This window comes from Sorex fumeus, unplaced genomic scaffold (assembly GCF_029834395.1).
Source record: "Sorex fumeus unplaced genomic scaffold, SorFum_2.1 ptg000051l, whole genome shotgun sequence".
In the NCBI taxonomy this organism is placed as follows: Eukaryota; Metazoa; Chordata; class Mammalia; order Eulipotyphla; family Soricidae; genus Sorex; species Sorex fumeus.
Genome location: NW_026606108.1, coordinates 45,412,044 through 45,484,132, shown reverse-complemented (window position 1 = coordinate 45,484,132; position 72,089 = coordinate 45,412,044). Strand labels below are relative to the sequence as shown.

Below are 72,089 nucleotides of genomic sequence, written 5' to 3'. Positions count from 1 at the left end.
TCCACCATTGTTTCTTTTTTGATGTTTTGGGACCATACCTGGTGATGCTCAGGGCTTACTTCTGACTTTTGCACTTTTAGGAATTATTCCTGGCGGTGCTTATGGGACCATACTGGATGCCAGGGATCGAGCCTGGATTGGCTGCATGCGAGGCAAGTGCCTTACCCACTGTGTTAGCTCTGAGGCTCCCGTCCACCATTATGTCTCCTTATATCCCATATGAGAGAGATCATTCTATGTCTGCCTCTCTCTCTAACTTTACTCTCCAGATCTGACAAATTGCAGAATTCTATCCTCTTTTATGAAAACCGAGTATCATTGGCAGAGGTCCTGGGTTCCCCTGAACATCCTCCACTAGAAAAATCAATGGAAAACTAAGGGAGAATCATAGGGGGAAGACAAGTCTCTTCTGAGTGCAGAGACTTGGTTTGGACATGTGAAAGACTCAAGAGACCGTGGTCAGCTCTTGTTTTTTTTCTCCCTCTTACAAAGAGGGTTTTGGTGCTTGACTCCATCTCATTCATTGTTTCCTTCCATCATTTCCATTTCAGACTCAGTGCTCCTCAGGATTCCTGTGGTGTGGGAAGCTCTTCGCTGCCCCCTTCCTCCTTTTTCCACTTACAAAGCTGAGCCGCCTGCTCTGTGTCCCACCCGACCTTCCCCTCCAGGGTTCTCCCTCCTTCTTCCACCTTCTTCCACCTTCTTCCACAAACGCTCTCTCCAACACCAATACACCTGCAGCATCATGTACCTGCACACTTGCAAATGGACACCTGCATGCAAAGTCAGCACTTAGGGTGCACTTGCTGTATTATGTATTATGTCTCCTTATATCCCGTTAAAGTTAAATTTCTGTAGAATCAATCTGTCATGGGTTTGACATGAGAGAGGGCAGAGAAAGTCAACATGGGACCAGTGTGCAAAATTAGCACTTAGGGTGTACTTGTATGCCAAATGCCAGCACTAAGACTTGAGTCAGCATCAATCAGTCAGGGAAGGTGTTGTACCTTACAGAGTTTGTAATCTCAACTCAGATTGGCCCCATCCCAGGGCCTGTGCTCTACGCCATGATTTCTTCACAGGTTACAAAGCTTTAGTCTTCCCAGACAGTTCCATGGTATAAAGCTACACGTATCTTTACCATCTGCACCAGTGCCAACCCCAAACACACCGAAGACATCAAAAGTTTTCTCTGTCCTCTGCACACCACCCATCTCTGTGTGCCCAGTAGTTTCAGAAACATCCAGATCCTCTCAGCCCCGACTGCACCCCAGGAGGGCAGGTTAGCTCCAGTGGGATACCCTGTGTTGGCAAAACTGGCAGTTAAATTTCTGTAGAACCAATCTGTCATGGGTTTGACATGAGAGAGGGCAGAGAAAGTCAACATGGGACCGGATTCATTTATTTATTTCTTTTTGGGTCACACTCGGCGGCACAGGGGTTACTCCTGGCTCTGTGCTCAGAAATTACCCCTGGCGGTGCTCAGGGGACCATATGGGATGCTGGGAATTGAACCTGGGTCGGCCGCGTGCAGGGCAAATGCCCTACCCGCTGTGCTATTGCTCCAGCCCCCCTCCAGTCATTTTTTTTTAACCCTTCTTGAATCACACTCTGTAAGAGGTCCCCAAAACCACCCACATAGGAAGTGCATTTTAGTGAAAACTTGAGAAGAAACTTTCATTTGAAGTTTTTCAAGAAAGGGGAGCTTTTTAAAGCAGGGTTTCATCCTGGGCTTTACTCAAAGGCTTCCTTGGCATCAAATCAGATGAACGTCTCCGCCTCAAAAATAAACAAAAAGGTGAACTATGTGGACTTTCCCAGACTCTGCAGGCTTGCCCCCCCCCTCCTCACCGTGCACCCAGGAACGTGCCTGTTTATATATGACCTGTTGGATGATGATTACAGGGTTTGCTCTTTTTTTTTTTTTTTTTAAGTACCTGTCTGATATTTAAAAACGTTTGCTGCATTGATAGCAGCAGATTTGGACCAGATTCGGTATCTGCTCAATATGTTTTAAAAAGAAAAACTTAGCAAATTCATCTGATTGCTCGATTCCCCTTGACTGTAAACACCAAACTGAGAGGATCTAGTTCCCACCTACTTCCTATCCACCCTCCCCACCCCGCCACTCTCTGCCGCTTCTTGTTCCTGTTCTCTTTGCTTCCTTTTCCTCTCCAACGGTCAACTTCCCTCTGTCACAGAGCACTTACTTAAGCCTTTTTTTAAAATTTTTGGGTCACACCTGGAGATGCACAGGGGTTACTCCTGGCTCATGCATTCAGAAATTACTCCTAGTGGTGCTTGGGGGATCATATGGGATGTTGGGAATCAAACCCAGGTTGGCCACATGCAAGGCAAATGCTCTATCTGCTGTGTTATCACTCCAGCCCTCACTCAAGCTCTTTTTTCTTAAGAAAATATTTTAATTTTTTAAAAGTTAATTTCTTTTGTAATCGAACCACAATGAGATACAATTACAAGGTTGCTCATGATTGGGTTATAGTCATACAATGTTCCATTCCCCATCCCTTCACCAGTGTACATTTCCCACCACCGATGTCCCCAGTTTCTCTTCCACCCCATCCCCCTGCCTGCTACTAAGCTGGGACTCTTCTTCTTCTTCTTCTTCTTCTTCTTCTTCTTCTTCTTCTTCTTCTTCTTCTTCTTCTTCTTCTTCTTCTTCTTCTTCTTCTCCTCCTCCTCCTCCTCCTCCTCCTCCTCCTCCTCCTCCTCTCTTCTTCTTCTTCTTCTTCTTCTTCTTCTTCTTCTTCTTCTTCTTCTTCTTCTTCTTCTTCTTCTTCTTCTTCTTCTCCTCTTCTTCTTCTTCTTCTTCTTCTTCTTCTTCTCCTCCTCCTCCTCCTCCTCCTCCTCCTCCTCCTCCTCCTCTTCTTCTTCTTCTTCTTCTTCTTCTTCTTCTTCTTCTTCTTCTTCTTCTTCTTCTTCTTCTCTTCTTCTTCTTCTTCTCTTCTTCTTCTCCTCCTCCTCCTCCTCCTCCTCCTCCTCCTCTTCTTCTTCTTCTTCTTCTTCTTCTTCTTCTTCTTCTTCTTCTTCTTCTTCTTCTTCTTCCTCTTCTTCTTCCTCCTCTTCTTCTTCTCAAAGCAAGTGCTTTAATTCTTGTGCTATCTCACGGGCTTCTGAAGACCATTTTTTTCATTAATTTAATTTTTTTACAATTCGCAGTTAAATTGATTATTTTTACTGCAGTTGAATTTTTAGGGTGTGCTATTTTTACTATATCAGCTGCTAGTGGTGGTCTAGGATTTTTACTGTCAAGTTATGAGGGGGTGCAATAGTACAGCTGATAGGGCATTGGCCATGCACATGGCTGACCCAGATTCGATCCCTGGCATCCCATATGGTCCCCCAATCAATGCCAGGTATAATTCCTGAGTACAGAACTAGGAGTAATCCCTGAGCATTGCAGGTGTAACCCAAATCCCCGCATCCCAAAAAGTTAATCACTTGTAAATCAATCTCTTTTTTTCTGGCTTTTTTGCGATGCTCAGGGGGTTACTCCCAACTCTGCACTCAGTAAACATTCTTAACAGTGCTCAGGGGACCATATGGGATGCCGGGATCAAACCCTGGTAAGCTGTGTGCAAAGCAAATGCCCTACCCGCTGAACTATCCTAACTCTCTCAGACCCCATTGTAAATCAATCTTTAAGCATATCAGGGCATGCAAGGTCACTGATACCCTGGAACATTTGAAGTTTGTGAAGATGCTCTTGGCTGTCGCTGGTCTCTCACTGACCACGCTTTATGCTTCTTTGCTCTCTTTCCTCAGTGTCTCCTATGAACTTGTAATTATGTTTTAAATAGCTAATGGAGGATGGAAGATGGGGGAGGGGCAAAAAGGTAAAGAGGGTCAAAAGGGACAAGCTTTTAATGATAAAAGAGACAAATAATCTTGTTAGCCCCCTCCCCAATGAGACCCTGAGTCACCACCCACAAACGGCTCCTCCAACTAGTCATTAAGCTGCTTAATGGCCATGATCCCAGAGACACGTAAATGAATCTCGGAACCCAGCAGCTTCTGGCAGAAATTCATCTAGACTTCACATTAGGTTTCAGGCACCCCAGGCGGGAAAATGTTTTGTCACTCCACCTATTCCTCCTGGTGGCTTGGTGGCCACCATCTTCCAGAGACCATTGGACTGTCAGGTATGGGCCAGCAGTGACGAGATACGTGGTGGAGCCGATCCTTGTCTGCCCCCGCCCCAACAGACCTCCAGCTACTGATTAAGCTGCTTAATGACCATGATCCCAGAGACACGCAAACAAATCTTGGAACGCAGCGACTTTTGGCAGAAATCCCTCCAGATTTAATTAGTAAAATTTCAGAATTCCAAAATCTGAAATCATATGTTATTCATAATCAGTAATAGAAAACAAATTGTCTAATGTTGTCTTTTCAGTAGGTCTGACTGTTGGGGGAAAATCCCAAATAATGATGGTGGGTCTGGTGTTGAAATATTGAATGTAATCAAAGTAGAGAGAGAGAGAGAGAGTAATGTGGAAATCATCTGCCACACAGGTAGGGGGAAGGTGTGGGATGGGAGGTATACTGGAGTTTTTGCGGTGGAAAATGTGCACTGGTGAAGGGACAGGTGTTTCATCATTGTATAACCAAGACTTAAACCCAAAAGCTTTATAACTGTTCTCACAGTGGTTCAATAAATAAATTTATTTAAAAAAGAGAGGCAAATCATGAGTATGTGCTATATGACAGTTAATAATACTGACTATAAATTTGACAGTTTCTAAGAAAGTAGGTCTTATCAAAAAATATAGTGAAAGTCACTCACAATGAACTGAATCTAGAAGCTTACTGACCCTATCAGGCCAAATGACATAAGAATAAGCACAGCTTCTAACCACTGAGACTGAAAAGCTTGTATACCAAATGTCTGCAACAGTTATTTTTGGTCCCTGCACTTACTGATTTTTTCCCCCACTTGAGTCATGCATATTTGCATTTTTATACAATAAAAACATATTGCTGATGCAATAAAATTCAAATATAATGAAAATATCCTAAATCATTATAGATCAGCTAAGACATTTACAGCAGGAGTTAAATCCTATAACACGAATGGTCTATGCATTAAAGATAGCCAGTAAAATGAAAAATTGCAAAGCTCCGAAACTGCTCTAAGTAAACGTTAATCCACAACAGAAACTACATCTTACAAAAGAAAAAAGGCTGAGATCAGTCATTTCACTTCCAACTGGTCTCCCTCCTCTGATTTGACTGTTTCCTTTCTGATGAAATCAGTGAATGTTTGGATTAAAAACCTGAGCAGGATGCAACCATAGTTCTTATTAAACGTAGGGCAAGTCTGTGCACAAGCTGACGATTTGCTCAGGCTGTTGGGTAACTACAATGTTGTACTTTTGATCACAGGTGGGAAAGTTGCAAAACTCAGTAATTTCCTTAATGCCCTGGTGGGTCCTCGAAGGTTCTCTCCATGAGTAGGTTTTCTAGGATCCTAGGACATGCTTGAGAAACAATGTCTTCTGTTTTATTTGGAGGGTGGGAGATACATCATGGGATACTTAAGGCTCAGTATTCTGGGGTGACTACTGACAGTGTTCTGAGGACTATAAGCTCCAGAAGCTCTTTCTGGCCAACCTCTAGTCCGTTTTATTATTTACTTATTTATTGCTTTTTGGGTCACACCCAGCGATGCTCAGGGGTTACTCCTGGTTCTGCACTCAAGAATAACTAGAGTAACTATCACTCAGTAATTACTAGTTCAGGGAACTATATCGGATGCCAGGGATCAAATATGGGTCAGCTGCATGGAAGGCAAATGCCCAACCCACTGTACTATATCGCTCTGGCCCCTAGTCCTGTTTTAAATACTTCAAATTATTTTCCTAAAGCTAACTGTAAATTGTATTTGTCAAATCAATTAGCTATTTTGTGGTCCCCGTGGTGGTGCTAATTATACATTAACTCTAGGGAATTAAATGTTCTTTCCTCGCTTGTCCTTGTAAATTGTCTCTCACTTCCATGACATCTCTGTCCCATGACAGGGGTCAGAACTAAGTCTGTGTTGTACTTTTATGCCACAAGTAAATGCATAATAAATAGTTGTTCAGTGATGAGGATTAATCCCTTGTGTTTGGAATTCTCATCACATTCTTAGGGTGAAAGCTTGGGACTTGGAGCCCACACACTTGTTTGGAAACTTTCCTCTGCCATTGCCACTGTGTCAGTGGGTATTTACAGCTCTGAGTCCCAACACAGTGCTATCAGTTATATGAACTTCCAGGATGGTCATAGGTGTTGGTAGGACTCAAAAGAGAATTTGATTTATGAAAGTTTCTAGAAAGATATTAGTTGTAAATATCTGAAACTTCTTCTTCTTCTTCTTCTGCTTCTGCTTCTGCTTCTCTTCTTCTTCTGCTTCTCTTCTTCTGCTTCTCTTCTTCTTCTTCTTCTTCTTCTTCTTCTTCTTCTTCTTCTTCTTCTTCTTCTTCTTCTCCTTCTTCTTCTTCTTCTTCCTCCTCCTCCTCCTTCTCCTCTCTCTTCTCCTCCTCCTCCTCCTCCATCTTCTTCTCTTCCTCCTCCTCCTCCACCACCACCACCTCCTCCTCCTCTTTCTTCCTCTTCCTCTTTCTCCTCCCCTCCCCCTCCCACTCTCCCTCTTCCTCCTCTTCATCTCCTTCTTGTCCTCTTCTTCCTCCTTATTCCTTCTTTCTACTTTTGGGTCATATCTGACAGTACACAGTGCTTACTCCTGGCTCTGTGCTTAAGGATCACTACTAGATGGGCTGAGGGGACCATATGTGATGCCAGGAATCAAACCTAGGTTGGCTGCATGCAAGGCAAGAGTTTGATTCACAGTGCTATCACTCTGGTCCTGAAGTCCTTCTTTTGCCTAGAAGTAATTTATTTACCTCTCGCTCTTTCTCACTGTTTACTCTCTCTCACTGTTTATGCAAACTTGTTAGAGTGGTTAATAGCATATGCTTTTGCCTGTGGCATTTCAATAAATAAGAGTGTGACCAAGAGCAAGTTAATTAAATACTCTGTGCTTAGTTTTTTCATCTGTAAAACGGGGATGGTAATAATAGCACTTACTCCATTGGATCACTGTGAGCACATACTGGGAAAATGCTTATAAAATGCTTCAAAGAGTGTGACACAGAGTAAATGCTTAGTAAGGATTAACCATTATCACCTCACCAGGCCTCTTATTATCCTCATACTGCATCCAAAGGTCTAAAACTGCGCCCAACCCCAACACCTGGCTTCTCGGAAGGAACTATTCATTCCAATCTGCCCTTGACCTGACTCTCAGCTCACAGTGTAAATTGCCTGAGGCTTCTGTGGGCTTGGGCCTGTGCAAGACCCAAGGACCCTGTGTACTTTTAAAAGGGGGTGTGGTTTGGTGATTACATTAGAATAAATAATAACAATTAACATTATTTGGTGCCTGATTCTGTGCAAAGAACTATAAACCTATTATTACCCCCATCCTGACAGATAAAGGACACAGAGGTGATGTTTTGCCCCAGCTGGGGCTTGGGGGAAGTTAGAACTTAGGTTCAGGCTGTTTACACTCTTAACCTTCATATCATTTTATTTGTTAGAGATTTTCTATAAGAAAAGACTATTTAAATTAATATTTTACTGAAATCTTGATGCTAAATTAAAAAAAAAATTTTTTTTTGAATTTTAGGTCACACCCAGTACACCCAGTGATGGCTAGAGGTTACTCCTGGATCTGTGCTCAGGAGTCACTCCTGGCAGCCTTGGGGGACCATATGGAATGCCAGGTCAGCAACACGCATGACAAACGTCCTATGGGCTGTACTATCATTCTGGCCCTTTGATGGTAGATTTTTACCTTTGATTTCATTTAGTAAAGCCCAGACCTTGAAACCATGAACAACCCTTCCTGCAATAACACCCAGTTAATCTGAAAAAGAGGCAGAAAGGAAAATACATTTGAAATAAAAAGAAAGGTGACATAGACGGCGCTTCTCTTTCGGATCAGAAAATGAGAGATGCCAAAGCAAAAATGAAACTAAAAGTGAGTCAATATGCTGGAAACACATTCCTTTGGTTTTTAATAACAAAGAGAATAATCTCCTAAATATATCCAAAATTGAATTGCTTTGGTTTTGGGGGGAGTGTGTGCGGGATATCTAGTGGTTCTCAGGGATAATCCCTGCAAAATGTTTGGGGATTATTCCTCTGGTGCTTGGGGAGCCATATTGTGGCTGGGCTCAAACTTGGGACTCTTGCATGCAGACCATGCACCGCAGCCCTTGAAGTTATCACCTGGCCCTTGTTTTGCTTTTATGGACAATTTATGGCTGTAAATGAATTCTAAAATCTCCTTGTCCTGCTAGGACTGGCTCTTTCATTTGCAACATTATCTTTAGGATTTGAATTGATGAGTAGATCTTGTTGAAGATTTGTTAAAGAAAAAGCCTCCCACAGAGCGGTCCAAATGTCATAATGTCATTCTCCAACCTCAACCACTCTTTAACTTTTGCTTAGAATTAAAAATGGCCTGGAGTTAACCTCCCGGTACAAATCTCGGCCACTATTGGGTGTTAAGCCACACATGCTAGGGGAAAAGGGAGCTCAGATAGAGAAGGGAGCACCAAATAAAGGGTGTTGGGAGGATCCTCCCAGGATGGGAGAAGCATCCTGGAAGTAGACTATAGACCAAACATGATTGCCACTCAGTGCCTCTTTTGCAAACCACAACACCCAAAAGGAGAGAGAGAATAAAAAAGAATTCCCTGCCACAGAGGGAGGGTGGGGTGGGGGGGATGGGGTGGGAGGGATACTGGGACCTATAGTAGTGGAAAATGGGCACTGGTGGAGGGATGGGTATTTGATCATTGTATAACTGAAACCCAAGCACAAAAATTTGTAAGTCTACAACTGTACCTCATGGTGTTTCACTAATAAAAATAAAAAAAATAAATAAAAATGGCCTGGAGTAGAACCTAAGTTAAACATTTTGGTGGTATCTATTAAAAACCAATTTGCTATTTGTTTAGCTAGTTATTTTGGCTACACTTGGCAATGCTCTGGGCTTACTCCTAGCTCTGGGCTCAGAGGTCACTCCTGACGGGGCTTAGGGGCCTAGATGGAGTACCAGGGATTGAATCTGAATCAGCTGCATGCAAGGCCAGAACCTTACCTGCTATCCTATACCTCTTCAGCCTCTCTAGTGAAAATTGAAATGTATGTTCCCTTTCAGTAATTTTACATTTAGAAGTTGACCCAGGAGAAATGCTACAACGTTATATATAAGGACACTTAACTATTACACTGTTTGCAATTGAAAGATCAATGTAGCTAACCTAAATATCCCTCAGGAGGGGACCGATACTATATTTCATAATGTCATTAAACAGAGGAATGTATAGGTGAGAGTTGCAAGCACTGGAATGGAGACAAAGGAGGAAATTGTAGGCAGAGCTCCAAGTATTATCAGAGGATTTTGTAAGGATAGGCCGCAATGATTGCAGATTCAAATGCATGCGGGGGCCAGACTGGTTTTATAAATGGGTCAGGTCTGGGCTACATCAGCGTTGAGTGCACACCAGAACAGGCACTGTGTGATCCTTGCTGGCAGGTGGTAGGCCTCTAGATTTCCCCAGAAACACCACTAATATAGTGCTTTCCATGCCGCTGTGTCATAGTTTCACAGTGGATTTACTTGTCATCTTCAAATGTCCATGAAAACATCTCAGTTCCTGCAACTTCTTGGAGAAGTTTTTTCTTTCTTTTTTTTGGGGGGAGGGGGGTGTATTGAAAGTATTGCAAGGAAAAACGTATGGGATGTGGTCATAGTCCACAAACTTATCTGTTGGCTGGATTTGTCTAGGAGACTTAGGGCTTATCAAAGTCTGAACTACCCTTAGCCCAAGGCTGTGTCTGAAGAATCAAACTGTGGCCCTAAAGAAGTGCAAGGTCTTAGCCCATCCAGGCGCTGCTTTATGCGTGAATGTTGTTTGGTTTTGTGTTTGAGCACAGTGAGGACGAGCTTGGTGGCCGGCGGTGAGTGTGAGGGGTGTGAGGTCTACACCCAGGAGGAGCGCATGCTCAGCCCACTCCAGTGGCCTCTAAATCCATGTCCTTGCCCAGGTCCTGGACACAGGCCCTGTCCCGGTGGGAGCCGAGAGGGAATGAGTGGCTGTTGGAATTTTGAAAGTCTGGCGGGGTGGAGTGGGGGTGGGGGGCTTTGGCGTGGGGTCTCCCCTGAATTGGGCCACGTGTAGCAGGGCTGTGAGGTCCTGGGAACCCTCGTGACCACCCTGAACCTCTTCCTCGGGGAATGGTCCTGAGCCAAGACTCACCCAGGCAGAGGCAGAGCCTGGAGCTGGCCGTGGTCCGTTTCCTTGCAGGAAGAGTATACGCACCTACCACACGAGGGTTGGTAGAATTTGTCTTGTGGATGAAGCAGTTCTCGGGTTCCAGTGGGAGGAGCTTCCTGCCCTGGTGTGGGGGGTCTCAGCTAGCGGACCTCAGCTTGGCCTGTCCCTCCAGTCGCCCCGTTGCCTGTGTCTGCCGGGGGTGTCTTACCAGCTGCCTACGAAATGATTTTCATCCCTGCTTCCTGCTTCTCCCACTTCAGGCCATGGACAGAAGTCAGTCCCCGCTGAAAGCCTTGGCGGGAGGGGGTGATCATTTGCACCCCATTTTCAAGTAGTGGTGGCATGGATGTATGAAGGGGGAGATTGAGATGCATGAGGGGGACCGTCACTTCAGATCCTCTCATCCCATGGGCACAGAGTCTTAGTGAGTTTTTTTTGGGGGGGTGTCTGAGTTTGGGCAGGGGACAGGACTTCGGGGTTGGGGCTGCACAGGAGCTGAGGGGATTCTCAGTGGCCACACTCGTGCTCCTAGACCCCAGCCCAGGAGTCACAGTCTGTCCTGTGCTGGCCCAGTGGGCCAGGTGGGGGTCCCTGCACCAGAGCCACTGTCTTCTGGTTCTGGGCACACACTTCTTGCTCTGCATTCAGGGTGGGGGCCAGGCTACCAGATGCCACATGACATCCTGCCTCAGGGGTGCTTCCAAAGGGTGTGGAAGCCAGGACAACTCCAATCAGGCGCTCCTGCTGCCCCTCCTCCAGGGGACCTCAAATAGGGCAGGACTGCGGCTGTGGGTCCCCACAGTCCAGTACAGAAGGTTCCACCCGCGGGACGCCGGGTCTTGCCTCTGTAGCAGCTGAATACCCCGTCAGCTGAGCCTTAGTGTTCTGGGTCTCTCCCTCCTCCCCTCCACTCACCTCTTCTCTCCATCCGCTCCCTTGCCCTCCCCTTCTCTTCCCTCCCATTCCCTCACTCCCATCCCCTCCCCTCTTCTGCTCTTCTCTCCTCCTCCCCTCTCTTCTCGAGGGTTTTAGGGCTGAGAGAGCTGGTCTGGACAAATGCTTTACACTTGGTCCAGGTTCAGCCTCTAGCCCCATGCTCTTTTTCCTTTTTTTTTTTTTTTTCTTTTTGAGGGCAGGAGGTGGAGGTAGACCTCTCAAAAGGTGCTCAGAAGCCTTGGAGAGCTGATTGGCACTTTTCACCACTGGGCTGGGGGAATTCAAAGCAAGTATCAAGGATGTAATGCCCCAGGGGATTACCTGGGCCCCCCGGGTGTCTCGGGGGTCTCCAGGGCCATATGCGGGGATCAAACCCTAGAAAAACTGTATTTTCTTTAAGTTTCCACTATTTTAAAAATAGGGACCACACCTATTGATGTTAGGAGGGAGGGTCTGGGGCCCCTTCGCTGATGTTTAGTGCCTATAGTCTGGTGGGTCAGTACTGTGCTCAGTGTCACTCAGGAGCCACCATGATCTCCTCAGCAGTGCTCAAAAGACCATGGATGCTGGGTATGGAACTCAGTGCGTCCATATGCAAGGCCTGCGTTCTACCACTGGAGCTATTTCCCTCCTTCCACTGGCATCTTTTTTTTTTTCATTTTTGGGTCACACCCGGCAATGCTTGGGGGTTCCTCCTGGCTCTGCATTCAGGAGTTACTCCTGGTGGTGCTTGGGGAAACCATACGGGATGCCAGGGATTGAACCCAGGTCAGCCGCATGAAAGGCAGACGACCTGCCTGCTGTAACAAGTTCCTTTATCCAGTCATCTGTGGATGAACATCTAGGAAGATTCCTTTTTTGGATTATTGTGGATGACACTGCTATGAACATAAGGTGTGGAAGCCCTTTTGAATTAGTGGTTTTATAGGAACAGTATATGACTTTCTTTCTTTCTTTCTTTCTTTCTTTCTTTCTTTCTTTCTTTCTTTCTTTCTTCTTAAGGAAACACCTAGTTTGTTTGTTTGTTTTGTTTTATTCATTTATTTTTTTTAATAGCCATTGCACCAGTTTACAAAGACCACCAACAGCATGCGAGGGTTCTTTTATCCTTCAGGTCTTCACCAATACTTGTTTTTTTTATCTTTTTGATAGATGCCATTCTCACAACTCCATAATGCTACCTCATAGTAGCTTTGGAAAAGAGCATGTTTTAGAACAATCAACTAGTGTGCTGAAAAGAAACAGCAACTTGTTACACACACACACACACACACACACACACAGCAACCTATAAAACAATGACTGAGGAAACACTTACTATTAAACCACATCTAGGTTTTTATATCGTCTCATCTACTTCACTTTAGAGACATTTCATGACATGTCATACGTAGCTTGCAACTTAATTAAGCCATCGGCTGGCAAGGTTGCTGGCAAATTCCACTGCAGTTTCGAGGGTGTGTATGTGCTGTGTGTGGGGAGCTGCTTAAAGCCATCCATAACATTATGATAATCCTCCCGGATGGTGCCAGCCTTCTGACTGGCAGTCCAGCCCCTGGCACCATTCCCACATCCCAGGGTTTTACTTCCCACCCCCCGCCTGCACCCTGAGGGGCTGTTACCGACCCAGGAGGGGAGAGCGAAGCATGCTGGGTGCTGGTTACCCAAGAACTTGACTTCCCTGTCTCACAAGGAGAAAGGGGAAAACCCGTGGATTTTTGGAGAAGGGGAAGGCGGGAGGGGCGGGCAGAGCAGACTGGGGCAGCGGGTAACACCCTAAAGCCCCACAATTGCTGTCGTGGTGGTTTTTCCACCCCGGAGCAGGGAAGCTGACCAGCGGCTGCAGAAGGGCTCACCCCTGGCTTTCTAGTCGTTGTGTCATGAGCCACGTGTTTCTGATGATGGTGTAAGTGTGCCCCAGGGAGGCTGGGGGAGTTCGGGCCAGGGAGGAATCGGGCCAGGGCACAAGGGGCAGAGTGGGGGAGCTGGGAAAGTTATTGGATTGCAGAACCCCCTACTAGGTGTGGGCTTCAGACCCAGGAAGGGAGATGAAACATTTCTGCTTAGCAACTGGCACTTGACTGATGGTTGATACATACGACATTTCTAGTGGTCTAGGGTCTGACAGTCAGTTCCAGAGGATGTTTAGTGCCCCAGACTCTGTAATGAAAGTCCCATGCTGACAAGGCCCTGATGTCTTTTATTGTTGGTGGGGGTCAACTGCCCTGGGTGCTTGGGGAGGGCGGTGCTGCGGGAGGTGGTGTGTGTTACCAGGGATTGAACCCGGACCCCCGCATGCGAGACCTGTGTTCTACCAGCTAGCTATATTCCCAGCCTCTTCCTTATCTCCAGAGTTATGGTATCAGCGGGCTCCCCAAAGACATGATTTTTTTTTTTAAGTTTCTGGAATCTTTTTCTGTTGCGCAAGAGTCTGTACCAGGTGACAAAGACATGTTTTGCTTCAACAGACCACAGTCTCGTTGGTGACTTGTAAAACAAACCCCGGTGGCCCCAGGGTTTTTAAGTATGTGAAGGATGGATATTCCCACTGCGGAAATCATAGGCCTGGCTCTATATTCGGGAAGGTGGATGGCACAGATAGGGCACTGGGTGACCCTGAGGCCCCATAATGAGCAGTCTGGGTCACAGATCTCAAATGAGCAGCCTCTTCCCCTCGCTCATCTGCACCCACCCACCCAGTACTTAAATTCCTCTTCGTCATCTCTTCTGGGGCAATCCTGCTGCCAAATGCTCCCCGGCACCCCAGACCGCTGCCATACAGCTAGGGCAATGCTTAATATTGCACTGGGGATAATAGTGTGGGTTCGGGGGTCAGAGCTGGGCTTCTTCTCAGGCCTTGACTTGGAGTGTATGACTCAGCTCGTCACCACGTAAACCTCCATTTGCTTATCTGCACTGAGGGTAGTTAGTGCTTATTTCACAGGGCTCCTGTGAGGGTAAGGAGTGAATCCAGGACTCCGTGAATGAAGGTTATTGTTATGACGGGTGGCGGGTGGGGGCTTAGGACTTTAGTGTTGGAAGCAACTCCCACCCATCCTCACTGAGCTGCTGCGTGTTCTGAATTACGAAGTTGATTAGTGGGGCCTAGATTCTCTTTGTTCTCCAGTTTGTTTAAGTGGCTTTTGGTGGTTGGGAAGGGAGGTGGCTTTGAAAGGCTTATGAGGAGTTTGACCCCACCTGACCCCCAGGCTGGCATCCCAGCGCTTGTGAGCAACCAGGGTCAGCAGTGTTTCTCAAAGTGGGTGACACTGCCCACTCATCCAGGCATGTTGGGTGCTGTAGTAATTTGGGGTTAGCAATTAGGGCATTCTGTTTGCTTCAAAAAGGCAGATTTCTAGGGACCACTAGGCAATTTGTTGTTGTTGTTTTGGGGCCATACCCAAACGTGCTCAGAGTTTATTCCTGGCTCTGTGCACTGGAATCACTCCTGTTTGGGCTTGTGGGGGCCATACGCAGTTCTTTTCTTTTTTCTTTCTTTCTTTCTTTCTTTCTTTCTTTCTGTCTTTTTTTTTTTTTTTTTTTTTGCTTTTTTGGATCACACCCAGTGATGCACAGGGGTTAGTAATGGCTCTGCACTCAGGAATAACTCCTGGCAATGTTCGGGGGACCCTATAGGAAGCTGGGACTTGAACCTGGGTTGGCCGTGTGCAAAGCAAATGCCCTACCAGCTGTGCTATCGCTATCGCTCGAGCTACACCCCATACACAGTTCTGAGGCTTGCTTGAACCTGGGTCTGCTGCGTGCAAGGCAAGCTCCATAACCTTTGTACTATCTCTCTGGCTCTGTGCTTTTTAAAAAACTTTCCTTTTATTTTCTTTCCTGAAAAAGGGTCGGTAGGTCAAACAAGTAGGAGAACCTGTGGGTTAGTGCCTTAAGCTGTAGGACCTGTTCTTCATGGGCTGGGAGGGACACCTATGACTTACACCTGGTGCTGGAGCGCAGTGAGGGGTGAAGGGAGCCCCACTCTCTTTTGCTCCTTGAGGGTGTGTGTTCCTGGCAGGCAGGGTTTCTGGCTTTGATTAGAGACTGTGACCTCCATGGAGATTATAAGGCAAATCCTGTGGGGACATAAATAGCAGAGAAGCAAGGGGTGCGGCGGTGGGGGCGGGGGGCACAACTAGACTTCCTGAGCTTCTGTCTCTGGGTGGGGAGAAGTCCCTGGGTACGGGGTGGGAACTGAAGGTCTAGTAGAGGCAGGGAGCCCTCTGCTATATGCAGGGAGCACAGAGGCACCCCATGTTCATGGGTGTTCTCACAGCCACTTGCCGACACTCTGACGTCTCCTTCTGTCCTTCTTCAGAGCCGGAGATTGCTTCTCTTACCCCTGACAAGAGTTCACAGCTGAACAGCAGAAGGGCTTGGATAGCTGAAGCATAAATAACACAAACAACACAAATTGGGGGGAGGTGGGGAAGGGGAATGGATGAAGCATTCTGATGAACACTTCTGTAAAGACGCATCCGCATGGCCAAGGGGCACGTGAAAAAATGGTCTTCGTCACCACTTCTACTAGGGCAAGAAAGTCAGAACCACAGCCAGATAACATCTCACACCTGGAACGAAGCTTCTAGCAAAAAGGCAAGAAATAACAAGTGTTGGCAAGGGTGGAGTGCGGGAAATTCTTGTCCCTACTGGTGGGAAGAGGGTGCAGCTACTATGGAAACTGGTATGGAGATTCCCCAATGCATTTGGAATAGAGAAATGCCATCTGATCCAAGTACCCTGAGAAATAGGAAAGCATTAATTCTAAGAAATATATGCATATGCATTGTAGCTCTGCTTTGAGTACCTGAGATATTTATCTATCTATATCTAGACACACTAAGCATACTATTTATATATGCAAAATGATAAAGTATTGTCATTTGCAACTATAGGTATGGACCTCAAGGGTTTCAGGCTATGAGAAGTGAGTCAGACCTATAAAGACAGACAATACAGGATTTCAACCAAGTGAACAAGATAAAGGAGGAAAACAAACACGTAAAACAAGCCACACTTTTATTTACTTATACATTAAAATACAATGTTTATTTTTTAAACTTTTTAAATGAATTACTGTGAGACAGACCACTACAAAGCTGTTCATGATTGGATTTCAGTCATACTGTATTCCAACGCCCAGTGTACATTTCCCAGCACCAATATGCCCAGGTTCCCTTCCGTCACTGCCCACCCTCACCCCCTGCCTACCTCTACAGCAGGTACTTTTCTTCTCTCTCTCTCTCTCTCTCTCTCTCTCTTTCTCTCTCTTTCCTTTTGGGCATTGTGGGACAAACCAATCTTTTAGATTATAAAAACAAAATGGTGGTAGAAGCACTTATTGGTAGTACTGAGCTAAGGATTCCTGACATAAGGGACTCCATCTTTATTCCTATCCTAGCCTGTCAGCAGGAAGGGAACACCTCTGCATTGTTGCAAGGGGCAGGTGCAACCTATTAACAAGTTCATCCCATAAACAAATGGTTCAACTCTCAGAATCACTAGGCACCCCCCAATCCCAATCTGAAATTCTGAATTGTTCCCCATAATCTCAAGCCAATTGCTCCCCATGACCATAAGGCAGTTTAACCATAAACTAGCTTATTTTGCTTTTGCAACTTGCTTTGCTGATTATATCTCCCATAGACCCATTATTTCCCTAGGATGTAATTTTTTTTCCTTTATAGACTAAACCCTGACTGTCCTCAGGGTTGTAAATTCTTTGGGTTGCTAGTTCCTCAAGGTCGCTGGCTTCTGTAGTAAAGACTCCTAATTCGGCCTCTCTGGGTGATGCTCATCTGTGTCTTGTGAAACTCTCTTACAAGAGGAGTATTGAATGTCATGTGACTGAATTTTTTTAAAGGAACCAAATAGAGGTTAGGAGAGGAGGAACAAGTTGGGGGAGAGTAAATCAGGCACAGGGGTGTATAAAAATGAAACATTTGCTGATAGTAATATTAATAAAACCCCCCTCAGGGTACTGTGTTGACTCCAAACTAAGTCTTTTCTTTCTTCCTTCCTCTTTCTTTCTTTCTTTCTTTCTTTCTTTCTTTCTTTCTTTCTTCCTTCCTTCCTTCCCTCCTTTCCTTTCTTCCTTTCTTTTCTTTCTTTCATTCTCTCTCTGTCTCCCTCCCTCCCTCCCTCCCTCCCTCCCTCCCTCCCTCTCCCTCCCTTCCCCTCCCTCCATCCCTCCCTCCCTCCCTCCCTCCCTCCCTCCCTCTCCCTCCCTTTCCCTCCCTCCATTCCTCCCTCCCTCCATCCCTCCCTCCCTCCTGTCCTCCCTCTTCCTTCCTTCCTTCCTTCCTTCCTTTCTTTCCTTCCTTCTTTCTCTCTTTTTTTCCTTTTTTTTTTTGTCCCACCCGGTGATGCTCAGGGGCTACTCCTGGCTCTGCACTCAGGAATTACTCCTGGTGGTGCTCAGGGAACCATATGGGATGCCAAGGATAGCACCAAATGTACCTCCTGTTGTACTATCACTTCGTACCCTATAGCAAGTCTATTTTCTTTATTTGAAAGTGCAAGTATCTTCGGGAAAGAGAAATTTTGTTTCAGGTGCTCAGAAATAGGACTGATTCTGGTAGACTTTGCTAAGCTCTAGGCTTGGAATCAGAAATCCTGGAGTTGGACCCAACAATTTTACCTTTACATGGCGAGGCCAGAGGCCACTGTTAGTTTTATCTATAAAATAAGAATATATGTGCTAATCTGCCCACTGTTAATCTGCTAAACTGTTTTCTAACCTTCAAGTTCTGTGAATGGAATTAGGAAAGTGACATTGATGTCATTGATCATATAGTCTCCTTGGGTTACCATATAGTTTTCAGCCAGGGCTGGGCCCTTACTCTGAAATAGAGAGAACGAGGGAGCGTGGGGATGCAGACAGGGGAAGGATGGCAAGGTTTTTTTGGTTATTCCTCCGGGTTCATCCCTACTCCTGAGGCCAAGCCCAGAGGCATGAGTTCCATCATTTCATCAAAGCATCGCTTGACCCAGGGGGAGGATGTGGATGCTCCCTTCACCCCTGTGATGGGCAATTACCACCTGAACCTTTCCAGCTGGGAACTTCCTAACCAAGGGAAGTGTTCTCTTTTCTATTCTCTTTGTTGCCCGGTTCCCTAGCACCTAGTCTGCCACGCAATGGGAATTTTGTCAGGGACAAACTCAATCAGTGAATAGGAAGCTATTTCTCTTTGGGGACATCACGCTCCTTGTCTGTATTCTGTACACTTACTCGCTTTCTCACACCTATTCTCTTTCTCAAACGTCTTTAAAGAAATCCACAGCTCTGGGGAGACTGGGTCATGGAAACATAAATACTCAGGTCTTAGAAAGCAATAGGAAAACCTGGGAAGAACAAGAAGCTTTTTCTTGATTTTCTAAATTGATTGATTTTCTAAATTTTCTAAGCTGCTTTCCTTTTGGATACATCTGTGACCTGAGAATCAATTTTGAGGCAGAATGGGAAAGTGGAAGAGGGCCCCAAGGCAACACTGTGGACCATTTTTCTGTCTTGATTCCACATATATCATTCTGTGGCTTAAAGGAGACAGTGATGCTGGAATCTGAGTTTTCTCAACAATGACAGTCAGCATGAGACAATATGGCTCTGGCACCAAGAGTTGTTAGTGGAAGATTGGAAACAGAGACGATGTGTGTATTTTTTGACTGCTGCCATGATTTTTAAGTCAGGGAGCTTCTTAATTTTAGCTTGGTTTCCACTGTTACCCCCATTACCTCATAGGATAGCGACAACGACAACGTGGCTGAGGGCACACCCTATCTTGAAGGGCTCTTTTTTACCACACCATGAGGTATTTTTTCTCATACCATTTTTTCTCATTTCCAAGGTCTGTTGTCATCTGGACCCCATTTTATAGATGAGAAAACTAAGGGTGAAGTGATTTCCTCATGCATATCTGTGTGTGAACCTTGTCGAAAGTCAGGTGGGATGGTTCGCATTCCTTTCCACCTGCAAACTGTCTCTTTCGAGAAGTATCCAATGGAGTTAATAATGAGATTGCAGGTACCTCCCTCTAAGGCGCTTTCTGGGAAGCACCCCAGAAGTCCCAATTTTGCTTATTTCTGTGACAAGAATGCCTTCTTAGACTGACACCTTCCATCCAGGGCTCCCTCATAGATTTCCCTGTCAACTCCGGCCGGGAAGGCCAGGGGGAGAAAAATAGAACAACCAAACAGTTCAAGAGAAAAACAAAAGACCCCAAGGTCTGTAACCGATCATGAATGAAAGCCGCCTTTTCAGTTCACCAAATACGGTCGGATTGTCTTTGTTCTCCGCGTGCTGGTGTCACAGAGCGTCAATTCCCCCTCATAATCAGCTTTTTAAAAATTCTCCACCGAATGACACAGCCAGGCCTTGAGGATTCGCATCATTTCTGTGGCTCATCTGCGCTGACAGACACACGCACAGTGAGTTTGTCATTTGCCCTTCTTCTTTTTCCCTCCGCCGTCACACGTGACGCCCTGCTAGCTGCAACAGGGGCTCTGAGCTGCACACCCTCCCTTCCCGCCGCCCCCGCACCGCCCACACAGTCAAGCACAGCTCTTTGAATTTTCCCAGCACGCCCGTCATGCGCTGCTCCCCGGAGAACCTTGTCTTCCTGCAGCCCATTTCACAGTGACACTCGTATCATGCTCTGTGCTAGGGCAGGTGTGTGGGGGAGAGGTGTGTGTGTGTGGGGGGATGCTGACTGTAGGGGGGCTAACATTTACCGTGTGTTTCCAGCTTCCAACCGTTATCTCATTGGCTACCTCCACCACTCACCTCCAGCCCACCAGGCTCTGGGTGGTCGTGGTGGTGGTGGCGGCGGGGGAGGGGAGGGCGGTAAATCCATATACCAAAGGGGCACATGGAGATACATCTCTTTTGTATTTAGATTCTTCTTACAGCCAATACTCACTGACTTGGGGTTGTCCTAGGCCCTTCTATGTTGGATAACACTAAGAGTGATCTCTGGTGTTTGAAGTTCTCCGTGGGAAGAACCTGAGCCTGAAGGTGGATGAATATCTCCAGGAAGGTCAGGTCCTGTGGTGATCAGAACTGGAAGCCTCTGCGTAGCAGTCACCAAAAGAAGGACCCATCTCCATTGGTCAAGACAGAATGGCACTGAGACAGGAGCCCCTGTGCCCGTGTTCCTCCCTGCTAGGGGGTCTCATCTTGCTCTTTCTGCTCCCTCCTCACAGCTGGGTGCTCAGGATGGAGATTCTCAAGGTTGTGGGATTTCTTTTTTTTTAAAATTGAATCACTGTGAGATACAGTTACAAAGCTTTCATGTTTGCATTTCAGTCATACAATGATCGAACACCCATCCCTCCACCAGTGCACATTCTCCACCACCAATGTCCCCAGTATACCCCTCCTTTCCCATCCTCCCCCTGCTTCCATGACAGACAATTTCCCCCATACTCTCTCTATACCTCTGGGAATTATGGTTTTCTATACAGATATTGAGAGTTATCATATTTGGTCCTTTTCGATATGCCAGACACAGTAACAACAAAGTCTCCAATGGAGACGTTACTGGGCCCGCTCGAGCAAATCGACGATCAACGGGAGGGCCTTTACCTTTACTTTCAGCACACATCTCCCATCCTGAACAAGTCCTCCAACTATCATTGTTTTAGTGATCCCTTCTCTATTCCAGCTGCCTTCTACCTCAGCTCATGAGACAGCCAGAGTGGGTATGGATGTGGGAAAAAAGGGATGCTCTTTTACTCTTGGTGGGAATGTCAACTGGTACAGCCTTTTTGGAAAACATTCCTTCAAAAACTAGAAATTGAGCTTCCACATGACCCTGCAGTACCACGTCTGGAAATATAGCCAAAGGGTGCAAAAAAGCACAGTAGAAATGACATCTGCACCTGTATGTTCATTGAAGCACTGTTCACAACAACCAGAAGCTGGAAACAACTCGAGTACCTGAGTACAGACGACTGGCTAAAGAAACTTTGATACATCTACACATTGGAATACTATGCAGCTGTTAGGAGAGATGAAGTCATGAAATTTGCTTACAAGTGGATGGACATGGAGAGTATCATGCTAAATGAAATGAGTCAGAAAGAGAGGAACAGACATAGGATTGCACTCATTTGTGGAATATAAAAATAACATAAGGACAGTAGACATAAGGGCCAGAAACATTGCCCCATAGTGGGTTGTGGGATTTCTGAGGGCACTCATCTGAGATGCAGATCCTGGGAATACTGCTTTCTGGAGAGGGAACGCAAGACTTTTCATCTGTACCAAACCTCTTCGGTGATCCTAAGGCAAGAAGTCCTTCAGTCATTGTTTCAAAGTAACATTGCTCAGACTCACCTGAACCCCAAACGGAAGGCACCAGTGGGCCAGCAACCTCGGATCTCACGATGGAGATGTTACTGGGCCTGCTCGAGCAAATCGATGAACAATTGGAGGACCGTGAATTTGAAAACATCTTAGGAAGATTTTTCATCCTTTGATATAAGAGATCTGCGAAGAGCATTTTCCTTCCTTCCTTCCCCCTTCCCAGATTCTGTGTTCCCTTAATTTCCCCCTCAGTGCTGCACACTGGCCTGTCTCTGTCTCCTGAGGCTTCATCTTCTCCCCTGGATCCTGGTGCTGGGCGGACTGGTGTTATTGATCTTTGGGTTTCTTAGAGGCACATAGTGCCCTGCACAGTATAGGCACTTAGTAATGGGAAACTCCTTAGAGCCTCTGTCCTGAACCTTTGCCAGGTTGCCTATGGATGGGGGAGCCCAGAGATAATCTGCATCATACCCCCCTTTATTTGGTGATGCTGGAGCACATGCAATCCACAGGCTTGAATGAATAAAAGAGAAAGTGGGCAAAAGCAATTCGGCTATAGTATTGAGCAGATTCAGAAATAGGTTTTGAAATCAGTCCCCATCTAAGTACTAAGCACAGAGTTGACCCAAAGGAAAAGACAGTTTGGACCCTCACTATAGTTGATCTGGGTCTTGGGTCAGTTTTTCCTATGTATTTTCTCCTCTATATTCTTTAGTTTTCTGACAAAGGAGATGTTTTCTGTTGTCTTCCGGCTTCTATTCCCTTCAAACTCCCTTGCTTCCTTTCCCTGTCCTGGTGCTCCCCGGCAACTCATTCTGCAGCCAGCACAATTTCTTTTTTTTCTCTCATCTAGATACTTTATTTATTATTTTTTAAAATTTGTATTAGTGGAACACCATGAGGTACAGTTGTAGACTTACAAATTTGTGTGCTTGGTTTTCAGTTATACAATGATCAAGTACACATCCCTCCACCAGTGCCCATTTTCCACCACCATGGTTCCCGGTATCCCTCCCACCCCCATCCCCCATGCCACAGAATGCCTCTGTGGCAGGGCATTCCCTTTTGTTCTCTCTCTCCCTTTGGGTGTTGTGGTTTGCAAAAGAGGCATTGAGTGGCAATCATGTTTGGTCTATAGTCTACTTCCAGCAAGCCAGCACAATTTCATAGGCACTGGAGGTAGACATGGAGCCTCTCCTCCTAATGAAGTGTTGGTTCTTCACCTTCCCTGACTTAAGCAACAACACAGTTGAACATGGAAAGATCGTGCAACTCAAATTTAGTTGTAATGGATGTCAAATGTCTGTCTTATAGCAGTGGGGTCATTTTGAACAGAAAGTTTAAGCACCCCGAACCTTGGTTTCTTATTCTGAGAATGAGGACATGGATATAGCTGGATGCTGTCTCCCCATGTTCTCTCTCTCTCTCTCTCTCTCTCACACACACACACACACACACACACACACTTCATATAAATTATCTTGGTTCTCTTCTTTGAGTGTTCTTCTTAGCACTTAACACAATTCATAAGAATTGAGTTTTAGAGTATGGCAATCTCTCAATATATTAAAATAGATTTTTTCATGTGATCCAGAAATTCCACTCCTTGGGATCTATCCAAAGAAGACAAAAATACTAAACTGAAAAGACACACTCGCAGCATATTCTCTGCAGCACTATTTACAGTCGCCAAGATCTGGAAACAACCCAGACATCCAACAACAGATGAGGGGAAAAAGAAGTTGTGGTGTATAGACATCATGAAATACTACTTAGCTATGAGAAAAGATGAGATCTTGCCTTTTGCTACAACATGGATGGAACTAGAAGGGGTCATGTTCAACACAATAAGAAGGAGAAAGATAAATAAGGCATAATCTCACTCATTAAGAAACAGAACAAAAAAGGAATAGTGTCCAATGAAAAGAATTCCCAATCTCTTATCACATAATGGAGATTTCCAATGGGGAAGGAAGGACCCAATGGACTGTGGAAGGGTATGAGCACTTTGGTGATGGGTGGGGTGTGGTAACATCACATTCCCAAAACATTTGAATGTTTTCAGTCTTGTAAACCGTGAATTTGATGAAATAAAATAAAATGATTAATATAAAAATTCAGTTTTCCTATGTTTATGCCTCTCCCTCACTTGAGTGCAGTTAGGAAGTGGAGTGACTTATCATTACTTGCAACTGTGGTGAGCACAGAACTGGCATTTTATGCTGTCCTTATTAACGCTCATATTTTTTACGGACAGTGGGAAAATTATTGGAAAGAAGGGAAAAGGAAGCCTTTGGGCAACACAGTTCTCCGCTTGGTTAATGCAGAGACTAATTTAGATTAGCAAGGGTTGGGCGGGTTAGCCTAGAGGATCTTAATTTCTAAATAGATGTAGCAGGAGTTTCACTAGTTGTCAACTTATGATTAGACACTAAGTTAGAGAAGATCAAGTTTTCTTTTGAGACACCTCTTCCCCTCCAGCCTGCTTGTACAGTTTCAATTTATTTTAGTAATGAATTCAATTGGCATTTCTCTCCTGGAACCCTGTTATTAAAACAAACCTGACAGAGACTCTGCTTGCAGGAACAACAGTGTAGGAATGAAATGAACACCAATGTACAATATGAGATCCAACCTTGGCTGGGCTATGGCACAATACGTAGAATGACTGAGACCAATGATAATCTCGTTAATCCTCACAATTTAACACAGGCCTCCATGAGAGGGGGGGAAATTGTGTTGAATCAGATGGCTGATAGCTTTGTAACTATGCAAGACAGAAGGGGAGCAGGCAGTAAAAGGAAGAGGGATCTTTATCCTACTTCTTGCTCATTTGCTGACAGATAAAAGAGAGAAAGCTAAATGGAAAGGATTTAGAGGAAGAAGAGAAGCTTGTGTTGAGAAGGCCCGGGACTGAGGGACACTCAGTGGGAGGCACATTCTGGACTCCATGGAGCCAAGGGTGAGGAAATCAAAGCGCTTCTCCTCAAGAAGTGAACATTCTGGTGACCAGAGATAGACCACGACCAACTGAACCAATCAATGAATAACTCTTGGAGAGAAAATTAAACAGGGACATGGGATGTCCTATGGGTAAACAAATGGAGATAGTGGAATGAGTTGGACATTAACATGGCACAGCTGTGGAACTGGACAGGCAAAAGCTAGCACCTGAAAGAGATTTGGCATGGCGGGGGGGGGGTACCCTAAGGCCCTCCCATACTAGAATATCCTCATTAACATTTCCACCTTCTATTGTACATTTAGTAGCGTTGACTATTTATGAACAATATGACCTTTGGCAGGTTATTCAATCTCTAATTTGATGTCATGACGACTACACCTCTCATAGCCTTGTGACAAGAATTGTATGCAATAGCAACAGATATTAGCAATGACCAAATGCCTATCGTGTGCTCCACCTATATAATGCCTCATTTTTTTTTGTAATAGCCATTTTCATGGTAAGAAGTATCATCCTTCCCATGTTGTAGATGAGAACAGTTCAAAGAGTAACTTGCTCTAGGTCACCCAGAGTGGGGATTGGAATCAAGTTACTCTTCTGCCAAAGGCCTCACTCTTAACCCCACATCCTCCAGGTATAAAATTCTGTTTCTGCTTTGTTTTGTTTTGTTATTTTGGGCTACACCTGGCGAGGCTCAGGAATTACTCCTGTGGTGCTTGAGGGACATGGGATACTGGAGAACTGTTTCAGCTGCATGCAAGGCAAATACCCTATTCACTGTCCTATCGTTCCGGTTCCCCCAGGTGTAAAATTCTGAGAAGAGGTCTTGCACCTGCTACTTTTGAGGCTTCTACTTCTATTGCTACTGTGCCCATCAGCTTTCTTCTGTTTGATAACAACTACAGGCTATTGTAGATTCGGTGTTTTACAACATTCCAGGCAGAGTGAAGGATTGGCCCTAGAAGTCATCTCTTTTGATTCCAGATCCCTGGGTCTTCTTGCAGCATGCCTCCTGGAGATTTTGCTTATTCTCATTAAGCGTATTTTGAAAGGAGCCTGCAGAAACACACGCTGAATTTGCTTCAGTAGCTCCAGCTGTTTGCGAAACAATAGGTTCAATTTTCTCCCTTAATACTGCTTCTATTAACATTTAAAAGATCCCTCCATATTCATTGTTCCTATTTTAAGCTGCAAAACTTGTCAGCGCACTTCAGTATTTGTCAGCTGATGAAACCCACCAGGCTTCTGAACTGACACCTACTCTACCTGCCACCTGCCAGCCCAGGCATCACGCGCCTGTCTGCCTTGCTCCTGCTGATGTCTGGTCCAGGAATTCTAGACTTCCTGGAGAAGCCTCACTTCGGACCTTTCTCTCCTTGCTTCGCTTCTGTTTTGCTTTGTCTGGCTTGGTTTTGTCTGTGATCATTCCTATCCTCTAGGCTGCGTGGAGCTGAACTTGAAGATGGAAAATTTTGAGAAATCGGTCTAGGGTGGTTTGAATACGAACTCTGCCTGGGAGACGGGAAATGAAGCCTGTGAGATAACATGTCCTGCCTTGCTGCCACAGTGAGGCCATCCCTGAGGGGAGCAGCCAGTGGGGTCATCAGTCCCCCTAGCAGCCACAGGCAGGCAGAAGCTTCCCTGGAAGGAAGTTTCTCTAAAGTTGCTGCACATTTGTGATATTGTTCTTGCACTTGGATACCTTTAAATGTTAAAAACTTTTTGGATTGAAGTTCTGTGATTTACAATACTTTTAAAGATGGTTTCTCATACACATAATTCCAACAAGACACCCGTCACCAGGGTACCCATCTTCCTTTCCCAAGTACCCCAGTGCTCCTCCCTTTCAACCACCAACAGCCTTGCTCCCCTCAACCAACTCATGTGGGTCAGTTCTCCCATTGCACCACTGTTGCCTTTGAATTCAGATCTGTTGCTCCCTTGCTGTATAATTTTTAAAATTTTTAAAAAAAATTTTTATAAAGTAGTTCACAATATTTGATTACATTTAATATTCAAACATCAATACAACCACCATTACACCTTCCCACCACCATATTTTGGGTGTTTCCATCCTGACCCTCAATCCCTGTCCCAAAGCAAAACTGAAATAATATAATATTTCCCTCTAAGGTTAGTTGCCTCCTACTTTGAATCCAACCAAATGTGGTGTGGTATTCTTAGAGTATGGGTAAGGTGTGTCCTATGAAGTGTTGTGGCCGTGCGATCCAGCAAAAAGTTCACTTGTGGCTGAGGCTCGGCCTGAGTGTGTGGAGAGCGGCCCTGAGCAAGGTGGCAGTTGAGTTGTGGAGGTTTTCGGCTGCCAGGGCTGGGTCCCCTGGGATGGGGAGGGGTCTCACCTATCCCCATCTGGGGCGCCCCGAGTGAAACCATCTGGCATGGGGTCTGCTGGCACGATTATGGTGAGCATCTTGTTATGCTCCCTTCTGGGAGAGAAGGACATGCCATCTGGATGGTGGCTTATGACAAGATTATCTGGCACGCTTGCTGTATAACTTGAAGTCCAGCATATGAGAGGCATCATTCTGTATCTATCCCTTTCCTTCTTGCTTCACTCAGCTTGATATTCTCTAGTTCCATCCACATTATGGCAGATTGCATGATGGACTTTGGTACTGAGCAACACACTCTAGGTTTCCACTTATGAGCTGAACCAGCAACACAGTTTATTTTTTTCTTTTTTTTTTTTTTAGTATCAGGTGTTCTGATTGACAATAACATTCATATCGATGCACTGGACATACACTGTTATTACATCATACCCAACGCCAGAGTGCTAATATGTGTCCACAACTGTCCCTAAGTTCCTTCTGGTTCCCCACCTCACCGAACTCAAAAACAAATGCCTGAACATTACCCCAAACTTGCTCCTTCCCCAGTCTTTTTACTTCTGTTAGTGTCAGCTCAATCCTTTACTTGAGGTGTTTGGGTGACACAGCTGGAATCTCCACTACATTTCCCCCACCCCCACTCCCTTTCTTCTCTTTTTATTCTCAGGCTGGATTTAGCAACAGCTACTGTGGAGTTGGCCTTTACCCCGCAAGAAAGATGCAGTAGCTACCTCCTGTATGTCACCTTGACAGCTGGACCACCACCATCCTCTTCCTCCCTCCTTCTCTTTCTCTCTCCCTCCCTTCCCTCCCTTTGCCCCCCCCCCCCCCCCCCCGGAGCAACCTTCTGCTTTCACTCTTGCCCTTTTCCATACACAATGTGACAAATCTATGTTGGCCCTTTTTCTCAGGGGAAAGTTTAAATACATAGTTATGGGGGCTCGGGAGATGGTTCTTATTGTAGAGCCCATGGTCAGTACCTGCAGTTGACCCAGAGATGGGTCAGTCCATGGCCTGCATAATCCCTGAGCACTGCGGAATGGGGTAGCCCCTAAAATATCAAGTGTCTGTAGATGGCTCAGTAATCATAGGCCTGACTTGCAATTGTGAGGTTGTGAGTTTGATCCCTGGTGTCACCACATGCTCTGAGCATGATCCCAGTGTCTCTGCCTGGCAGCAAGGCTGACTGAGATCCTTGGTTTCACTAGTGATTTCTGATAGCACTGCAGCTGGGGATGTGTGTGAGCACCATGGCTGGGACATGACCCCCGTGACTGCTAAAGCTAAAAAGAAAAGATTTGCAAGCATGTATGTGAACGTCAGGACCTAGGAATGCAGAGCTCAGTAGCATTGTAACTGTGGATGCAAAGCTGGTATATGATCTTTGATGAGCACTGCTACCAAGCTTATGTGCAACACCCAGTTACCACAAATTCTGCAGAAGAAGGGAAAGGGAATAATGTCCTTAGGCATTTTCTATAAAGTCTGCCAAACTCCTGCCCTTTTCCACCTCTCCACTTGCCTTGTCTCATCCTTGTTCTCGTATAAATTCCATGAAGGCAGACAGATTTGCTCATGCTTTCATTCTATTTCTAATGCCTAGAATAGTAAAGCCTGAAGTGTATGTATTAAATGAATGAATGACTGCCAAGAGATTAACATGGTGGGCTGGGGATGGAACTCAGTCACAGAGCCCATGCCTTGCATATGTGAGGTCCTGGGTTTGATCTGTGGGCAACAAAAAAGCCAAACAAAGCCAAACAAAGTCCATTAATTCAATATGGATATAAAAACACTGACTGCACTGCACTGTCTGCACTGTCCTCCCATTGTTCTTTGATTTGCTCAAGCGGGCCCAGTAACGTCTCCATTTTGAGACTTGTTGTTACTGTGTTTGGCATATTGAATACATTACAGGCTTTGCTGTGAGAGCGAGATACTTTCAGTAGCTTGCCGGGCTCTCCGAGAGGGTTGGGGGAATCGAACCCAGTTCGGCCAGGCTGACTGTGTGCAAGGCAAATGCCCTACCGCTGTGCTATAGATAAAAACACTGACATAAGGCCAAAATAATAAAATACATTAAGAAAAACATAAACAGAACTCTCCAGGATATGATCTTCACAGAATTTTTAGCGATTCAACCCCATGGGTAAAGAAAACAAAAGTAGAAATAAATGGGGTTACAGAAAACTAAAAATCTTCTGCACTGAGAAAGAAAATGGCTAAATAAAGACATTATGCTGAATGAAAGAAAATATTTACACTCCATCTGACAAAGGGCTAATCTCCAAAAATAATGAAGTTCTCACAAAAAGAAGAAAGACAAAACAACTCTATGAAAAAAAAATGGAAAGAGCTGAAGAGATATTTTCTCAAGGAAGAAAACAGAAGGTCAATAGGTATAAGGAAAAGTGTTCATCAATACTTATTTTCAGGCAAATGCAAACAAAAACAGCAATGAGGTATCATCTTGTAGATATGAGAAATGGCTGTTATGCAAAAGATTGGATAGACCAATCAGTGTGGGTGTGGGGGGGTGATAAAAAGGAACCTTCACTCACTGCAGCTGGGAATGCCGTCTGGTTCAGCCTCTGTGGAAAACAGTATAGAGTCTTCTAAAAAACTTAAAGAGTAGAGCTTCCATTGCCTGGCAGATTCTAGTCTTGCCATCGACGCCAAGAACAACAACAACAACAAGAAAAACCTATTCATTGGAAAAGATATATGCATGAATATGTTCATTTCAGTGCTGGTTACAGTAGCCAAGATCTGGTCAAGATGCAAAGCCCAACCACAGACGAGACTCTAAGATGTTGTATAAAGTGAAATACTACTTAGCTATGAGAAACAGCCTCGTTCCTGACGCCCCATTCGCTCTCAACGGAACGACTATCTCCGAATGCAACAGCTATGTGTACCTAGGTCGAGAGGTCAACATGACAAATGACCTGGCACCCGAGCTGCGCAGGAGGAAGAGAACGGCTTGGAACGCCTTCAAGAACGTCGAAGAAATAGCTAAGAGGACGAAGAACCTCCGGCTCCGGGCACATCTCTTTGATTCCACTGTTCTTCCTGCATTAACATATGACTCAGAGACCTGGGCCCTACGCAAACAAGATGAGAGCGCCATTCAGGTCTCCCAAAGAAGAATAGAAAGAGCTATGCTTGGAATATCACGTTTCACTCAAATGAGAGAATGAATCCGGAGTTCTGACATCCGTCGACGATCAAAGATCAGGGACGCTGTCTCATTTGCCAAGGTGTCGAAAATCAGATGGGCTGGTCACGTAATGAGATTTAAAGACGACCGCTGGACTAGAGCTGTTACCGACTGGATTCCACGGGATGTCAAAAGACCGCGTGGCCGCCCACCTACCAGATGGTCAGACTTCTTTGTCAAGATCATGAACGATCGGTTTGAGGCCCTTCATGTCCCCGGAGCGAACAGATGCCATTGGGCTACACTAGCACGCGACAGGGACAAATGGAGACGTTACTGGCGCCCGCTCGAGCAAATCGACGACTAACGGGAAGTTAAGTGATTAAGTGATGAGAAAAGATTAAGTCTACAATTTGAATGGAGCTAGAAGGGATCATGTTAAACAAAGTAAGTCAGAGGAGAGTAAATATCTCACTCAAATGTATAGCACAATATATATAACACAATATATAAACAATCAAAGCAAAGGAATGGACAGCACCAGTGATAGTAAACCCTCAGGCTGTGACAACAGAACTTACCAACTTACCAAGCATTTATGGAAGTAGGTTTTGGGGTAGGCAAGGAAGAGGTAGCCTAGAAGGGACATAGGAATAGTGGTGGAAGATATTTGACACTTTGGTGGTGACGGAGGTGCTGTAACTTTGTATATCAAAAACATTAACACCAGGTAATCTCAATAATTTAAAAAAAATAAAAAGAAGGGATATTATGCTCATCCATCTGCATAGACTGAGAGGGAGAGAAGGTGCTGCCTCTGATGAAGAAGATCATGGTCAGATTTGCCACATGTTACCCCTAGACTGATATTTGCAGGATGTGCCTCTGATCTGGTCATGATCATATTCCATGATCCCTAAGGACTCCAGTGAAAGATATGCCCTAATTCTTGAACTGATATTCAAGATTCATCATAATGTAGCTCCAATATATTTTTCCAGTTTTCTCTCTCACCAAGCCCCCTGGGATCTCTACTGTTTTGGGAGCACCATCTGTTCCTTTACCATTTCATGCATCTACATACATAATATTTATTAAGCACCTACTATATGCTTTCAAGTCTTTGTTCATTTTGTGACCACTCCTCTGAATGCCATCACCCCCTATAAGTACATAAAAACCCAGCACATTCTTTATAGCTCAGGGTAAACACCATATTTTCTAAGATGTCCTCATTCCTCTTTTCCCCATGCAGTTCAGAATGATTTATTCCCTCAATCTCTTTTCAAAAGACTTGATTCATTCCTCTTTTGAGGTAGCATTATTTTTGACCTTAGGTTAATGTTATATATGCACATACTTATGTGTGCTTTTGAAACCTAAATTCTTTAAGGGCTTGGACCTCCTACTATAGAGACAGCCAGTTATAATAGCACACAGAACACGCATCCAATAACTGCTTCAGAAAAGGAAGAATAACAAACTGAATTGACTCCAGTGTTCAGTTTCTCCTCCCTTGTCACCGTGATAGGCTTTTCTATCTGGGATGTTGGTATTCATAAAATGTTTCTAAACCTTTTGTGTTATTTGATTTTTGTAATGATATTCTGAGCTGGGTAGCATCTCAATTTTAAAAAAATGAAGAAACCAAATCTCAGATAGGTCTGATAACTTTTTGGCTAGACCGTGACAAGGGCATTCATTGAATTCATTGAATTCAGCTCTTTTTTTTTTTTTTTTTTTTTGCTTCTTGGGTCACACCCAGCAATGCACAGGGGTTACTCCTGGCTCTGCACTCAGGAATTACCCCTGGTCGTGCTCAGGGGACCATATGGGATGCTGGAAATCAAACCCAGGTCAGTCGCGTGCAAGGCAAATGCCCTACCCGCTGTGCTATTGCTCCAGCCCTGAATTCAGCACTTTTGACTGTTAGTCTTGAGTATTTTGGCACAAATCTTAGCAATTCAAACCAAATAAGTGTGAAAACTGCATTAATTAACTAATAGCCCCAAGAGGGCCGTGTGTCTGGTCCTGGTCCTCATCCTTTAGAGGGTGCCTCGTTGAGACCTGCAGAAGTTGGATGTGTCTAGGAGTCACTTGTGTCAATGGGACATTGGTAAACAGAGTGTGGACGGAAGTATGATATTGTCAGCCCTTTGGCTTTGTCTGTATGGAAGGCTCCCTATTGGATACCAATTGGCATGCCTGAAGAAGTCCAGGCCATACGAAGGGATGCCAGGAGCTGAACTGAACTGAGATGCTCTAGTCTGAAGCTCAGTTGCATCTTAGCATCTACCCAGCATCAACTGCCTGTGCGAGCGAACTTCCTACATGCTCCAGCCTTTGGATGACAGAAATCCCAGCTACAGAAACACGAAGGAGAAGCAACAGCTGTCATTTAAAAGACATTAAGTAACACTGCTCAAAATAAAATTTGACAAAACCATGTACTTGGACTTAATGAATATCAGCATTATGGTGAAAAGGGAAAGCCGTTTAGTATGAGATCAGCTGGGTTGTTCAGAAGAGGCACCAGGCCTAGCCTTGACCAATCTCTGCGGCCCCACAAGGTGGCGGGTTCCTATGCCTTCTACCAGGACTCCATGGCTCAAGGGGAAGTATGTTCAAAGAAGTGTTTAGGAAATTGTGCAAAACAAGAAAATTGTAATGGTCAAAGCCTGCTGGGGACTGCAGGAAGCCTGAATACCTTCTGCATGAACCCAGCGCACGCCCCTTACCTCATGGAAGCGTGGGCTTGTGAACACACACAAGTCCAAATCTAGTTCTTTCATCTTGGAGATGCCACAAGAATGAAAATCCCCTTTCCAGGTTAACGCTCATCTGCTGTCAGGCTGGAAGCTCCATCTCTTTAGTTTCTCTCTCTCTCTCTCTCTCTCCCCCTTGTTCCTTTAGTGGCAATGGCCCTCAGGATGGCGAGGAATACTTGAGTCTGTGTGTTTGCAGGGGCCTGACCTGGGGCAGGATGGAAGCCGGCTTTCTGGGTACAGTGAGGAAATCCTCCCTGAGATCCCTCCTCAGCTCTGAGCACTCTTCTAGGCCAAGATTTAGGTTGAGGTAGAATCCAGGTCCCTGGGTTCAGAGTGAGTCCAAAATGCAATTCGGTTCTAGTCACACACGCTCCAGTCACACATGGTCTTTACTGATCTGACTGACTGGACAACCAAGTAGCTCTGGACCTTCTCCAGAAGTATCATAAAATTTTCACAAGGGGAAAGACTTAGAGACAGTGTTGAAACTCAAACTTCATGAAATACACTGTCAGATGTGAAGGTATGAGGCTTTTGACAATTTGAGAACAATTTTTTGTGTGTGAAATTTCCCAGAGCGTTTTACTTCCTCAGGCAAAAAAATGGCTTTCACTGCATGAGCAACAGTCATGAATCTATTCCAGAAAAAGACAATCAATTGAAGCTTCTGACAAATCAATAAGCGTAGGTAGGAGGCCAGGTTTTTCGTGTTCACTGGATCCTTTATTCTTTTCCTCTCCCATCAGTACGAGAGATAGAGCTGTTGGCTGTTCATTCAGAGAGAATTTAGAGTATACTTACTCAGTGGATGATTTCATAGATGAGGAAATAGGTCAAGAGAGAAGACTGGGGCTTGTTTCAGTCATACTGTAATTTTTCTAACTAGAATTTGGATTAAGACTCTCATCTTTGACTCTGAAGCAAATTTCTTCCACTGTTCTAAAAACTTTAGTGACATTTCTGGGGAGAAAGGGGGGCATTGAGAGAGAAAGAGAAGAGGAGAGAGAGAGAAAGAGAAGAAAGAGAGATGGAGAGAGAGAGGACAGGAGGCAGAGGAGAGGAGTCAGAGAAAGAGGAGAGGAGAAAGAGAAAGAAGAGGAGAGAAGACAGGACAGAGAGAAGACAGGAGAGAGAGGAGAGGAGAAAGACAATGATGTATTTTAGATGAAAAACACATATACAAGGGAGACCTCAAAGAGTCAAAGAGAATGATTTAGATTTAGGCTTTAGTGGCAACTCTGAAAGCCACAAATACTCGTCAACCACATACAGGACACTTGGATCTAACATCTTCTAGAAGTTTTTATTGTCACCCACAAATCTTCTAGAAAAATTAGTGTTTCATTTTCTCAGGTCCCCATCCCTCTTCTCTAAGGATTTTAAAAAAAAAGTATTTTTAATAGTGATACATCATGAGGTACAGTTGTAGACTTGCAAACTTTCGTGTTTGGGTTTCAGTTACACAATGGCCAAGTACCCATCCCTCCACCAGTGCCCATTCTCCACCACCAGTGAACCTAGTAGCTCTCCCACCTCCCCACACGCCCCACCCTGGCCTGCTTCTATGCAGGGCATTCCCTTTTGCTCACTCTTTCCTTTAGGGTGTTGTGGTTTGTAATAGCAATATTGAATGACCATCATGTTCAGTGTATAGTCTACTTTCAGCATGCGTCTCGCATCCTGAGCAAGTCCTCCAAACATCCTTTAGTTGATATTCCCTTCTCTATCTGAGCTGCGTTTTCCTCCAGCATGTGCTGCTGGCTTCCAAGCCGTGGAGCAGACCTCCTGGTACTTACCTCAACCATTCTTAGGTGTTCATCTCCCATTCTCTAAGGATTTGAGAGGTTAAACCATTTACTCAAGATCACAAGTCAGAGGGAGTTCCAAGGCAGTGCTCTTTGCACTATGTTCCATTGCCTTTTAGGGACAGAAGTCAACCTTAATGTAAATAGAATAGGAAGAATTTTGTCCTATAGGAAAATTCACAAGAATAACTTTAACTTAGGAGCCCATTAAATTTTTTTTAATTAAAGAGCCATGATTTACAAAGTTACTGATAGTTGTGTTTTTAACATACAATAATTGAATACTAATTCTTCCACCAGCATCAACTTCCTTCCAACATCAGGAGCCAGTTTTAATGAATTAATTCATTTTGGTTTGGGGGACACAAACAAGAGTATCCAGGGCTTACTTCTGACTCTGTGCTCAGGGATCACTCCTGGTGGGCTTGGGACCATATGGAGTTCTGGGAATTGAATCTTGATAGACCCTGCACCTTATCCACTGTACTGTCTCTCCAACCTTGGATCCCTGTTTATATTTTAAAGCTGTCTAGTGCTGTTGGTGAGGATATGAACTACAGAACCAGATTTCTCAGATAGAGTGAAATTTTAATCACTTTGCTTGACTTTGGGGTGCGATAGACCCTTCCCAGGCTTTCTTCTTCCTCTTATCTCGACATTAGGTTCATACATTAGGTCCATGACCTCATGTAAGCTTGCTTCATAGTATTGCCATGAGAATAAAAGGAAGTGATTTTTTGTACATTATTGAATGCTGTGTCTGTGCTCAAAACTCTTAGCTTTTATTTGATTTAATAATGTGCAATATTAACTGGGGAACAGGTTCATGCCAAAAGGGAAAATAGAAAAGAGATGAACCCTTCATGTTAATCTTGGCTTCATGCACTGTGTATCCTATGCTCACACCTGTCCCAGCTGCTGGGCTGCATCACATGGGCTCATTCCCAAAGAGAAAGTACATGAGTGAAACTCTTCAGTGGAAATCCAGCTAGATATACACAAAAGTATGTATAAGAGGATCATCTTTACAGGATCACTGATAATAGAGATAATCCAGAAATAACCTAATCACTAGCTTATAGGGAACTGGTTCCATCAGCTATGGGACAGCAAGTTACTGCAGCATAGTGTGTTAGATGGCTTAGAATAAAGTCTAGGAATTGTTAGATTCTTTCTTACCCTCTGTTTGACAGCAGCAAAGAGTCCCACTGACTCTACTTTTAAAATACATTAAAAATCCAAGCAGTTCTCATTATCTACATAGCTACCACTCAAACCTAACCCATCATTTTCTGTCATACCTACTTTCCCCCCTTTTAATCAAATCAGCATGAGATACACAGTTACAAGACTGTTCATGGTCAGGTTCCAGTTATATAATGTTCTAACACCCATCACGTCACCAGTGTACATTTCCCACCACCAATATCCCCAGTTTCTCTCCTGCACCACTCCCCCAGCCTGTCTCTATGGCAGGCATTCTCTCTGTCTCTGTCTCTGTCTCTGTCTCTGTCTGTCTCTCTCTCTTTCTCCTCTCTTCTTTTGAGCATTATGGTTTGCAATGCAGATACCGAGTGGTTATCATGTTTGCTCCTTTATCTACTTTCAGCACACAGTTCTTATCCAGAGTGATCATTTCCAACTATCATTGCCATAATAGTTTCTTCTCTATTCCAACTGCCTTCTACCCAGCCCTCAAGGTAGGCTTCCAACCTTGGATCAATCCTCCTGATCTGTGTGTTTACTGTCCTTGGGTATTACTCTCATACTATATTTTTGTTTATGTCCCACTATTGAATGCAGTCATCCTGTGTCTGTCCTTGTCCTTCTGACTCATTTCACTCTGTGTCCATCCATTTATAAGTGAATCTCATGTCTATGTTGTGTTCAAACTGTCTTTTTAAAGCTTCTGCCTTAACCCTTTCTGAATAAGTAGGATCTTTGTCATTCTTTGGGCCTATTTGCTTCATTCCTAACTCTCTCTCTCTCTCTCTCTCTCTATATATATATATATATAAATATACACATATTCATGTGTGTGTATTTAAATTTTCATAATATATTATTTATGTAGATATACTATAAGTTTGTTTTTAAAGGACAAAACCCCTATATTTTTTGTTTTTTATTCACAAATGCATAAAATGTTTGGAAACTCATATTCTAAATGTAAAATAATAGTCATTTTTTTTTTTTGGAAAAGGTAAGAGGGGACCTTCTGTTTTATTCTTTACGTCTCTGTAACTTAAACAATTTATCTTACAAAGATCCATAATCATGTTTATCTGTGCAAGTTTTTGCATAGATTTTCTAAACTTATGTAATTTTTAAAAAGTAGGAGTTCATGGCACAAAGTTCCATACCTTATTACCTTCAGGATCAACACACCTGGACAAGAGAGGTCCCAGAACACGGTCCTTTCCCACGTAAGATCCTTACCTCCTTGGGAGCAGAGCCACGGTGGTTGGGGTTTTTGCTGAAACCCCGTCTTCTAGCATAATGCTGAGATTTAGGCTGTGCAGAGCGCGTTAATTGTTTAGTTCAAGCTGCTCTTTTCCATTCCTTAAGCCACATTTGTACTTAGGCTTCCGGAATGCACCTGCAGTTCCTTGTGTTCCCTGCAGGTGGCAATCTTCACCGGCTTGAAATAACCACACATTGGAGCAGTGGATTCATCAGAAACAATTCACTCTTTCTGACAAGAGTTGGAAATGATCATTTTGGACAGAAACTTTAGTGTTGAAAGTTGGTAAAGGGATGGACCTGATAATATTTCATCATATATATTGCAAACCATAAGGCAGAGAGAGAGAGAGAGAGAGAGAGAGAGAGAGAGAGAGAGAGAGAGAGAGAAGTGCCTGCCATAGAGGCAGTCAGGGGTGGAGGGATGCAATGAATGGGAGAGGGAAAAGGGGAACATTGGTGGTGGGAAAAGTACACTGGTGAAGGGACGGGTGTTGGAATACTGTACGACTTAAATCCTAATCGTTAACAACTTTATAAATGTGTTTATCACTGTGATTCAATAAAAAAAATTAAAAATTCATGCTTTCAGTAACATCACATTCTCGAATTAGATTAGTAGATTAAATAATAAACTTATAAATATTAGTTAAAACAGAAAGAGAAATATAAAATAAGTGTGTTTTAATTTTTGGGATCCACACCCAGCAATGCTCAGGGGTTACTTCTGGCTCTGCACTCAGGAATTACTCCTGGCTGGTGGTGCTCAGGGAACCATAAGAGATGCCAGGGATTGAACCCAGGTCTGTCTCATGCAAGGCAAGCGCCTGGCCCGCGGAACATCCCCCCAGATATTATGTATTTTAATAGCAAAACTTGAGTGCCGTTCCCCTAATTGGTGCCAGGCCATAGAAGCTCTGCCTCTGTCCAGGACCTGATATGTTTTGCTATATGAGCTGGTGCAGTGGGATGTAGTTTGTCACAGTGGTAGACAACTCTGAACAAGGCAAAGTGAACACTTCTCTTACTTTAAATGCATTTTTAGTCCTCTAAAATGAATATTAAGACAGGACCCACACTCTTCCACCAAAAAAAAGAGGCAGCTAGTTCCTCGACTCAGGAATAAACCCATGGAAATTTGGGTTGTGGTTCATATACTCTGTTGTTCAGGGATCTGTATTTCTGTCTCCTGCTCACTAACTGCAATGCTATTCAGTATGAAATTCACTTAAGAAAACATAAATGGAGGGTTGGGGTGATGGGAGGAAACCTGGGGACATTGGTGCTGGGAAATGTACACTGGTGGAGGAATGGGTGTTGGAATACTGTATGACTGAAATCCAATCCTGAATGGCTTTGTGATGCTCTAAAAATAATAAAATTTTTTTAAAATAATGAAAAGATATCACATCATATAGTCTCAGGGAACACAAATGAAAATAAGTTAGTACTCCACCTGTGCTAGAAAGGTCAAAATCCCCAAATACTGCCAATATCAAATGCTGGTGGAAATACAAAGTTGTACAGCTACTTTGGAAAAAAGATGTGTGTTTTTTTACAAAACTAAGTATTCTCTTATCATATGATTTAGCAGTTAAATTACTTAATATATACACAGAGAAATTTTTTAAAAAGTGAGTTCAAAGAAGAAAAAATAAGGAACATTTCCCCCTCATTCCTCTAATGTCCCCTAGGGGGCACCACTGCCCTGGTCAGGCCTTTCTCACTCTGAGTCCAATGGGGCAGCTGCCCGGGTCTGCTGATTCTCGCAACGTGAAGACTGACTTAAGAGTCGAACTTTGACTGTAGTCTGTATATCGCTTTTGGGACGTATGCTCACTTCAGTTAGGGGAACTATTTTCGAGTTTGATGAGACTAATGAGTACCGGAATCTATTTTGTCAATTACACACTGGAAGAAATTTAAACACAGATGAAATATTTATCATTGAAAGTTTAACCTAATAGGCTTTTTTTGGTGGGGGGTGTCACACCTGGCGATGCTCAGGATTTATTCCTGGCTTTGCACTCAGGAATTACTCCTGGCGGTGCTCAAGGGACCATATGGAATGCTGGCAAATGCCCTATCCGCTGTGCTATCACTCCAGCCCGCTGTGCTATCAATCAATAGGCTTTAAGTGTGAAAATACACACAGGAGTTTGAAGAGTCAGTGGGATAAAAAGAACGTTGAAGGGCTACTGCTACCTTTTAATATATTTCTTCAATTATAGGTTGAAATGATAGAGTTGGATATATTAGGTTAAATAAATGTCAAAATAAAATCAGTTTAACTGCCTTCTTTTTGTCTTATTTATTGATTGGTTTTTCATGTCCCATGAACATATTTTGATTATTTATTTATTCAGTTGAATCACTTTGAGATACATAGTTACAAAATATGTAACTTTTGTAAGTACAAATCATGAACTTTGATTGGGTTTCAGTTATATAATGTTCCAACACTCATCCACTCATCCCTTCACCAGTGTACACTTTCCACAACCAATGTCCCCAGTTTCCCTCCTGCCCTCATCTCCCTCCTTGGCAGGCATCTCTCTCTCTCTCTCTCTCTCTCTCTCTCTCTCTTTTTCTTAGGCATTTTGGTTTGCAATATAGATACTAAAAGATTATCATGTATAACATTGTACCTACTTTCAACTCTTTGCTTTTTGGGTCACACCTAGCGATATACAGGGGTTACTCCTCGCTCTGCACTCAGGAATACCCCTGGCGGTGCTCAGGGGACCATACGGGATGCTGGGACTTGAACCCTGGTCAGCCACGTGCAAGGCAAACGACCTACCTGCTATGCTATTTATTGCTCCAGCCCCAGAGTGATCATTTCTAACTATTATCTTTTTACTTTTTTTTATGTTGCAAGAAGAACAAAACTAAAATACATTCTAGGAATGCCCTCATGTTTTTATTCAAGAGTGCAGGGAGAGAAAACTCTGGACTGATAATTCAGTTTCTGAGATCTCTTCTTGCTTTCAGACTGATAGGAGAGCCCAGCAAGTCAGAAGTGAGAGACATGTTAGAAAAATTAGTTCCTTATCTCTAGAAGTCAAGCCAGGGGGCCCCATGGAGACCGTCTCAGTGGTGGTGGAATAATCCCAAGTGATATAATTTTTTAATGAAGTCCCAGATTTTGGCCCGTGGTTCCTGGCTGGGCTTCGTGTTTTTCCACTTCCACTATCTGTCTACTGGGTCCTCTGGGAGCCTTCCCTGCACATTCTGACGTGAAGGTTCTGGCCTTTGATCAGAAAACTCAAGCCAGCTTGGCTCAGAGAAAAGGCCTTTCCAAATTCAGGAAGCCAGCCCATCTCTCCCTCCGGCGATTCAGAGATAGAACAGGCACTTCCATTTCAAAGCAAACTGCAGGGTCTCCTTTGCCCAGGAGCTCCCAGAAGAGCTAGTGACACCCCAGTGGCCAAGAATATTCTTCACTGATCATTTTTCAGAAATCTGTTAGCATTGGAGATCATGACTCTACCCATTAACATGATTTCTGCCTCACTTTGAAGAAACTCACCGTTTCCCCCCCATTGCCCATAAGGGGTCAGTTGGATGGCATGAATGTGACATTCAAAGTGAGAAGTATGGTCTTTGGGGTCAGAGCTGGGTGACAATAAAAATGGGCATTTCAAGGTGATGGTTCTCTGAGTAGGCAATAACTTGGCTGAGCTTCAGTTGTCAACTCTCTCATCTGTGAAATACCTCACTCGGATGTCACAAGGGCACCATAAGCAGGAGCTGCTTTTTATTATGAAGAGAGTGATTGTATGTGGAGTAGGCAGGAGGGGGGAGGTCAGGAAAATTTTTTTTTAAATAAGAAAGTACCCTAAGACAGCATAGGCCATCCCCAAACTCCATCCTAAAATTGGTCCTATGAAATAGAAAGCCACTTAGAAAAAGTTCTGTGACCAATAATATATCTTAGAAATGATGTATCTCCCTGAGAAGTACATTCTCCGATTTAATATTTAGATTTAATATTCCTAGTGGTAGAGGAATCCATTTAACTTGCCTTAGCCCAGTATTTATCAAACTTCGCTGTTAGAATTTTACCTCCCCTAACTAATATTTGAGGGTCATATTTGGGAAATGATGGCTTGGGAGGGAAGTCTCACTTTGGAACGGGAGCCCCGAGGACCCCACTGGAGGGGCTGGACTCTTATCAGATTGCCTCATGTCACCTAGGTCCCTGATGCAAACAAAGGTCCCCAATCCTATGGGGCTTACAACAATCCTGGAAAACTTCTTTATTTTAATATTTTTTGAATTTTAAGTTAGGAGTTTCTGGGCCACACCTGGCAAGTGCTCAGGGATCATATATAGTGTGCAGATTCAAATTAGGATCTTGGTCTGAGCAGCCCCTTGCAAGCAAGTTGTCTTATCTCTTGTACTGTTTCTCTGAACCTCTTGGAAGATTTTAATCTTATTTTATTGGTTTTTGGGCCACACACAGCTATGTGTAGAAGGCAAGTGCCTTAACCCCTGCAGTCTCTCTGTGTCTACCCCCTTTGGAAGATTTTTAAATAGCAAATGTGAGATACGAGAGAGTCTTGAAATACTGCCTTGAAAATGTTTATTTTGCTTGGTGGTGAAGCAGGGAGAAATTGTCAACTAAGAAATTTTATACATCAGGGTTCTTATAAAGTTCCATGATAACTTACAACTCTCTACAAAGTATCAATAACTATAGTAATATTCTATAATACTTTGAAAGGAAATGCAGAACTAGTATTCAAGTACATACACGGCGTAGTAATGTATGAGCAGATTAAAAAGACATGTTTAATTTATAAACCGTGCTCTGATTAGAAATGATAGATGTGGAAAGATGACTCAAGAATAATGTTCTTACTCAATTTGCAATAATTGCACATTTCTTTTATCAGACTCATCTCTAATATGATTTCCAAACTCCCAACTGCACAAAAATAAAGTCCAGTAAATGATAACAGACAGGATAGGATAAAAATTCTACTCCTAAGAAGATCAGAATGCACTAGTGTTTAAATCAAAATGCAAAGAAGCAAGCCTAGATATCTGTGAATATTTTCATAAGAGCATTACTTCCCCCAAATTTTATTATAAACATTTTAAATCCCCCAAATGCTCAAAACAGTGCAATAAACAACCATCAAGCAGTCTTAACATTTTCCTCATTTTTTAAACTTCATACATATGCATGTATATTTAAATAGCACATACAGGGGATACACTTTTTTCATAATAAATTGTGGGCATCATGGTGCTTTACCTTCAATATTTCACACAGATCTCCTCCATAAAGGACATTTCCCCACATTATCAAGTACGCTATCTTGGCTGTGAAAATCAATACTATTTCCTACCTCTGACACCAGTTCTAGAATCAAATTACTCCAGAAACCAAAATTCATATATTTCATCTGACTATCATTAGAATTTTCTCCTTGCTCCCCACCCCAAGCAGAAATTATTAACGTTTGGCTGAAGCAAAATATGTTTTTCTGCCCAGGATCATTTGGATGTTTATAACATCATTTGTGACTGTGATGGACGTATATATTTGGCCTATCATGCACCCAGATCAGACCACGTGTTTTCACAAACCTAAGACTTCTAAGGTCCACTGCTTCCCACCCCCAGCTAATTGTTTTTGTTTGTTTGTTTGTTTAATTTTTGGATTCATCTAGCTCCCCTATCTCCTTTTTCCTTCAAAACCAAAATAAGGCTGAAGTCTTCATTAAATGAATATTAATTTTTATGAAATATCTAATCAGTGGGTCATCATTTATTATGTTTGCCTTCTATCCACTCTTGTGTAACTGTGAACAGTGATTCTCAACCACCATAACTGTCCTGGTTTGGACACATCATCTGTAACTTGAGTACGATGCACAGTATTAGATGCTGCAGGGTATTAGTTTGTTCCACTGTTAGGGACATGAGTCTAATTACTTGACTGGGTGCTCATCAGAGCTTTATTAATGTAAAGGTTTCTGTAAGGGGATTATAAATGGAACTGCTTAATTATGGAAGACATCACTACTTTCAATGGCCCATTTAAAATTTTAGCATCTGAGTATAATCCAGAGTAAATGATTCTACTTTGAGTTTGATGTATGTTAAAGTCACCTCTTTATTTGTCTGTATGAAAATGAAAGTACAAGTCAGAGAGACAGTACAGAGGCTGGGGTATTTGCCTTTCACCTGGTTTGATCTCTAGCACCCCTAAAAGCACCCCCTGAGCATAGAGCCAGGAGTAGACCCTCGAATCAACCGCTGGTGTGGGTCAACCTTTCCTCAACCAAATAACAAATATCAAATAATAGCAACCAAAAAAAATCAACCCAAATAATGTATGCACAAAAATCTCATTTTTACCAAAAAAGTGGTTTTCTTTTTAATTTTTTTATTTCATAAAGTAGTTCACAATATTTGATTACATTTAATATTCAAACACCAATCCCACAATCATTAAACCTTCCCACCACCATATTTCGGATGTTTCCATCCCAAACCCCAACTCCTGCCCCAAAGCAGAGCCGAAATAATTAATTTTGTATTTTGTTTTTTCTTTTTCTATTTATTTATTGAATCACTGTAGGAAAAGTTACTAAGCTCTCAGGTTTAAGTCTCAGTCGTACAATGATCAAACACCTTTCCCTTCACCAGTACTCATTTTCATCACCAAGAACCCCAGTATATCCCCCCTCCCACCCCTACAAATGCCTGTGAGGCAGATGATTTCTACTTAACTCTTCTCTACATCGATTACATTCATTATTTTGACAAAAGATGCACCATTATTGTTTAGAATTTCTCCCCAATCAGAATTGCTGAGAAGGCATTGTGAAATATTTTTTTGTTTTCTATAGCTGGTTATGAGAATCATATAATGTCACGTGGCCACGATTTTGGATTTATGCAAAGAGCCAGATAATTACGAGATTGGTTTCTGTGTGTCCGGTGTTATGGCCGTGCCGGAGAGCCGCTCGTGGGGGGTGACTTGTGACCTCAGTAGGGCGTGAAAGATGTGCCGGTACTGACCCCCTTCCCATGAGACTGCAGTTGCCCCATCACCGCTGGCTCGTACCTGGCTTTCCTATAAGCTCTGAGGCAGCGGCCACTTTGTTGCCGGGGGGGGGGGGGGTGGGGGGGTGGGGGGGGAAGGCAGAAGGGAGTAACACCCTTTCCCTCCTGGGAAGGCATGGCGCCATAGTTTAACGCATGGTCCATTCACTTTTCTTCTGCAAGCTGCTGGGTTCTGGATTAAGTCTGTTTGCCTCTGGAGCCATGGCCATGCCAGGGAGCTGCTTGTGGGGGGCAACTTGTGACCTCAGTAGGGCGTGAAAGATGAGCCGGTACTGCCCGCCCTCCTTCCCCTGAGACTGCAGTTGCCCCGTCACCGCCGGCTCATACCTGGCTTTCCAATACACTCTGAGGTGGCGGTCACCTTGCTGCCAGGGGGGGAAAAGGTGGAAGGGAGCAACACCCTTTCCCTCCTGGGGAGGCATGGCTCCATAGTTTAACGCATTGTCCATTCACTTTTCTGCCACAAGCTTCCGGGCTCTGGATTAAGTCCTTTTGCCTCTGGAGCCATGGCCATGCCAGAAAGCCGCTTGTGGGGGGCAACTCGTGACCTCGGTAAGGTATGAAGGACGAGCTGGTACTGCCCCCCTTCCCATGAGACTGCAGTTGCCCCATCACCGCAGGCTCATACCTGGTTTTCCAAAAAGCTCTGAGCCAGCAGCCACCTTATATGCAGTCCAGATGCATTTCTGCCAAAAGCCGCTGGGTTTCAAGATTTGTTTCTGAGTCTCCAGTATCATGGCTATTAAACAGCTTGATCAGGAGCCAGAGAGGCCGTTTGTAGGTGGCGACTCGGGGTCTCATTGGGATGGGGAGAAAGAGTCGGCTCCACCCCCATGTGGTGAGGTCCCGTGTGTCTTGTCACTTCAGGCCCAAACCTGACTGTCCAGTGGCCTATGGAGGATGGTGGTCACCAGGCCGCCAGGGGGAACAGGTCAAGGCACGAAACCTATTCCCACCTGAAGTGGCCCAGCGCCAGTAACCTACTGCAGGAACAGGACGCATTTCTGCCAAAAGCCTTTGGGTTCCAAGATTTGTTTCTGAGACTCTGGGATCATGGTCATTAAGCAGTTCGATCAGGAACCAGGGAGGCCATGCCTCCAATTATATAGCTGAGCTGAAGGTGGTTTGTGGGTGTGTCTCCCACATACCTAACTTTTGGCAGTTTACTTTCTTGGTAAACTTTGCCCCAAGTTTTTGGGGTCTGGCCAAAGGCACAGCAGCAATTTTGGGGTATCTGAAAGTCTGACATTGCCATCAGGCTGCTGGTGATTTTGTATTGTTTGTTATGAGAAACCACTGAAAATGCTACAAAAATTTTTTCTTAGAGGAAAGAGTGTGAAAATTGTTCTATTTCACCCAGGAGTCTTTAAGCCCTTCAAAAGAGATCACTAACATGTTGTTAAAGGTTAAGCCTTGTGTGTGTATACATATATATATAGGCTAGAACGATAGCACAGTGGTAGGGCATTTGCCTTGTGTGCAGCCGAGTTCAATCTTCTGCCGCTCTCGGAGAGTCCAGCAAGCTACCAAGAGTATTTCGCCCGCATGGCAAAGCCTGGCAAGGTACCTGTGATGTATTCAATATGCCAAACACAGTAACAACAAGTCTCACTCTCTCTCTCTCTCTCTCTCTCTCTCTCTCTCTATATATATATATATATATATATCTGTAAAAAATGTTTCCCTCTAAGATTGGTTGAAAAAATGAAGGGCAGAAGTGTACAGATGTAATAATCGCAAATCAATTGCATAAAATCATTGATATCAAAAGTAATGCTATTGCATAATGGGAAATTTAGAAAAACATAGAGAAGCATGAAGAAAATAAAAGTTATTCCTAAAAATCTCCTCAGACAGAATGGTTGTTAACATTTTAATATATTTGCTTTCACAGTTTCACAGAGAGAATTCTGTATCACAGAAGAAAAATGTTTGTGTTTTCTTTCCCACTTCATTTGTATCATAAAAAATTCCCCCCTGTTATTTTAAATGCCACTAAAATGACTACAAAATCCTTTATATGATGAAATTCCTACTTTGTATATGTTTTTCATCTTTTTTTCTCCGAATTTTATGGAGAACATATTATCTATATGAATGCATTCTTCCATTTAACAGTGTCTCCTTGGGAGCTGTCCTGATTATGTCCAGTCTGGCTCTGCCCATTTTGAATACATTTTGGCACAAATAATTTTTCCTCTATTTTTATTCCAGCCCCATGATTTACAATACTATTAATAGAGTTTCAAGCATGTGGTGTTCCAATTCCACACCCACCACCAATGTCAGTGACCCTCCACCAATGTCCCAAGGTCCTCTCCCATCCCACTTCCCTGTGCCCTTAACAAATTCATCTTTTAAAAAAATGTAAGGATTGTAGTTTGGTCATCATGATTACAGTAATAACATTGAGGTATATTGATCTGATGTGTAGTTAAGTCCCCTCAGCCCCAACACAGTACCCAAGATCCTCTATCAATGCCCTTGTTACAGCTAGGTATAAAGTTCCCTCTACCCACTCCGTCCTAACTTAGCATTTTCAGTTCTGCAATCCAGTCAAGTAAATTCTTAAAAATCTTTAGTGGTTTCTCCCTAACAGTGCTCAGGGTTTCTGGGATCTTAGTCAGCCCTGTTCCTGTTGTGCAGGCCTGAGGGTTCAGTGCTCAAGCCCATAGATGCGGTGCTACTTGACTGAGAAGGGCTGTTGACCACCAGCATTATACCTGCTGGTGCTTGTATTGGGGAGAAATTCAAGGCCAGGAATTGAACTCAGGACCTTGCTCATGCAAAGTATGCAGCCCTGAAAAATGAGCCATCTCCCCCGCCAAATTTCTAAATTTTAAATATTCTTTAGTTTACTTTTGATATTTTTAAAAATTAATTTTTATTATCATTTAGGTAACGTGGTTGATAGTATTAACATTTATGTATAGTGCCACTGTGTACAATAGCCAGTCTTAACAGTATAGATATACAAACTTACTGTACCCCACTACCAAACTGCCCAGGACCCTTCATCATTGTTTCTAGGTCACCTCTATTACAGCTTTTCACATGACTCATTTGGTAATCTGAATTTTTGTAATCCAAAATCAAGGGTTTATCATCATTTGATACTGCCTATTCCCCTTTTTTGCTTCTCTATACCACAGATGAGTGAGATCACCCAGGATTGTCCTTCTCCCTCTGACTTATCTTGCTTAAATTGGCATAATGTCCTCCATTTCCACCCATGTTGCACCGAACTGCATGATTTCATTTTTCCTTTTTCTTTTTCTTTTTCTTTCTTTCTTTTTTTTTTTTTTTTTGCTTTTTGGGTCACACGTGGTGATGCATAGGGTTACTCCTGGCTCATACACTCAGGAATTACTCCTGGCGCTGTCCGGGGGACCATCTGGGATGCTGGGAATGGAACCCTGCTTGGCCTCGTGCAAGGCAAACGGCTTACTCATTGTGCTATCGCTCCAGCCCCTCATTTTTTCTTATAACTGCATAGCATTTCATTGTGTGTGTGTGTGTGTGTGTGTGTGTGTGTGTGTGCCACAACTTGGATTGTTTCCATATTCTGGCTATTGTGTTAAAATGTTGTGATGAACATAGGTGTACATATATCTTTTCAAATGAAATGTTTTTGTGTTTGGGTGGTAGATGTGAAGAAGTGGAGTCACTGAGTCATATGAAAGCTTAATTCTTATATTTTGAGGAATCTCCATACTGTTTTCCATAGAGGTTGGGTCAGACAACATCCCCACCAACAGTGAATGAGGGTAAGTTTTGTTCTATTTCTTTTTAAAAACCAAATTCCTGCTATTATTGGTTATTTTCAATCTTTTTGATATGTGCCATTCTCACTGGTGTGAGATACCTCTTTGTTATTTTGACTTGCATTTGCCTGATGATAAGTGATGATGAACACTTTTACATATAACTACTGGCCATCTATATACCTTCTTCAGGGAAGTATCTACTCCATTTTATCTTTTAACAGTTCTGGTGTCGGGGCCGGAAATACAGAACCTCTGAGAGTTCCAGGGAGCAACAAAGAGTTACAGGCAACAGTTGAGCCCCATGAGTTTCCTGCTTTCTCTTAGTCTCGGAAGCCTTGCCTAAGTCCCTCTCCCAGTCGCTATTTCTGTATCTTTTATATCTTAAGCAGTAAGACCTAACAATACTTTCCAGAACCCCCTAGATTTGGGCTGCATCTCACTTACAACAGCCAGACTCAGTCTGGCTGAGGTCAGCCTGGTTCTGATATACCTGGAGTGAATCCAGTGTGAAAACCATTTTGAGTACCTGGATGAGACCTTCTGAGACTCCCCACTGGCATCAGAACCTGCAGAGAGTGTTCTAGAAACACTGGAAAGGCAGCAGCAAAAGAGGAGAATTCTTACCAAAATCAGTTCTCCTGGACTTCTCTATCTGGACTTCTCTATCTGAGTGCTTGACCAAGACAGAAAGGTAACCTTTGTCTTTGCCCTTAATTTTCAAATTCAAATTGACAGGAAAACAACAACAACAACAACAAATCAATTGTTATTGAACTGTCCCTTCCATGATAGTCAACTATAGCCTTTCTACTGATCTTATTTTGTGTCCTGAGAGTTGGATTTGGCAACTGTCAGGTTGGAGGTTCCCAAAATGTGACCCAACAGAATTGCAGATTTCCCCGTGCTCCAGAAAGTCTTTCTTTCATGTGGTGCTGAGATTTGAACTCAGGGCCTTCCTCGTGGAAAACAAGTGCTGAGCTGATAGCCACATCTGTGACCTCTGTTTAAGTCTTTATTTCAGTTATATTTTTTGGCAGTGGCCTTGGGTCTTGGCTGGAATAGTATTACTGGCTTCTTGCTGGTTCTCGTGTCTAAGGGGTTGTGCAGTAGTGTAGGAATATTTACAAATCTGACCTTGTCACTGTTCTTCAGGAAATGTGCTCTACCCCTGTCCCCGGTTTTATTTACTTCATTTCTATCACCTGAAAGTCATTCATTCAACAATTATTAACAAGTTCTCTTCTAAGCCAGGCACCTTGGCCAGTTCTGGGATAGAAAAGTGGTAAAGCAGCTCCTGACTTTCAGAGGCTCCTGACTTCACAGAGGGGAACCAGCAAACAGCAGGTGAGAAAGCAGGAAAGGCAGGAGAAGCTTCAAAGTGCAGAGACGCCTCTGATGACAGAAGGTGTCAAGGTCCTGGCCTACAACGCTCAGCTGGTGGATCTTTCTCAGAGGCTCCATGCTTCAGTCAGTAATCAGGACTGGAAAGAAGAGGAGACCCACCGTTTAGAGAAAGTGTTGAGCTTTGTCAGTGGACCTGGAACCCCAATTCCAGGCAGCATCTAGAAGATGCCTAAGGACAAGGCTGGAAGGAAGGTGGAAGTAGGTTTTGAGAAGCTTTTTTTGTGGCACAGAGGGATTATACATATGTGGGGGAAGATGAGCCTCTTAGGTGGTACCCAGGGCACTCAGGGACCCTGCTTGGTGATTCACAGCCAACTGGACCATGGTTTAATGAAGGGGATGAGCATGAGGTGCTAGTAATTACCTGGGCTGCCAGGAGATGCTCAGCGGTCTTTAGGGCAATGCCGGCGATGACCAGAACACACAGTGCCAGGGATCTGGCATATCTCTTAACCCCTGTACTCTCTCACCCTCTGAGACTTTCTGCAGCAGGAGGACATTCCAGATATGTGTTTGGGCAATAGCCCTCCTAGCAGTTGGATCTTGGATGGGTGGGGAGGCTCTTAGGAAACTCCTGTCACTTTCAAACCAGAAGTGACGAGGGACTGTGCTAGTACCCCATGGTAAGGGTGGATCAAAGAGGGCTGTGGGGAGAGGAACCCCAAGAATGCGGAGGCAGGAGAGAGGTCAGCGGGACAACTAAGGAGATGGTGGTTTGTGCGCACAGGGCAAAAGACTTGACTCCCTGCACACCGGCTCTTCCAAACCAACCCACCATTTTAGAGTCAGTCCAAGTCCCAATCTTGTTTTCTGAGGGCTTCTCTCTTCAGAAAGGCTGTTCTGAGAGTCCATAGTAGGCAGCTTGTTCCCTAGTGGGAAGTAGATACTTTATGCATGGGATATGTTTTCTGTAGTGTTCTGTGAGCTGTCACCCTCAAGCCCTGCATGTAAGGCTTTCCTTATGCTCACCCCAACAATTACCATATAATGTGGGATTGGTCTAGGTGTTATCAGTGGGACCTTATACCAGACTCTCAAATGAACTACCTATATCTCATTGGGTAAATGTTGCAGATTTTATACTCCCCCTCCTTTTTTTTTCTTTTTTCTTTTTGTTTTTTGGGTCACACCCAGCAATGCTCTCCTCAATCTGCACTGAGGAATCACTCCTGTTGGTGCTCAGCGGACAAAATAGGTTACCCACCCTTTTTTTTGCATACAAGAGGGACTTGACAATTATGTGGGGCTTAAAAGCCTGTGCCAGCATGACTGAAAAAAACAACAAAATCCTATATAATGTGAGGATTATGCAGTGAAATAAAGTAGATCTAGTTCTGGTAAATCAGGGGTAGGAGATCCAGAATCCATGACCCAAGTTTTCCCTTTCCTGTGCCTTTTCCCCACCGTAGGGTTTCAGGAAACACAGTTGGAAAGTTTTGACTTGGAGACAGGTTATGGGTTTAGGAGTCAACTGGAATTGAGACTGAATCCCAGCCTGCCACTTACTGTAGCTAAGTAGCTGAAATGTGAAAATGTTCTGAGCTTCAGCTTTCCCTTTAGTAAAACAGGAACATCAATGTTATTATTGGAAGGTTATTGTGTGCAAAGTGAGAGAAGGCATAGAAAAATCTCTGGCATTTCTTTTTTTTTTTGCTTTTTGGGTCACACCCAGTGATGCACAGGGGTTACTTCTGGCTTATGAACTCAGGAATTACTCCTGGAGGTGCTTGGCGGACCATATGGGATGCTGGGAATAAAACCCAGGTTAGCCGTGTGCAAGGCAAATGCCCTACCCGCTGTGCTATCACTCCAGCCACTCTGGCACATTTTAAAGGATCATCAGATTGGACTTATGGGAAGAATAACCAGTCACTTGCTGACTGACCCTTTAGTGATTGATCCTTATTGAATTGGTACTTTTTCAATGAAATGAAAACCCCGGATACTCCCAATATGAAAAAATCAAGCTCCGGGTAAAGTTCTGGGCAAGTTTGGGATGGGGAGAGGGACCACTGAGGCTTATGTGCTACCTCCTTCATAAGCCCTTAGTCGCCTGCCTCTGTCTGTGGGTCTATGAATGTTTAATGTGCAGGTGTCAGTTGCAGTAAACTGAGCATCCCCCGGCACCAGCGTGAATTAATTATATGCAGGAGGGGAGAAAATAAAATGCCTTTTCTTAGAGCCCCAAGTTTCACTGGCTGCTCCTGAGGCCTGGCAACCACAGGGTGAAATTGCTGCTGATGGAGGACCCCGAGAAGAAGCTGAACCTGAAGAGTGACGACAAAGCCCGAAAAGTACGCTTTAAAATCTCTTCTTCCTATAGCGGCCGAGTGCTGAAGCAGGTCTTTGAGGATGGTCAGGAGTTAGAGTCTCCAAAGGAGGAATATCCTCACAGTTTTCTCCAGGAGTCCCTTGAACCAATGGATGGTGTTTATGGGTCTGGGGAAGCCCCCAAGCCCCAAGCCTACTCCCCTAAGCTGACTGCTCAGAGGATCAGCGTATTTAGAGAGGGCAGTGCTTATACTTTGGCCAGCAGCCAGCCTTTCTTCAACGATTACAAGGCGAATGACCATAAGGTTGGTATTTTGCATGGTGTATATGCTCTAAGGGCCAAAGTGTGTTCTGAGAAACACACTGTTATTTCATACTTCCGTCCTGCTAGTGCGCTGGTACCCACCAGAGTGCCTAATGGGAAAGGCACCATTAGCATACCATTTCTAGGACAAAAATAACATCCTGGCTGACTATTGGAAAGTGTAAGAGGCATATATGGTATTCAAGTTCCATCCAGGGAAATAAATTGCAATGGAGTCTCTGGCTGTATTATCTTGGCCAAGAAATGAAATAAGATACAGGGGTTTTCTAGCTGGCCAACTGACATTTTAGAAAGTTATGCAGCAAGGAATTGTTTTCTGAAAGAGTTAAGTGTTTGAAGGTACCCATTTAACTGCAGCCAATTATTCAGCATATGAATCATCCAGGCTTGTTCCTCATTTCCTTCCCAACCCTCCTTTTAGCTGTTTTTTTTTTGACATTTCTCTGTCTATTTATCTATATACCTATCGATTTACGTTATTTCTCTATTGCTTATTGGCATGAGTCTTGGGAAGAGATGATGAAAAGCAGAAAAAATGTTACATGGAGAAGTTAGAGTTAATTATTCTGTTGAAACAGGTACTTTATCTATGAATTTCAATTATCTCCCCTAGTACCATGGATAATCAAAAGCTCACATACAATTTTCTTTTAAGCTAGAAGAACCTAAAAAATAGTCACTGGTTTCAGGAAGTGAATCCGATATGGATGTATGCTCTCAGCCAGTGGGACCATGAGTGTCTTTTTAAAATAGATTAAATACAATCGTTTAACGTACTGGGTTATTAATGAATAACACGCCCGAATATATTCTCATCTTTAAAAGTGTGAAATTCAGATAATTGCTCTCTAATCATTTTTTAATTGTTAGTTTCCCAAGGGAAAAAGTAATACATCTATAGCATACAAATATATTGGTCTTGCTGGCCTTTGTCAAAATATAATCATGGTCAAATATACATTGGTCAAAGATAATGCCAGGTTTCTTTTTGATATTAAGGAGGGCTGAAATGAATAGCAACTCTTCTGATTAGTGATATGATCTTTGCTTACAAAGCATTATCACATGCTCTCCTATGGGGTCTTTACCACAATTTTCAGGAAAAAGGCAAAGTATGGCCATCTAGTTTCCCAGATGAGGGAAACTGGGCACCTACTTTTATGGACCAACTCAAAATTACAGGGTGCTGAAACAGAAGAAAACTCAGCCTTCTGATTTCCCTTGCATTTGGTCCCTGGAAGGTTCCTTTTGGACAACAGATCCACAATGGTAATGAAAATAGCAGTTACCATTTATTAAGTATTTGTATCTTAGTTACTTGGTTGTATTTGGTACTTACAGTATTTCTTTTCAAGCAGATCTTACCCGTCGGTTTAGAATTTTAAAAGTTGTAGTTTATACTAAACAACAGATAATGTTGGATTGCTTGACCTTCATAAATCATGTGTCTGTGTTGGCAGTTGTGTAAATGTAAGACTGGGCATGGATTTGTCAAAGCAGGTAAATAGTTTTTTTTGTGGAGTAGCATATGACACTCTCAAGTGCTGATCAGGACCTCATTCTTTTTTGGTTGGGTTAGTCTTGTTTTCTTTATGGTTGATCAGATATCACGCGCCAGTCTTCTGGGCTTATATGAGAGTGATCAAGATGAACTCATGTAGCATCCCCCACTGAAATAGGGGATCAGTGCAGTGTCTATGAAAAATAAGAACATAATAGATATATCATGAATTTTAAAAGTAACTCCAACTGTAAAATATTCTTAGTACTGGGGCCAGAACAATGGTAGGTAGGGACTTGTCTTATATGCGGCAGATTCAGGTTTGATCTCCAGCACCCCATGTGATCTGTCTGAATCCCAGAATATAGAAATAGGAGTTATTCATGAGCATAAAACCAAGAGTCAGTCATGAGTACAACTAGGGGTAGCCCTAAAGCCAATATATACACACATATATGCCTATTTACATGTATTTAGTTAATAATAGTTGTGTGGCAACATTGGGTACCAGTTAAGTGCAATAGTTCTGAACCTGAGTAGGTGTTTATATACCACGTGCACAGAAACTTGCCCAAAGATAAATGAAACAATTCTCAGATACACCAGTAGGAGATTGGAAAAACAGACTCTGGTGTATGCCAGAATGTTATACCAGAGTGGAATATCAGTCAGTCTTAGAAAGAAAAACTCTGATATATTCTACAAGTTGGATTATGCTTGAAGATATTGTGACAGGTGAAATAAGCCATTGACAAGAAGATAGTTATCTGATTCCACTTATATAAAGTATTTAGAATAGTCAAATTTATAGAGACAAAAAGTAGAATAATGGTTGTCAGAGGTTGAAAGGAAGGAAGATATTTAATGGGTACAAAGTTTCTGTTTGGGAATAGAAAAGTTCTGGAAATGGATGGTGGTAATGGTTATACAATAATAATCAGATATACTTAATGCAACTAACCTGTAGAGGTTAAAGTGGCAATTTTATTTTATATGCATTTTACCACAACCAAAGTATAATAATAGGGCATGAGAGATAGTACTGGAATTAAGGTGCTTGTCTTGCATTCAGGAAACCCTGGTTTGATGTCTGGCACCACATATGGTCCCCAGAGGACCACCTGGGTGATCCCTGAGCACAGAGCCATGATTAAGTCCTGGACATTGCTGAGTGTAGCCACCAGACCAAAAATAATATATCATAATAATTATGATAAATAATTTTTAAAAGTCGATAGCACAGTGGGACGAGTGTTTGCCTTGCACGTGGCCGACCCAGGTTCGATTTCTCTGTTCCTCTCAGAGACCCTGGCAATATCCGGCCCACACTGCAGAGCCTGGCAAGCTCCCCGACGTGTATTCGATATGTCAAATACAATAAGTCTCACAATGGAGATGTTACTGATGCCCGCTCAAGCAAATCGATGAACAACAGGACAAGAGTGCTACAGTGCTAATTTTTAAAAGAGAATAAGCTTTGTGGATATAGGTCTGGAAAAAAATAAAGAGCTCTGATGTCAGTTAAATCTGCATTTTAATGTCCACCGTCTTCATTGATATAGACAAGCTACTTGTGCTTGTTCAGCTTCAATGTTATCATTTGTGATATTATGGTGATATGTAAGTATTGTAAGAAACTCACAGTCATTAGAAAAGATAATATAAGTCGCATTTGGCATGTATCAGGCTCACTGTGTATGTTCAGTAAATGCCTACTATTGTGATACAAACTAAGAAAGCCCTTATCAAAGAAATAGACTTTTTAAAAAGCTTAAGCGATAGATATAGAAAGTATTAATAAAATAGAAAATACTTTAATAAATTGAAGCCAACAAGCTTACAAAATTTGCTTTAAAAATTGTAGACAATGAAGAAAATAAAATTTCCTGACACCTATTTGATACCCATAGAGTCATCTTATCTTTACAGTAACTCTAGGAGGATAATTTTTACAATGTAGAAAACTACATCTGTCAGATTATTTGAACAAATTAAACTGCAGTTGGCCTGCTTCCAAAGCCATGGCTTTTTCAGTCCCCAGTAGGGCAGTTCTATGTCAACACACAGAGCCTTAGGAAATGTCATGGCACCAGTTTGGTCATCCCCAGGCACATGCCTGTTGGCATCAAAGTTACTGCTGGATGCTCAAGCACACTGCGTGCCATTCCAGGGACTATGGAAGGAAATAAAAATCCTGGCTCTATACTGGCCATTCATAATGTAAGAGTGGACATCTCTGATCGGCCGTGGGTGAAACCAGATAAGGTGAACATTATTTATATCTGAATCGTTTCCTCAGACACAAGAGAGAAGCTGGCTGTCAGGGTGACTGAAACATAAGCATGTCTTTAAGGTGATTTGGAACCCTCCATCCTCAGAATGTGTTAAAAATTAATGCACTGTCCTGAATGTCGATTGGATATTGACTGGCTGATATTGACAAGATGCTGGGGCGATGAGTACAGATTTTTCTTTTCTTTTCATTTCTTTTCTTTATTTTATTATTATTTTTAAGATTGTACACATTTCCCTTTAATAAACCCAGCTCTAGTTGCAAACAAACACAAAAACCCTCCTTTGTAACCAAACCTTCTCAGTGATTACTAGAAGTGAAAATGGAACCTTCCAAAAGTACCACCATTTTTATCTTTCAAGGTTCAGAACCTGATAGTCCAGAGTGTGAAACAGGAACCCAGCAAAGAGAATGGAAGCTGCCACATGATCCCTTCAAGTGAGGGAGAGAGAACAGGGCCAGGGAAGAAGCTGGTGCTTTATGAATAATTGTTGAACACCCTGTGGGTGTTGCAAGGAAGGAGACCTGAATAGTGAAGTTCTGCTCCAGCCAGCTTTGAACTGAGTGCATGAGGACTTTACATCCAAGTCTCCTAAAATAGATTTGATTTATGCGGTTTGTCAAACAGGGAAAGGGCGAGCGAGACAGTAGAATGGACAAGGCATTTGCCGCACATGTGACTGATCCAGGTTTGATTCTGGTACCCCATATGGTTCCCCCATGCCCATGAGTGATTCTTGAGCACAGAACCAGGAGAAAGCCCTGAGCACCACTGAGAGTGGCCCAAAAACAAAACCCAAAAGGTGAATCTAAATTAAGAACAGAGAAAATATTCCTGGCACAGACATCTAGTTGTGTAGCGGGATGGTATATGCCCTACTGAAGGACAATTTTGATAACAACACTAGTACCACTATGAGGAAAGTATTTCAGAGTTTGAAAAGCTCTTTTATATATACCTTATAGCACCACACCCCTAGAAATAGATATAATCAGCCTAAGGGATGAGAAACAAACTATTTAATCACTGGGGGAAAAAGTTCTACTTTTGGCCTATGTTGGTTTAAGAATTGGACGTCATAATGTTATTGACACTATTGCGGCAACATGGGAAGATGCTGTCGTTGACAACATTGATGAAGAATATGATCAACTGGTTCAGCACCTCCATGATTGTGTGAGGAATTCCGAGAGAGAGATAGCCACAAGAAGCCTGTCTTCGATAACTATAGAGCTCATTTGCCAACGTGGTTTGGCGCAAACCTCAGGTAACCGCAAGCAAACATCCGAGTTCGCAAAGCAGTACAGAGAAGTGATAAATGAAGACCTCAAAGAGAAAAGAGCAGCAGTGCTGGCTAGTGCAGAAGAAGCTGGAAAAAGCATTCGCAACACCTCCCTGTCCTTCACCAATTAAAAGTCCAAGATGACTGCCCTCCGATGTCCTGATGGATCTATCACATCTTCCAGAAGGGCAATGAAGAAGATTATCCATGACTTCTACTCAGATCTCTGTCATAGCCACATCCACCTGCCCACATACCAAATTCCGCAGGATGGATATGTCGTTCCCAACATTCTCCCTTCCTAAATCCAATATGCCATTTTGTCGGTAAAGAAGTGAACAGCCCATTTGTTTATCTCTGTTTCCACGTGGTTGGTCAGTGGAGTGTCATCTTTGAAGATACTATTAGCCTCAATATCGTGGAGGGTTTTGCCGACCTTGTCTTCGATGTATCTTACGGATTTTGGCCTGATGTTGAGATCTTTAATCCATTTTGATCTGACTTTTGTGCATGGTGTTAGGTAGAGATAATAAGATGTCATTCCTACTTTGGACAAACTGGCAGGCTACCAAATGTAACTTGCCCACATGGCAGAGTCTGGCAAACTCCCCATGGTGTACCCAATATGCCAAATACCAGTAACAATGATGGGTCTCATTCTCCTAACCCTGAAAGAGCCTTGAATATGGCACTTTTAAAAAAATCTCAGGGCTAGGATGAAGGAAACATTACTGGGGCCTGCTCGAGGCAATCGACAAACAACAGGATGGTCGTGATCATGATCATTAGGTAGAGGTCTAAGCCCTTTTTTTTTTTTTTGCATGTGGTTGTCCAGTTATGTCAGCACCATTTGTTGAAGAGGATTTCCTTGCTCCACTTCACATTTCTTGCTCCTTTATCAAAGATTAGATGTTCATACATTTGGGGTTGTGTGTACGGATATTCCACCCTGTTCCATTGGTCTGTGGCCCCACCTTGGCTCCAGTACCATGCTGTTTTAATTATTACCGCTTTGTAGTAGAGTTTGAGGTTGGGGAGGGTGATGCCTCCCCACGTCTTTTTTCCAAGAATTGCTTTAGCTATTTGTGGGTGTTTGTTGTTCCATATGAAACAGAGATAAACAAATGGGACTATCTTAAATTTAGAAGCTTCTGCACCTCAAAGGATATAGTGACCAGAATAAGATAATCTACAGAATGGGAAAGAATATTCATCTAATACCCACCTGATAAGGGGTCGATATCAAGAATATACGAAGCACTGGTTGAACTCCACAAGAAGAAAACATCCAATCCCATGAAAACATGAGGAGACAAAATGAACAGAAACTTTCTCAAAGAAGAAATCCGAATGGCCAAAAGGCACATGAGAAAATGCTCTACATCACTAATCATCAGGGAGATGCAGATCAAAACAACAATGATATATCACCTCACACCACAGAGACTGGCCCACAGCCAAAATAATAGGGGCAAATGGTGTTGGCACAGATGTGGAGAGAAAGGGACCCTCCTTCACTGCTGGTGGCAATGCCGACTGGTCCAGCCCTTTTGGAAAACAGTAGGATGGTTCTCCAAAAATTAGAAATTGAGTTCCCATTTGATCCAGCAATACCACTCCTCAGAATACATCCTGGAGAGGAAAGAAAGTATAGCCGAAGTGACATCTGCACTTCTATGTTCATTGCTGCACTGTTCACAATAGCCAAAATCTGGAAAAGACCCGAGTGCCCAATTACAGATGACTGCTTAAAGAAACTTTGGTACATCTATACAATGGAGTACTATGCAGCTGTTAGAAAAGACAAAATCATGAAATTTACATACAAATGGTACTACATGGAAAGTAGCATGCTAAGTGAAATGAGTCAGAAAGAGAGGGACAGACATAGAAAGATTGCATTCATCTGGGGAATATAAAGTAGCAAAATAGGAGACTAACATCCTAGAATAGTCGAGATAAGTTACAGGAGGTTTACTCCATGGCTTGAAGGCCAGCTGCACCGGCTATGGGAAAGAGCAACTCAGACAGAGAAGGGAACACCAAGTATAGGGTGTTGGGAGGATTCTCCCAGGAGATGCATGCTGAAAGTAGACTATAGACCGAACATGTTTTCCACTCAATGCCTCTTTTGCAAACCTTAGCAACCAAAAGGAGAGAGAGAACAAAAGGGAATGCCCTGCCACAGAGGGGGGATGGGATGGGGGTATGGGAGGGGTGGGAGGGTTACTGGGATCATTGGTGGTGGAGAATGGGCACTGGTGGAGGGATGGGTACTCTATCATTGTATGACTAAAACCTAAGTACAAAAACTTGTGAGGTCAACAACTGTACCACATAGTGTTTCACTAATAAAAAAAAAGAAGAAAGAAAAAAAAAAAGAAGTCAATAGCACCCGGCCCAGACAAAGTCAGACCTGAAGAGCCTGCCATCAATACTCATCAATACACTGGCTTGGCTCTTCACATGCTACCTATCTGAATGCAAGGTTCAGATTTTCCCAATGGAAAACCTGCAGGACTGTATTACTGTACAAAAAGGGAGACATCCACGACATTGGCAACTGTTGCCCGATCTGCCAGATGTCTGTCATCTACAAGCTGTTCACTTGAGTCATCATGAATAGGATTGGCAGAACACTAGATGAAGGACAACCATGTGAGCAAGCTGGGTTCCGAAAAGGATTCAGCACGATTAACCATATCCACATGATAACCAAGCTCATTGAGGTTTCTCAGGAGTTCAGGATGCCTCACTGTCTAATGTTCATTGATTTAAAGAAGGACTTTGATTCTGTTGAGACGGAAGCAATCATTGAAGCCCTAGCCAAACAGGGAGTTCAAACTCAATACATCAGGATCCTCCGTGAGCTGTATTACGAATTCACTACCAGAATCTCACCATTCTACAAAGAAGTGATCATCCATGTCAAGAAAGGGATTTGGCAGGGTGATACCATTTCACCAAAACTCTTTAGTGGCATCCTCAAGAACGTCATGTGATGACTGGAATGGGAAGGAATGGGAGTGAAAATAAATGGTTGGCAACTACACTACCTCCGCTTTTCTGATGATATAGTTCTAATAACACCAAACATTAGCCAAGCAATACAAATGCTGGCCAACTTCGACCGTGAGTGTGGAAAGGTCGGACTACAGCTGAATCTCACAAAGACAATGTTTAAGAGAAACAAACTTGTTCCTGACATTCCATTTGCTCTCAATGTAGTGAACATCTCCGAATGCAACAGTTATGTGTACCTAGGTTGAGAAGTCAACATGACGAATGACCTGGCTCCTGAGTTGAGCAGGAGGAAGAGAGCAGCTTGGAACGCCTTCAAGAGCATCGAAGAAATAGCTAAGAGGATGAAGAACCTCCAGCTCTGGGCACGTCTCTTCGATTCCACTGTTCTTCCTGCATTAACATACACCTCAGAGACCTGGGCCCTATGAAAACAGGATGAGAACGCTATTTGGGTCACCCAAAGAGGAATCAAAAGAGCTTTGCTTGGAGTATCATGCTTCACTCAAGTGAGAGAAAGTATCTGGATTTCCAACTTCCATTGATGATTGGGAATCAGGGACACTTTCTCGTTTGCCAAGGCATCGAAAATCAAATGGGCTAGACATATAATGCGATTTGAAGATGACTGCTGGACTAGAATCATCACCGACTGTATTCCATGGGACGTCAAAAGATCGTGTGGCCACCCACCTATGAGATGGTCAGACTTCTTCATCAAGACCCTGAACGATCAGTTTGAGGCTCTTCATGTTCCTGGAGTGAACAGATGCCAGTGGGGTACACTAGCACGCAGCAGGGATGAATGGAGACATTACTGGTGCCACTCAAGCAAATCGATGAGTAATTGGATGTCAAGTGATCAAGTGATGGTGAAAAAATACAGGCCATGAAACACTATAGAATAAGTAGTTATGTCATGTGGGATAACTCAAGAATTATGTCTGGACCCATGAAGGTTAAATGACTTGCTATTTGTAGTATTGCTAAGTAGACAAAATTTGCTGTACCAGGTTTGATAATTGGACAAAAGCATTAGCAAGTTCCCTAAGATTGAATGAAGGAATTTTCTTTCTTTCTTTTTTTTTAAGTTTTAAGTAACTTTATTTATTATTTTCTATATTGATCCTCTATTTTTTAAAATTAATTTTTTTTTAGCTGGAGCGATAGCACAGCGGTAGGGTGTTTGCCTTGCACGCAGCCAACATGGCCGACCCGAGTTTGATTCCTCCGCCCCTCTCGGAGAGCCCGGCAAGCTTCTGAGAGTATCTCGCCTGCACGGCAGAGCCTGGCAAGCTCCCCGTGACGTATTCAATATGCCAGACACAGTAACAACAAAGTCTCCAATGGAGACGTTACTGGGCCCGCTCGAGCAATTTTTTTTTTTTATTTTACTGAATCACAGTGAGATGGAGCATTATAAAGCTGTTCATGATTGGGTTTCAGTCATACAATATTTCAACACCCATCACTCCACCACTGTAATTTCCCAGCACCAATGTCTCCAGTTTCCCTCCCATCCCCTGAAATCACCTCCCCCCTGCCTGCCTCTATGGCAGATTCCTGTGTTCTCTCTTTCTTCCCCTTTCTCTCTCTCATTTTATTTTATTTTATTTTATTTTAAAATTTTTATTAGTGAAACACTATGAGATAAAGTTGTAAACTTACAAATTTTTGTGCTTGGATTTCAGTTATATGATGATCGAGTACCCACCAGTGCCCATTCTCCACCGTGATGATCCCAGTATCCCTCCCACCCCCCCAGCCCTCCATCCCACCCCACCTCTGTGGCAGGGCATTCCTCTTTGTTCTCTCTCCCTTTTTGGGTGCTGTGGTTTGCAAAAGAGGAATTGAGTAGCAATCATGTTCAGTCTATAGTCTACTTTCAGCATGCATCTCCCATCTTGGGCGGATCCTCCCAACACCCTTTATTTGGTGCTCCCTTCTCTATCTGAGCTGCCTTTTCCCCTAGCTAGTGTGGCTGGCCTACAAGCCATGGAGTAAACCTCATTGTACTTATTCTCGGCTATTCTTGGGTGTTAGTCTCCTATTTTGTTACTTTATGTTCCCCAGATGAATGCAATCTTTCTATATCTCTCTCTCATTTTAGGCATTATGATTTGCACTACAGATGTTGAAAGATTATCATGTATATCCCTTTACCTACTTTCAACACTTAGTTCTTGTCCAGTGTGATCATTTCCAATTAATATTTTCATAATGAACTCTCGTCTCTCTTAACTATTCTCCACCTCTTTAACCCTTATGGTAATTGAAGGATTTTTCTTAAAGTAAATTAAATATTGAATGAAGCAGTAATTGTGAAAATAAAATGATGCTTTGAATTATGTGCTTAGCAGAAAACCTTACTTTTGTTTTCAACCTTTCAATATTATTATAGTTTAGGCAACATGTTTTCAACTGTGTTGAAATGTTAACTGTGTTAACATTTATGGTTTTGATGCCTAGGAGTACTGTATCTCAGTGCTATTGAAGTGTGCAAGACCTTCCACAAATGCCACTTCACCACCCCTCACCCAGTCCATCCCTCCCTCCTTCGCAATCTTAGTTTCATCTTAATTAAAATTAGTTAATTAATCAAATTAGCTTATCTTAATCTTAGTTAAATCTCAATCCGAGGTTGAAGGTTTTTCCATTATTTAATATTGCCTATTTATTCCTTCTCTTTCTCTAAGATGAGGGAAGTCATCGAGTTTCTGTTCTTCCTCTGATTTATTTTGAGTAATGTGATACCCACCAGTTCTGTCCATATTGTAGTGAACTTCTAGATTCTGTCTTTCCTTACAGCATTCAATGCACACATATGGCACAGCCCTTTATTCCAATCTTGAAATTGAACTGCACATGAAATACCACACTAGCTAGGAAATGAACATAAAATTTATGTTTTAGTGAGGGCCAAAATTACTTCTGTGTACTTGCTTCTGCATTTTAGGGAATGTATTTACATGTTTATTACAAAGATTCAAATAAAATATACTCAAATTTTTTTGCATAGCCCTAGGATAAGATAGGAATGAAAACCCTTTATTTGTGGGGAAATTTTTTAACCCCTGGGAAATTGCTCAATTAGCTAAGAGACAAGCAAAGTTTGGAGATAGGATTTCGGGATCCTAAGTATTAACACCTATTTTAAAAACTGAGAGATAATTCAAGGTTGGGAGAAGAAGCACTAAGGAATCTCAGCACTGTACATATTCATCCCAACATATGCAATTATGTCTATATTTTAATAACCAGTTTGTATAGGTCAGTATACTTGCAGATTGGCAAACAGGTTCTGAGAGTCCAGTGATTATTCTATATGTCACTACTGGTGAACAGTGGCATTTGGATTCAGAGTTTACCATCTGTCTCCACACTGCCCTAGCTCTGAGAAGAAATATGTATTCTTGACCCTAAACATCAGCTTTCTCTCCTTCCCTGCAGCATTGAAACACTGCCTGAATTTATTCTGTGGCAAATGGTTAAGTAACTCCCATGGTAAATCCATAGAGGGGAACATTAATAATGATGATGAGATAGAAGCATACTTGGCAAGAAGATTCTTTTTTATGATACAAAGGAACAAATAAGTCACAGACATATATAACTATATAAAATATAAACAATAAATTTTATATAAGATGCTAGTATGTATTAATGTAAATAAATATGATGATCTTTTGTGCAGGGTATATATATGAATAGTGTAGTGTAGGTGCTAAGAATGTGACTCAAGAAAATAATTTTGAGTTTAAATCTTAGGCATAGATTCTCGGTAACTTGGTAATTTTGGAGTTACTTAATTCCAGTGAGATTAAGTTTCTATCACCCTCAAATCAAGGTGATGTTTGTAAAATGATATCTAACACAGCAAATACAGTAAATACGACAAGAGCGATAATCATTCAGTGAATTATATCTGGTACTATTACTACTTTATGTATTAAAAATTTGAAACTCTTTATTTTTTAAATATTCCTTAATATTTAGTAAGCCCTCAGTGTGCACTCAGCAGTGCTGTGCAATGTGGTAGCAAGAGAATTTCTTTTGTTAACTTTGGTGGGTTCCCATCAATGAGGTCAACTTTGATTAAGATGAGGTCAACGTTGGTGGGTTCCCATTAGTGGGAAAAGGAAGCTAGTCTTTATGGTATTTAAAGGGACTAAACTAACCAGGAAATGAATCGCAGCTGATGGGATGGAATGTTCTGGATGGTCCAGGTTCTTCCTTTCCTATTTTCGGGCATGTTGCAGATTCTGCGGGCTGGTAACTAGGCTAATTCTCCTTCTCTCTAGTCCCCACCTATTATAGACTTTGGAAAGATAATCATCTACACGAATAACTTGAAGATCATTCGAACCTCGATGGACAAAAGGGACTTTACGAGGAAAATTCTTCAAAAGGAAGAGGAGGCTGAAGAAGAGTCTCTGGTGAGCAGAGAGGAAATCTATGGGATCAACAATCGGAATGATGGGCCTTTGCCAGAGGCGGGGAGCACATTCCCCCACAATCAGTACCCACAGGTGTGTCAGAGTCATTTGAAGCCCTGTTTGGAGTTGGTCCCATATCCCAGTTTCCAAGAAGTCTGGGTCATACCTAAGTGTGTTTGAATTGTACTATTCGAAACTAAGTACAAACTGAACACTTAAGATATATTCATAGCGAAGTTGTTAAAGAATTTCAAAATTTATTGTATTTTCATGGTAGCATGTTAGCAGCAATGGTAGAAGTCTGTATTTTAAATAATCATTATTTATTTATTTATTAATTTTTTTAATGAATCACTGTGAGGTACAGTTACAGATTTACAAACTTTCGTGCTCATGTTTCAGTCTAGACAGATCATAATTTATTTTTTGTGATGACTACTTTTGAGATAAAATTAATATTTATAGTTCTCTCTTGACAATGTGACTGATGAACATCTTGTTCATGAGGTGGGGGAAAAATATCAGCTCTGTTTCTTCTCTGTGGGTTTGCTTGTGCTTCTGCAATTGTTACCTCAGTTCACAGTTTCCTTAAAGGAATCTTATAAACCAACATGTAGCCATTCTTTTAATTTTCTTTGTTAAAGATTAGTGTGGTTAACAAGAGCCAATGTCAGGGCTAGAAAGATAGTACAGCAGGTAAGGTACTTGCCTTGCATGTGGCCAACCTGGATTTGATCGCTGGCACCCCTTATGGTTTCCTGAACATTCCCAGAAGTAATTCCTGAGTGCAGAGTCAAAAGTAACTCTTGAGCATTGCCAGGTGTGGCCCAAAGCCAACAAAACAAAACAAACCCAAATAACAACAACAACAACGATGACAACAACAACAAGCCCCAAAAATCCATAGTTGGGAATCCAAGGGGAAAAAACAAAACTAAGAGACAATGTCATTTATAATCCTTTTCCAAGATCAGGCACAAGTGAAAAGCCATAAATTGCAATATGCTGAAACTGAGACACTCAATGAGACTACTCATTGTCACTTTGCATCATGCTTATTTCAGGGTCTCTTGAGTACCACATTTGTCTATCAATAGTATGATGCCAACTGGTTTCTTAAAATTTACTTATAAAATTAGCATATACAATGTCTTTTAAAAATATTAAATCTTAGTTTCTTGAGTACTGTAGATGAGAAGTCAATATAAGTCCTGTTGATGGGGTTACAGCATGCATGTCTGAGTCAGAACTCTTCATTCTGAAAACCGTGGCTCAGACAAAAGCTTCAGGGAGGTGAAAAAAGGTGAAATCATTAGTTCTCAGTGAATTATTGAAGGACAGAAAGGGATTTGGATGGATCTAAGCTAAGAGAGTAAAAGTTTGGGGACTGAGCGATAGCACAGCAGGTAGGGCATTTGCCTTGCATGAGGCCGACCTGGGTTATATCTCCAGAACCCCATATGGTCCTGGAACACTGCCAGGAGTGATCCCGGAGCACAGAACCAGGAGTGAGCTCTGAGCGCTGCCAGCTGTGGTACCCCCCCCCCAAAAAAAAAACCAAAAACCAAAAAACAAAACCTCCAAACAAACAGAAAGGAGTGTAGGAGTTTGGAGGATGTCAGACACGCATTTTCTCTCTCTTGATTCCATCCCTTGGGACTAGCAGCTTTCTGTGGGACTCACTCTAATCTCTCAGAGGCTGGTGTGACCAAAGGGTCAGGAGTAGCCCTGTCTCGAGACGATGTCCTTATCCCAGGAGGGTTCAGCAATTAGAAGGTCATGACTGGAGTCTAACCAAAGGTTCTTAAAATTCTGCTCACAATCGCAGTCTCCTTCCAGACTGCTCTCTCACACAATACAATCTTTTCTGAAATGCAGATGAGATTATGTCAGCCTTTCATCACCACCACCACCCCTTGGCCCCCCTTAAAAAAACACAGCAACTCTGAATGACCTGCCATCAGTGGAATAAAACCTAAATTCTTCATTTGTCCTAGTAAACTGGGTAGCTGAATCATGCTGACGTCTTCAGACTCCTATCTTCCATCTCATCCTCAAACTCTCTGCTCAGACACACTGCTTGTCTAGCTAGCTGACATATGTTTCTCGCTTTTTCTCAGCAGAGCCCCCCCAAAAAAAATTCCTTCTGCCTAGAAGTTCTCCTGAACCACCCTCCCCGCCCCCCCACCACCCCCTACTTTGCTTTCAGTTCCTTAGATCTCAGTGGAAGCATCACATCCTCAGAGGTGCATTCCCTGGTTGCTGAGAGGCCCAAACTCTCCCAGCTAGATGCCTAGGATATCTCACAACACTGCACAGTTTCAGTCTGATGCTTATATTATACAATCATTTGCTTGGTGTTTTCCTTACCCAAAGGATTTGGTTGCCCTGAGGACATGGATCCCCCAAAAGTTGGATGGAATAGAGCAGTTGTCATGTGTAAAAAAAAGAGGTAGAGCCTGACAATGCAACAGATACATAGCTATGTGTAGAAAGAAGGGTGGAATTGGGCGCCAGAGGGACAGTTGGGAAGAAGTGTCCTTTCCTATCTTTTCTCCTCTACATACACACTGAGAACTTGCAAGGCAGCACCAGGCAGACAGATAGATGTATTTCAATCAACACCTTTCCATTTTAATTCATTTCTGTCATCATATATATTGTAGGGCAACATATGTCCAGAAAAGGGCCAGAGATGGTCAAAGGCCACTACGAAAATCTGAAAGAAAACTAACAGGCCTGATCTGACCGTTACTCTTCAATTCAATTCAGAAAGGTTTGTGTTTTTCAGCTAGCATGTCATATACTAGGACAGAGGTATGTGGCAGACGTTGCCCTGAAAGTTATACATACCTTTTTATTTTTAAATTTATTTAAAAAAATTGAATAACTGTGAGACACATAGTTACAAAGTTGTTCATGATTGGGTTTCGGTCATATAATGTTCCAATATGCGTCCCTTCACCAGTGGACATTTTCCACCACCAATGTCCCCAGTTTCCCTCCCACCTCAACCCCATCTCTATGACAGATACTTCTCTCTCTCTCTCTCTCTCTCTCTCTCTCTCTCTCTCTCTTTCTCCTTTTGGGCATTATGATTTGCAATATAGATACTGAAGAGTTATCAGGTATCAAGGAATCTTTACTTATTTTTCAATACTCGGTTATTATTCAGAGTGATAATTTCCAACTATTATTGTCATACCGGTCTCTTCTCTATCCTAGCTGCCCTTCCTCCATACACTTGTAGCAAGCTTCCAACCATTGACCAGTCCTTCTGGCCTCTGTTTCCCCTGGCCTGAGATATTAGTCGCATACTATATTTTTTATGTCCCACAAATAAATGCAGTCATTCTCTATCTGTCTATACATACTTTATTGTCCTTTCAACTCTGTTTTAAGTTGTATGATGCCTCATACAGAAAATACCCAGACAAATTTTATTCTCACAGAGAAGTTCAGAGAACATCAAGGAGCCCATCTTATTACATTTAAAATTCAAACACCAATCCCACCACCATTACACCTCCCCACCACCATATTTTGGATGTTTCCATCCTGAACCCCAACCTCTGTCCCTAAAGCAGAGCCAAAATAATTCATTTTGTTTTGTTATGAACAATGATAAATATGATCCAAAATATGAATAATGCTAAAATTGATTTTAAAAAGGTTTCTTAGATGAAAGCGTGTGAAGATTGTTGCATTTCATGTAGAAGGCATTAAGTTCATCTATAAGATTAATAACATGTTGTTAAAGGTTTGAGCCTTGTGTGCTTATATATGCATATATGTATATATATCTGTAAAAATATATTTCCCCCCCAAATTAGTTACTTTATACTTTAAACCCCATCAAATTTGAGATGATAAATATTTAGGCTTAATGAGAACTTACCTTGGAAATCATGGCAATGACAATAATAATAATAATAATATTAATAGCTGCCACTTATGAGGGCCCTTGGTCATCAGGTACCATGGCCACCACTTCCCACTCAATAGCCCAGCTCCTTCTCACAAGAACTGTGAGTTGTTATTCACTCCTGAACCTGGGAAAATGAAGACCTAGAGAAGTGGAGTTAGTGGACAGAAGTCATCAGAGCCAGTAGTCAAACCCAGGTCTATCTGAGCAGCAACCTTGTGATCTTAACCACTCTTCTAAGGCTTTGGATTGGTACTGATTACCATGTGCAGGACCAAGTAAGCTTGAGTATGAAATAAAATCTATGGTTCCTGATTGTGCACAGTGTTTTCTCAGAAGGACAAGTGTGGCCCATTTCCTTGAGCTGTCTTGGGGCAGAGGAGCACAGCAATAGCCAAAGGGAGATGCTGAGGACTGAGACTTCATAGCAGGGTATAGATGTGAAATCGCTTTGACAGGGAATCTACGATAGGCTTGGTAATAGAGCATGGCCTTTCCATATACTCTCTACCCCACTACTGGGAGTCTGTGTGTGTGTGTGTGGGGGGGTGTCAACACTATTCTTCTCATTTCACAAGCCAAGACATTGGACTTTAGAATTGTGACGAGAATTTTTCAAGGTGCACAATTCATGAGAGAAGCAGACTAACTCTGAAGCACGGAACTTTTTTTTTTTTTAGGGGACGGTGAGGTTGGGGGTCACACCCAGTGATGCATTCAGGGATCACTCCCAGAGGGAGTGATATGGGGGTGATACGGGATACTGGCTATTTATTTATTTATTTATTTATTTATTTATTTTGCTTTTTGGGTTACACCCGACGATGCTCAGGGGTTACTCCTGGCTCTTCACTCAGGAATCACTCCTGGCGGTGCTCAGGGGACCATATGGGATGCTGGGAATCGAACTCTGGTCGGCCGTGTGGAAGGCAAATGCCTACCCACTGTGCTATCACTCCAGCCCCGGGATGTCTGTTATTGAACTTATATCAGCTATATGCAAGGGAAGTGCCTACCTGATCAATACTATCAGCCTGGTCCACATGAAGTTCTTGATCCTTGGGCTTGACCTCAGTTCTTTTAGAGAATAAAGGAATGTAGGAATTCAGCACTAAGCTGTAAAGAATTGCAACATGGGCCCATTCAGCTCCTCAGTCTCTTTATGACACAAAACTGTCTTGAGGGCCCCCTACTGCACAATAGTGAAGGACATTGCACATAAACGTAAACATCAGGGACATGAGCTCTGAATTCTACTCAATGGGATCCAAACCCTCCTCCTCCTCTTCCAAGTTGTGCAAATAAAAAGTGCAAAAAAGTGACTGCGGTTCCTGGTGTCTCGTCTCCCTTTCCAAAAGAAGGGTGATATTCTCTCCCACTGGGATGTTCTTGAGCACTGCAAGTATTGAAAGGCTGTCTTGATCAAGTAGTTGTGATTTCTGACCAGTTTCCATGCTGGCAATTGAGGGAAATGTTTCTGACTAATTCTGCTTCAGTCATTGTGGCAACCTAGTGCTATACACACATTTTGTTTATTTTTAATGCATACACACATTTATTTGGGCTGGAATGATAGCACAGCGGGTAGGGTGCTTGCTTTGCACACAGCCAACATGGGTTTGATTCCTCCATTTCTCTTGGAGAGCCCAGCAAGCTACCGAGAGTATCTTGCCTGCACAGCAGAGCCTGGCAAGCTCCCCGTGGTGTATTCAATATGCCCAAAACAGTAACAAGTTTCACAATAGAGATGTTATTGGTGCCCACTTGAGCAAATCGATGAACAACGGGAGGACAGTGCTACAGGGTTACCTACATTTATTTATTTATTTATTTATTTATTTATAATAGGGGCCCCTCCTGATGGTGTCAGGGATCAAACTCAGGGCCTCACACATGTGAAGCATGTGCTCTATAACTTGGCTGACTCCCTGCCCCATCCCCACCCCCAGTGCTATTTTGATCCCTGGGTGAACAATCGACTTGAACTGCTGTAACACAACTTGCTCTGTCTCTTGCAGGAAGGGGAGCTTCCTGAGGATAACTGTTTCCACTGCCGAGGTTCGGGCAGTGCCACCTGCTCTCTGTGCCACGGCAGCAAGTTCTCGATGCTGGCCAACAGATTTAAAGAGTCCTACCGAGCCCTGAGGTGCCCTGCCTGCAACGAGAATGGTCTCCAGCCCTGTCAGATTTGCAAGCAATAGCCCGGGCCTTTGGATCTCTGCTTCTCTCACTTCCTCCCCAAAGTTATTTCTAATAAACTGTTCTCACACTCCTTCTTCCTTTCCCTTGGCGCCAAGGAAGCCCCAGCAGCTGTGATCACTTCCACCCCTGCAAAACTCAATTACTTGATGACATTTTGTAAGGATGCAAACATCTTCATTGCGGGTCTAAGTGACAGAGGCAGTTTTGAATAAGAATCCGCTTTGAAACAGGTTCTAAAATTATCTTTCCAGGAATGGGTGAGCATGTATGTGTGTGTGTGTGTGTGTGTGTGTGTGTGTGTGTGTGTGTGTGTGGTGTATCTCACTTGACTCAGCTTCATTTTCTCCTTGCACTAGTGAACAAATACATGTACATTCCGGCAGCAGGTTGAAGTCATTTTCTGCTTGGGTGTTATTTTGAAAATTATGCGGCGAGAAAGGAATCAAAAGGACAGGTTTCTGATGAACTGAATTCCTCTTGCTTAGAATGCATTTCAAATAGTCATTGGTCAAATTGAATTTTTAATTAAGCAGAGGAGGAAAGGGAGACCCAGGGCTGAAAGCTTTAGCTAGACAGTGACAGTTACACAAGTTCTAAGTGCTTCCTGCTGAAGACAAGCTGGCAAAGAGCCTTTCCCTCAACATCCTGAATCTGTCCTGTGTACTGTGCTTGGGGAACGTGCATGCAGGCAGTGAGCAAAGCTCTCAGGAAAAGATGAGATAAGGCATCGCTGTGCGCCTCTGAGCTATGGAGAGTCTAAGCCACATCATAGTAATTTATGATAAATTTGGTGCTTAAGTATGTGTGCAATATGATTTCTTCTAGCCCCCGAGTTACCACCAAATAAATAAATCTATTCTAAGGCTAAGGTATAGCTACTCTCTCCTGGTCAAAGACACTGGATACTTTCTAGGTATCTGTTAGAAATCTCTAAAACAGAAGATGACCAGGCTGAGTTTTAGCAATTATATGTCAACTGCCTATGAAGACACATAACAAGGATAAATCTGTCCTTTGCAAGTGAGTAATAAAATTAGAGGAATACTTTGGTTAATGATCTCTTGGAGTTCTAACATCCACCTTCCAGACCTCTTGCGAATGACACTGCAAAATTCATTGTCCCATGAGATGCATTGCTTTTCTATGTAATTATTTTGATTTTCATCACTTATTAATTTTCCTAGTTTCTGTTTTTTCATTCTCTATCATTCACCCATGAAAATCATGTCATAGTGGATTGCTTTTCGGGCAATATAAACACTTTTAATAAAAAGTCAAAATACTTTTCAAAGCACTGCTAATTTTGCTCATCTTCCCCTTCCCCTTCCTCTATTACTACTCATTAATTTCCCTCATCTCTGTTCTTAGCTCTCTCCTGACTCTATGTGTTCCTGCTCCTAGTGACTCTTCTATCTATTCAAAATACCAGTGAAGGAGCGATATTGAGAATTTTAAGTGTGTTC

General features: G+C 43.0%; 1 protein-coding gene across 1 annotated transcript; it reads left to right on the top strand.

Moving 5' to 3' along the window:
• The first annotated feature begins 51,609 nt into the window (after positions 1–51,609).
• GRXCR2 (glutaredoxin and cysteine rich domain containing 2) lies at positions 51,610–70,625 on the top strand. Its single transcript, XM_056124221.1, has 3 exons — positions 51,610–51,945; positions 64,365–64,592; positions 70,443–70,625. The coding sequence occupies exons 1-3, from the start codon at positions 51,610–51,612 to the stop codon at positions 70,623–70,625; spliced, it is 747 nt and encodes a 248-aa protein (XP_055980196.1).
• The last annotated feature ends 1,464 nt before the right edge of the window (positions 70,626–72,089 follow it).

Coding starts and splice junctions, on each gene's coding strand:
- GRXCR2 (XM_056124221.1), top strand. CDS start 51,610: ATGGAGGACCCCGAGAAGAAGCTGAACCTGAAGAGTGACGACAAAGCC. Junction 51,946..64,364: donor ACAAGGCGAATGACCATAAG/GTTGGTATTTTG, acceptor CCTTCTCTCTAG/TCCCCACCTATTATAGACTT. Junction 64,593..70,442: donor CCCACAATCAGTACCCACAG/GTGTGTCAGAGT, acceptor TGTCTCTTGCAG/GAAGGGGAGCTTCCTGAGGA.